The sequence below is a fragment of the Bufo bufo genome, chromosome 6, assembly GCF_905171765.1.
Source record: "Bufo bufo chromosome 6, aBufBuf1.1, whole genome shotgun sequence".
Taxonomy (NCBI): Eukaryota; Metazoa; Chordata; class Amphibia; order Anura; family Bufonidae; genus Bufo; species Bufo bufo.
Genome location: NC_053394.1, coordinates 165809618 through 165881706, shown reverse-complemented (window position 1 = coordinate 165881706; position 72089 = coordinate 165809618). Strand labels below are relative to the sequence as shown.

Sequence of the window (72089 nt, the reverse complement as noted above, 5' to 3'; positions counted from 1 at the left end):
AACCTTATCAATAATATAAAATATATAATGTAAACCAACTAAGTAGTTAATTGTTAACGTGACAAAAATATATTGTTAAGGTAACCGATTTCAAACATGTCACCAATATAAGTCAAATGAATAAAAGCTTCCTTCATTTCATGTTGAGGCACAGCGGTCCCTAGTTCTCCATCCGGAACCATCCTAAAAAAATAAATGAGTATAAAAACAACCATGTATCGTAATATACAGAGGCTATAAAAGGCAAAAGGACACTACGAAGGGACCCAGACATATAGCCAAGGTCTAAAATCCACATTAAGGCCATTTGGTTTTACCGTATTAAGTTTAAATATCCACTCTGCTTCACGTTTCTTTAATAATTTTATACGGTCGCCACCTATTCTGGGAAGAGGAACTTAATCTATTATCATAAATTTGAGATCACGTTCACTATGTTCTTTTTCGGCAAAATGTTTTGCTACCGGTAAATCCATACGTCGCTTTCTAATTGAATAGCGGTGTTGATTGAATCATGTTTTGAAATCACAGGTGGTTTCACCAACATATAGTAAAGAAAACTTAAGGAAAGTCACGGCCGTGACTTTCCTGAAGTTTTCTCTACGTTTGAGGCCGGGACCTGACGCCACGAGCACCGCCGCCATATCACGGACTATTTGTTCTAGTAAGTGGTGCTGTCCTATTCTATTTTTTATGACCAAACATATAGTAAGTCACAGGGACACCAAAGGACGTAAACTACATAAGAGGAATCACATGTCAGATAATGTCTTATGCTATATATAGTTTGTTTAAGGGGGTGTACAGTCGTGGCAAAAAGTTTTGAGAATTACATAAATATTGGAAAAGTTGCTGCTTAAGTTTTTATAATAGCAATTTGCATATACTCCAGAATGTTATGAAGAGTGATCAGATGAATTGCATAGTCCTTATTTGCCATGAAAATTAACTTAAAGAGGACCTTTCACCGATCCTGACATTGTGAACTAAGTATACAGACATGGAGAGCGGCGCCCGGGGATCTCACTGCTCTTACTATTATCCCTGGGCGCCGCTCCGTTCTCCCGCTATGCCCTCTGGTATCTTCGGTCACTAAGTTGTGGTAGGCGGAGATTTCGGTCACTAAGTTATGGTAGGCGGAGTCTGCCCTTGTTCTGCTCTAGCGCTGGCCAATCGCAGCGGAGAGCTCACAGCCTGGGAGAAAAGAACCTCCCAGGCTGGTAGACTCCGCCTACCATAACTTAGTGACCGAAATCTCTGCCTACCACAACTTAGTGACCGAAGATACCGGAGGGAATAGCGGGAGAACGGAGCGGCGCCCAGGGATAATAGTAAGTGCAGTGAGATCCCCGGGGCGCCGCTCTCCATGTCTGTATACTTAGTTCACAATGTCAGGATCGGTGAAAGGTCCTCTTTAATCCCCCAAAAAACTTTCAACTGCATTTCATTGCTGTCATTAAAGGACCTGCTGAGATCATTTCAGTAATCGTCTTGTTACCTCAGGTGAGAATGTTGATGAGCACAAGGCTGGAGATCATTATGTCAGGCTGATTGGGTTAAAATGGCAGACTTGACATGTTAAAAAGAGGGTGATGCTTGAAATCATTGTTCTTCCATTGTTAACCATGGTGACCTGCAAAGAAACGCGTGCAGCCATCATTGCGTTGCATAAAATGGCTTCACAGGCAAGGATATTGTGGCTATTAAGATTGCACCTCAATCAACAATTTATAGGATCATCGAACTTCAAGGAAAGAGGTTCAATTCTTGTGAGGAAGGCTTCAGGGCGTCCAAGAAAGTCCAGCAAGCGCCAGGATCGTCTCCTAAAGAGGATTCAGCTGCGGGATCGGAGTGCCACCAGTGCAGAGCTTGCTCAGGAATGGCAGAATGCAGGTGTGAGCGCATCTGCACGCACAGTGAGGCGAAGACTTTTGGAAGATGGCCTGGTGTCAAGAAGGGCAGCAAAGAAGCCACTTCTCTCCAAAAAAAACATCAGGGACAGATTGATCTTCTGCAGAAAGTTTGGTGAATGGACTGCTGAGGACTGGGGCAAAGTCATATTCTCCGATGAAGCCTCTTTCCGATTGTTTGGGGCATCTGGAAAAAGGCTTGTCCGGAGAAGAAAAGGTGAGCGCTACCATCAGTCCTGTGTCATGCCAACAGTAAAGCATCCTGAGACCATTCATGTGTGGGGTTGCTTCTCATCCAAGGGAGTGGGCTCACTCACAATTTTGCCCAAAAACACAGCTATGAATAAAGAATGGTACCAAAACACCCTCCAACAGCAACTTCTTCCAACAATCCAACAACAGTTTGGTGAAGAACAATGCATTTTCCAGCACGATGGAGCACCGTGCCATAAGGCAAAAGTGATAACTAAGTGGCTCGGGGACCAAAACGTTGACATTTGGGTCCATGGCCTGGAAACTCCCCAGATCTTAATCCCATTGAGAACTTGTGGTCAATCCTCAAGAGGCGGGTGGACAAACAAAAACCCACTAATTCTGACAAACTCCAAGAAGTGTTTATGAAAGAATGGGTTGCTATCAGTCAGGAATTGGCCCAGAAGTTGATTGAGAGCATGCCCAGTCGAATTGCAGAGGCCCTGAATAAGAAGGGCCAACACTGCAAATACTGACTCTTTGCATAAATGTCATGTAATTGTCGATAAAAGCCTTTGAAACGTATGAAGTGCGTGTAATTATATTCCACTACATCACAGAAACAACTGAAACAAAGATCTAAAAGCAGTTTAGCAGCAAACTTTGTGAAAACTAATATTTGTGTCATTCTCAAAACTTTTGGCCACGACTGTATAAATCGTGTACCCTTAACCATATATTTGCAATTGACGCAATGTAAACATGAAAAGCACACCTTTTTTTGTGGTCAAAAAAGGTTTCTTGATCTTCTATAGGACATTAAGGCTGGGTTCACACTTGAGCGCATTTTATATACGCGTTTAACGCGTGTTTTTGTCGTGCGTTTTTATGCACGTTTTTTGCAATAGTAAACGCGCGTTTGACGCGCGTTTGTGTGATTGACTGCAGTGTCCTATGGCCACAAACGCGCGTCAAAACGCCCCAAAGAAGCTCAAGAACTTGTTTGAGCGTAGGGCGTTTTTCAGCGCGTTCAAACGCTCAAGTGAGAACCAGGGCCATAGGGAAGCATCGGTTTTCATGTGTTGAGCGTTTTTCAGCGCGTTTGAACGCGCTGTAAAACGCTCAAGTGTGAACCCAGCCTTAGGGCCTTGATCTAAATTCTGTAATATCAGCATGTCCACTGGACAAAATGGGCCAGTGTCTGTTAATAATCTTGCTGATATTAGCACTCATGTCATTAGTAGATACAAAGGGTAGCCGCTTCTTATTATTCTCCCTAATAGTTTTTTGTAGAATTTCTGATCTATCCTTCACTTGGAGGCGTTTTCGTTGATCACTTAATACTTTTTGGGGATAACCCCTAGTTTTAAATGAATGTACCATGGTGTTTAAGGTTTTTTCCAATTCTGCATCCTCACTAATGATCCTCTTAGCCCTAGTAAATTGGCTAAAGGGCAAAGCCTGGATCATTTTCCGAAGATGTGCACTATCATACCTAAGGACCGTGTTTTTATCCGTCGGCTTTACGTATAGATTGGTACATATTGAATTGCCTTGAAGGTATACGTCCACATCCAGAAAGTGATTTTTTTCTCGTGAATACTCTAAAATGTATTGTATGTCAGGAAATAGGCTATTGAGGAAATGATTCTAATTCTGAGATGGTACCTGTCCATAGAACAAAAATATTGTCTATGTATCTCCACCACCTCAGCACATGGCCGAAGTGGTGGGACACATAGACGTATCGTTCTTCTACATGGGCGACGACCATGTTGGCGCCACATTCATCCCCATCCCCCTGATTTGCATATAGTAGTCATCGCCAAATAGAAAATAATTATTATTAAGTACCAGATGAAGTAAGGTTAAAATAAAATCTCGGCATTCAAGTGAATCCGACAAGTTAAGAGCCTCCCTTACTGCTGTCATACCCCAAAAATGTTGCTCTAGATGCGGTCCATGGACCGGAAGTGACGCGCATATGGGGCGTCTCGCCACCGGAAGTAACCCGCCTTGCCTACTCAGTCGGGAATGATGAACAGCCGGCGAGTAAGGTATATCTGGAGACAGGTGATAGGGTGAGTGTGTTCAGCAGGAGGAACAGGATGGCACCAGGACGCAACCCACATGTGAGTAAGGACTCCTTGGTCCTAACTGGCAGGTTATAAGTATGGCATTAGCTGAGCGCTTTATTTTATGTTTTACAGCTTTTTGAATAATATGCTGGGCTCTGACTGTGTGACTGTGCCCTCTAGCCACTTGACTGCCTAGGACAAGAAGTAAGTAATGACCCTCAAGGGGCAGAATGATACACTTCTGTATGAAGCTCCCACCTTGATATCCTCTTTCTATCTTCCATCCATAGGTGGGACATATCTAGTGGTTCCCCGGGTCCTAGACACGTTTTGGTTTGGTTTGCGTCTTCGGTCCTGTGTCCTCTACTGCACCATGAGTATCTTTATGTTATCTATGTTGTGATTATGACGGTTTACCCATGACTGTTAATACCCCCTGATGAACCTAGCGATAGGGGAAACGCGTAGGGGTCTTTATGAGAACCTACCTGGGAACGCACCGTTAATGATGCCCCTGTGTTTGGTTCCTTTCAAACTAAGGTTGTAGGTGTTACGTATCTTTGTACACATATGTATATATATATCTTCTTGTTTATCAAGTTTTGTGGGCTGCTGTCCGTGTGGGTATTTAGTTACCTGGGACACAGATAAATATCCGTCAGTTCATGGGAAGCCGTGGCATTGTCCTTTGATAGGAAGGTAAACGTAGGGCAGTCAGTCCAGGTACGAGGACAGGGGGTTTCCACCATCAGGAGACGTCCCTGGGCTGAGGAATAACTCACCTTACTACAGCCATGTACAATCAAATACCTTATTTCTTGCTGTAGTCTTCATTTTTTGTTTCATGGTTTCATTAGCGATAAAATCCACTTTTTCTGTTATGAAAATGAGTGTCCAAGGTGCCCCGAGTGGGGTGTTTTTATCCTTCTCTGGAGCCCAGTAACTCCCCCCTACAGTGCCCAGCCCGCCTTCCTTTAGAGCCCACACCCGAACTCTTTGCCGCCGCCCCCCTCCGTTACGTCATTATTTGGATGTACAGTCAGGTCCATAAATATTGGGACATCAACACAATTGTAACATTACTGGCTCTATACACCAACACAATGGATTTGAAATGAAATGAACACGATGTGCTTTAACTGCAGACTGTAAGCTTTAATTTGAGGGTATTTACATCCAAATCAGGTGAACAGTGTAGGAATTACTGGTAAGGGACTAAAAGTAATGGGGCAATTGCCTTCTCAGCTGTTCCATAGCTAGGTGTGTGTTATTGCCTCATTATCTCAATTACAATGAGCAGATAAAAGGTCCAGAGTTAATTTCAAGTGTGCTATTTGCATTTGGAATCTGTTGCTGTCAACTCTCAAGATGAGATCCAAAGAGCTGTCACTATCAGTGAAGCAAGCCATCATTAGGCTGAAAAAACAAAACAAACCCATCAGAGAGATAGCAAAAACATTAGGTGTGGCCAATGTGGTTTGGAACATTCTTAAAAAGAAGGAATGCATCGGTGAGCTCAGCAACACCAAAAGACCCGGAAGACCACGGAAAACAACTGGTGGATGACCGAAGAATTCTTTCCCTGGTGAAAAAAACACCCTTAACAACAGTTGGCCAGATCAAGAACACTCTCCAGGAGGTAGGTGTATGTGTGTCAAAGTAAACAATCAAGAGAAGATTTCACCAGAGTGAATACAGAAGGTTCACCACAAGATGTAAACCATTGGTGAGCCTCAAAAACAGGAAGGCCAGATTAGAGTTTGCCAAACGTCATCTAAAAAAGCCTTCACTAATGCAGTAGAATCCCCGGACTTCCTATCTTTTCTAGCGATATGAGATAGGCAGCCTTTTGTTTCAGGTTGTGTCGAAAACACCATACTGTGAATCTCCCTTGGTGATGGAGGTATATTGTTCCCTCACCCCCTCCCTTTACCTCCCTCCTCTCCCTCCACCTGTCTTTTCTGTTCTCCCCTACCTCTTTCTTGTCTTTCTTTCTATTCTGTTTTTAGTTTTTCCTTTCCCTTTTTTTATCTCTATTTTATTTTATTTACTTTATTTATTATTATTTTTGATCTTTACCAGTGTTCTGATGTCAAACTGATTATTAGTTTGTGACAGGATATAATAGTATTAGCATTGTCATGCACTTTATCGGTATATTTTATGTTAGACTGTCATGGATCAGAATTGTCATAATCTAATGCGATGCGCCTAATCAAAGGAGTTCCTTGGTTGTCTTGTATATTTTAATTTGATGAAACCATTAATAAAAATTGATTAAACATAAAAAAGCCTTCACAGTTCTGGAACAACATCCTATGGACAGATGAGACTAAGATCAACTTGTACCAGAGTGATGGGAAGAGAAGAGTATAGAGAAGGAAAGGAACTGCTCATGATCCTAAGCATTCCACCTCATCAGTGAAGCATGGTGGTGGTAGTGTCATGGCGTGGGCATGTATGGCTGCCAATGGAACTGGTTCTCTTGTATTTATTGATGATGTGACTGCTGACAAAAGCAGCAGGATGAATTCTGAAGTGTTTCGGGCAATATTATCTGCTCATATTCAGCCAAATGCTTCAGAACTCATTGGACGGCGCTTCACAGTGCAGATGGACAATGACCCAAAGCATACTGCAAAAGCAACCAAATAGTTTTTTAAGGGAAAGAAGTGGAATGTTATGCAATGGCCAAGTCAATCACCTGACCTAAATCCGATTGAGCATGCATTTCAATTGCTGAAGGCAAAACTGAAGGGAAAATGCCCCAAGAACAAGCAGGAACTGAAGACAGTTGCAGTAGAGGCCTGGCAGAGCATCACCAGGGATGAAACCCAGCGTCTGGTAATGTCTATGCATTCCAGACTTCAGGCTGTAATTGACTGCAAATGATTTGCAACCAAGTATTAAAAATTGAAAGTTTGATTTATGATTATTATTCTGTCCCATTACTTTTGGTTCCTTAACAAGTGGGAGGCACATATGCAAAATGTTGTAATTCCTACACCGTTCACCTGATTTGGATGTAAAAACCCAGATCGAAATATACCCAGATTATTCTAAAGATACCCAGACGAAAAGACGGGAATACCGCGATATTAAGAGACGTCTTTCACAGACTAATATTAAATACTCAATGATGTATCCCACTAGATTAAGGTCAATATATGAGGATACTGTCATATTCCTGCCGAACCCTGTGGAGGCAGTCTTGTGGCTGGACTCCAAGGGTCTATAATTGTATATACGCAATGTCTCCATAGTTGAAGGTTAAAATTGATTGGAGGTTTGGTGGGAGTAGTGGGGGGGGGGGGGGGAGGAAAGGGGTATAGGCTTTAGTGTAAGAGGATCAGGAGGCAGGTTAGCCTTTTGGACCAAGCTGGGAGGATGGGCAGGGAGTGGGGAGGGTTGGGTCACATCACTGCTGCTGGACCAAGGAATATGATGAGGATGGGGAAGGGTTGGGACTGCTTTACCCCACAGGAATAATGTCTCGGATTATGGCATGGAATGTCCGTGGTTTAGCGGACACAGTAAAGAGAAAAGTGGCATTCGATTTAATCTCTAGACATTTACCGGCTATTGTTAGTCTGTCTGAGACTCATTTTTCATTAGAAAAGAGCCAATACATGAGAAGAAGTTGGGTGCGATATGAATACCACTCTTATCTTTCGGCATATTCCCATGGGGTTAGCGTATATATCCACAGAAAGGTAGACTATGAACCATATAATCAATGGGTAGATAGAGAAGGTAGATTTGTGTTCCTGTTTGGTCGATGGGAGGGCCTGAAGTGTATAATGGCATTCGTATACATCCCACCACCCTTCTCTTCCGAAGTATTAAGAAAGCTTGCTAAATTTATGCGCAAAAGAGATAGGTGCCGCCCTACATTGGTTTTGGGAGATTAAAATTCTGTAATGGATAACGTAAAAGACAGAAGGTCATCCACTGTGGGGGCGGGGGGTCCTGTGACGGCCCTTAGTGGGATCTGTCAAGAGATGGCATTATTAGATGTTTGGCATTCATTAAATGGGGATAAGATTGCCTTCTCTTGTTATAGCAGGTCCTGCAGGGTGCTGTCCAGGATCGACCTCGCCGATGTTGAGTTCCTAGATAAGATTAAAAGGATGAGGTATGAACCACATGGGATCTCTGACCATTGCCCTGTACTTCTTAATGTGGAGCTTTCAAACAAACAGGCAATAAGGAAGGCCTTCAGAATTAACCCTTATTGGATCCAGATTGTTCAGGAACAGGATACTATCTGTGGAGAAATTTTAGATTTCTGGTCCCAAAATATAGGGTCTACTCATATTCATTTCGTTTGGGATGCCCTCAAGGCTATGCTGCAAGGCTCCTATTTAGTAAAGATAGCTAAAAAGCGAGCAAAATTTATAAGCACTGAAAGTATTTAACTGAAAAAGTTAGAAGACTGGAGGCGGACTTAGGAGGGAATAATGATTTGACCACTCTACAGGCATTGGAAAAGGCAAAGGGAGAACTTCAGGATTGGTTAGGTAAAAAAGCTCAACACCGGCTCCTCTTCGCTGGCCAGAAGGCGTTCTATGAGAAAGGGAAACCAGGCAGGATGCTGGCTTCTATAGTGGCCAATCAATAGATGCAAACAATAATAAGGTGCCTTAAGTTAGGTCCGAGGAACTCAAATTTGACTTACGATTTGGATACTATAAAAATGATTTTGCGTAAACATTTCGCTAAATTATATCAGATGGAACTTGGGGAGGATAAGGACATAGTTATGTCCTATCTGAAGAATATAGATCTCCCCCAGTTAACTGAACAGGATGTGTCTACTTTGAACGCCCCAATTACAGTAAAGGAGATCCAGGAAACATTAAGTATTAAGGGGAATTCCCCCCCTGGCAAAGACGGTTTCCCCTTTGAGATCTATAGACAACAGAGCGAAATATTAATACCTCTTTTATTGGAGGTATATAATCAGTCCTTCCAAGACGGTTCCCTTCCTCCCTCATTAATGGAGGCCTCCATTACTTTAGTACTTAAAAAGGGGAAAGATACTTCCGGTCCCGGCGCACGCATGTAAGGAGGCACAGCGACAGCGCTCTGTCCGCCCGATTACTTATAGCGGGGATTTTCCGAGACCCGGGGTGTTAATACCCCGACTTCTTACCTCCTGGAGTCGCCGAGAGGTTCATGGAACGATATCTGGTGCGCAGTGGCTCCCCACACACAGAATCTCCTCTTCAGCCGCGAGAGCCTGCAGCTCTGCAGAAGAGCAAGATGGCCGACACAACAATAGCCAATACGCTAAAACAGCTGCAAAGTGAGGTGGCTCAGAATTCAGCGCACATACAAGAATTGGAGCAGAGAGTGAGTGTTATTGAAGACGAGCTGGAAAAGGCACACACTCAGGTTAGGGAGGTGCTACGCTCTAATCAGGCTCTGAGGGACAAGGTGGAGGATTTGGAGAATCGCTCCCGCATGAGCAATCTGCGGATTATTGGCCTCCCCGAAAACATCCCGGTGCACCAGCTAGCACATGTCTGCTCAGTGGAGCTGCCACAAGCGTTGGGGATCCAAGACCCGGTGACGGTAGAGAGGGCCCACAGGATCGGTCCGGTGAGAGACGCAGATACAGACGACCCCAGATCAAGGCCTCGACCGACAATAGTTAAATTCCTTAACTACGCCGACAAGGAATCCCTCCTGCTCAAGTATCGACGACTTAATCAACCGCTCAAGGTGAGAGGTCACAGAGTCTTACTTTTTGGGGACTACTCCATAGAAGTGCCCAAGAAGAGGAAAGCATTTTCTAGTGTTTGCACGCAGTTGGTGCACAAAAAGATCAAGTTCGCCCTCATTTATCTGGCTATTCTGAGAGTCTTCAGGCGAGACGGCAGGGTGGATACTTACCTGTCACCCAGTGACGCTCATGCAGCATTGGATGAAGCAGATGTCTCGGGAAGTCCTTGCGGTAGAACGCCGCTACGAGATTGCCATTCTCCACGTGGAAGCCATCAGGGGGAGCGGTCCTATGCAAGTGCTGTGAGTGACTCTCCACGTCCATCAGGAAGAGACCGTCCGCCTGCTACAACCCCGGAGTGGGAGTGAACTTTGCTCCGCTGGCGGCTAGCTACCATAACCTTTCTCGTGGGGACTCTACCATTTGTTTGTGGAGGGAAGATCCTAAGGAGGGGGTGAGAAATGTTGTTTTCAGAGGGGGGAACGAGAATACTGATCGCTGATGTTAATGTGGAGTTGATGGTTTTTGGGGCCAAGGTGGGGAGGGGATTAAAGTAGCTATTTCATCTGTGGTGGACGGAACCTGTGCAGAGGGTGATTTATGATGTTAGATTCCGGTTTAGGAGATACCAGCTCTCCTGACCAGTTCGGTGTGAAAAAAGAGAAGTCCAGACAGACTTTTAGCTGGTGGTCACAATCCAAGGAGATGATGGTTTATGTTTCTGTTAATGTTTGTGGGTTTGGGAGGGCATTGTTAATTTGGTACCTTGTCGTGGTACTGGGAGGTAACCCTGGGAGGGGATACTGGATGCTAGAAGATGATCGGCCTCCTCCAGGTTGTAATTGCTGTTCAATTTATCTGCTACTAAAATTATGCTAGTCACATGGAACGTAAAGGGACTACGGTCCCCCCAGAAAAGGCTTATGATTCTTAAACATCTTAAAAGAATGAATGCAGACATAGCTCTGTTGCAGGAAACGCATCTGGAGGAGGCAGATTTCTGGCGTATGAAACGCCTCTGGGTGGGACGGGTATTGAGCTCTCCCTCTGAGGGTAGAAAGGCGGGAGTGCTTTTACTCATCCACAAAAGGTTACGCTGTGATGTCCTGTCTATTAATAGTGACGAAAAGGGGAGACCCTTGACGATAAAACTGGACACTGACGCGGGCCAGTTGACCATCCTAAATGTGTATGGTCCTAACTCGGGGCAGGGCTCATTTTTTCGGGACCTGGAGTTAGCGATCCTACAAGAGGGCAAGTCCCAGATTTTGGTAGCCGGAGATTTTAACGCAGTCCATGATATAGAGGAAGACAGTCGGCAAACTAGGCAGGCCACCAAGGATAAACGTGCTAGTGTGTCAGGGAGATATACACTCACCTAAAGAATTATTAGGAACACCTGTTCTATTTCTCATTAATGCAATTATCTAGTCAACCAATCACATGGCAGTTGCTTCAATGCATTTAGGGGTGTGGTCCTGGTCAAGACAATCTCCTGAACTCCAAACTGAATGTCAGAATTGGAAAGAAAGGTGATTTAAGCAAATTTGAGGGTGGCATGGTTGTTGGTGCCAGATGGGCCGGTCTGAGTATTTCACAATCTGCTCAGTTACTGGGATTTTCACGCACAACCATTTCTAGATTTTACAAAGAATGGTGTGAAAAGGGAAAAACATCCAGTATGCGGCAGTCCTGTGGGCAAAAATGCCTTGTGGATGCTAGAGGTCAGAGGAGAATGGGCCGACTGATTCAAGCTGATAGAAGAGCAACGTTGACTGAAATAACCACTCGTTACAACCGAGGTATGCAGCAAAGCATTTGTGAAGCCACAACACGCACAACCTTGAGGCGGATGGGCTACAACAGCAGAAGACCCCACCGGGTACCACTCATCTCCACTACAAATAGGAAAAAGAGGCTACAATTTGCACGAGCTCACCAAAATTGGACTGTTGAAGACTGGAAAATGTTGCCTGGTCTGATGAGTCTCAATTTATGTTGAGACATTCAAATGGTAGAGTCCGAATTTTGCGTAAACAGGATGAGAACATGTATCCATCCTCTGATGGCTACTTCCAGCAGGATAATGCACCATGTCACAAAGCTCGAATCATTTCAAATTGGTTTCTTGAACATGACAATGAGTTCACTGTACTAAAATGGCCCCCACAGTCACCAGATCTCAACCCAATAGAGCATCTTTGGGATGTGGTGGAACGGAAGCTTCGTGCCCTGGATGTGCATCCCTCAAATCTCCATCAACTGCAAGATGCTATCCTATATGAACTGGGCGAGGTTAAATCTTTGCCCTGTTTGGGAATAAGTTTAATGTACGCCATGTTCCCAGAAGGTAAAATGTCTCCGCCATTTAAACAGGAATTAAAGATGGCAACTAAGGTCGGGGTAATGTCCTTATGGAGAGCCTTAAAAAATTCTGCAGAGTACCCATTTGGACCGGGCGTCTTCCCCGTTTTGAGGGATTTGATGGTGAGTTGGACTTCCTCCTCCGTGATCCGTTTATTGAGATGCGCCAGCATTTCTTCCGTAAACCTCGGAAGAGTGACTTTAGAGAGAAGGTCCTCCGCCCTAGCAGAATCATATTGATCCTGCCTATACAGCTGAGTAAAAAATTTGGCGACTCCCCCACTATTTGATTGCCGATGAAGATTTTATTGATAAAGGCTAGTGGTGGGAGTTTTTAGATGACAACAAAGATCACAGGGACAATCATACGCTAATATGGGAAACAGCAAAAGAGGTCATTAGAGGGCGGATAATTTCTTACACTACGGCGAAAAAGAAAAAGACACAACTCCAGCTTCAAGAAGCGACGGAGGAGGTGCGTGGCGCTTATACATCCTTTCTGGCGAACCCTACAGATCTCAATAGGATACGGTGGGTAACGGCGCAACATAATTACTCTCACTATTTGGAGCAAAAAACTAAGTTGTCCCTAGATTACAAGTCAGCGAATCTTTTTAAATTTGGCAACAAGGCGGGAAAGATGCTAGCTAACCTTACGAAATCACATGACCAGGCCCAGGCTTCAAAAGTATTATAGATAATTCGGGGAAAAAACTTACGGACCCTAAAAGTATTACGGAATGTTTTGGTAAATTTTTTGCTCAGCTGTATAGGCAGGATCAATATGATTCTGCTAGGGCGGAGGACCTTCTCTCTAAAGTCACTCTCCTGAGGTTTACGGAAGAAATGCTGGCGCATCTCAATAAACGGATCACGGAGGAGGAAGTCCAACTCACCATCAAATCCCTCAAAACGGGGAAGACGCCCGGTCCAGATGGGTACTCTGCAGAATTTTTTAAGGCTCTTTATAAGGACATTACCCCGACCTTAGTTGCCATCTTTAATTCCTGTTTAAACGGCGGAGACATTTTACCTTCTGGGAACATGGCGTACATTAAACTTATTCCCAAACAGGGCAAAGATTTAACCTCGCCCAGTTCATATAGGCCAATTTCATTGATCAACCAAGATCTAAAAATACTGACCAAATTGATGATGAACCGTCTTGCGAACTATATGCCTGAGTTAATAGGTCCCCACCAAGTAGGGTTCACAAAGGGGCATGCCTCGGTGACAAATATCCGGACGGTGCTAGCAGTCCAGGACTATATTTTCCATAACATAGAAACATAGAATGTGTCGGCAGATAAGAACCATTTGGCCCATCTAGTCTGCCCAATATACTGAATACTATGGATAGCCCCCGGCCCTATCTTATATGAAGGATGGCCTTATGCCTATCCCATGCATGCTTAAACCCCTTCACTGTATTTGCAGCTACCACTTCTGCAGGAAGGCTATTCCATGCATCCACTACTCTCTCAGTAAAGTAATACTTCCTTATATTACTTTTAAACCTTTGCCCCTCTAATTTAAAACTGTGTCCTCTTGTGGTAGTTTTTCTTCTTTTAAATATGCTCTCTTCCTTTACCGAGTTGATTCCCTTTATGTATTTAAAAGTTTCTATCATATCCCCTCTGTCTCTTCTTTCTTCCAAGCTATACATATTAAGGTCCTTTAACCTTTCCTGGTAAGTTTTATCCTGCAATCCATGTACTAGTTTAGTAGCTCTTCTCTGAACTCTCTCTAGAGTATCTATATCCTTCTGGAGATATGGCCTCCAGTACTGCGCACAATACTCCAAGTGAGGTCTCACCAGTGTTCTGTAGAGCGGCATAAGCACTTCACTCTTTCTACTGCTTATACCTCTCCCTATACATCCAAGCATTCTGCTGGCATTTCGTGCTGCTCTATTACATTGTCTTCCCACCTTTAAGTCTTCTGAAATAATTACTCCTAAATCCCTTTCCTCAGATACTGAGGTCAGGACTGTGTCAAATATTCTATATTCTGCCCTTGGGTTTTTACGCCCCAGGTGCATTATCTTGCACTTATCCACATTAAATTTCAGTTGCCAGAGTTCTGACCATTCTTCTAGTTTTCCTAAATCCTTTTCCATTTGGCGTTTCCCTCCAGGAACATCAACCCTGTTACCTATCTTTGTGTCATCAGCAAAAAGACAAACCTTACCAGCGAGGCCTTTTGCAATATCACTTATGAAGATATTAAACAAAATCGGTCCCAGTACAGATCCCTGTGGAACCCCACTGGTAACATGACCTTGTTTTGAATGTTCTCCATTGACTACAACCCTCTGTTGTCTGTCACTCAGCCACTGCCTAATCCACTCAACAATATGGGAGTCCATGCTCAATGACTGCAGTTTATTGATAAGTCTTCTATGTGGGACAGTGTCAAAAGCCTTACTAAAATCTAGATATGCGATGTCTACTGCACCTCCACCGTCTATTATTTTATTCACCCAGTCAAAAAAATCTATAAGATTTGTTTGACATGATCTCCCTGAAGTAAACCCATGTTGTTTTTCATCTTGCAATCCATGGGATTTTAGATGTTCCACAATCCTATCCTTTAATAGGGTTTCCATTAATTTGCCTACTATTGATGTCAGACTCACAAACGATGTCAGACTCACAAACGAAGCTGCCCTGCCTTTTTGTCCGTCGATGCCGAGAAGGCATTCGATAATGTGAACTGGCGGTGGCTCCAGAGAGCCCTGGATGCCTTTGGTCTCACAGGAAAGATCCTTCTTACATAGTTTGTATAGATATCCCCAGGCGAGGGTGAGCACACCGGGTTTTTTGTCAGAGACCTTTGGGCTTGGTAAAGGCACGAGGCAGGGTTGCCCCTTGTCCCCCCTCCTCTTTAATTTGGCTTTGGAGCCACTTGTTCGCTTTTTGATTCAATCAGACACGTTTCAAGGGATAACAGTAGGGAAGAAGGAAATTAAGCTCATTTGCTTTGCAGATGACATTTTGATATTTATGGATTCCCCAGCTAGACATCTTCGAAAAGTCCTGGATACTATATCATACTATGGGGAGGCTATCGGGTAAATGAGAATATAAGCCAGCTTCTGTATTACCGATAGCGCCTGCGGATTCTAATAAAGTGGAAGTGATGTCCCACTATTTGACGTATATAGGGATTAAAATAGGACGACTACCATCTTCCTTATATAAGCTGAACTATATACCACTAATAAGGATAATAGAGGTAGAGACAGAAAGGTGGTCTAAATTGCCGCTCTCTCTGTTTGGTAGGGCCCATCTGATAAAGATGGTTAGTTTTGCCAGATTATTATATCCAATGCAGACCATCCCTTTATTAATAACGCATGTAGATGTAAATAGGGTTCAGAGGTCCTTCACTCGTTGTCTATGGCAAGGAAAGCGGCAGAGAATTGCCTATGATAAACTATGCTTGACGAAGTGGGAAGGTGGGCTACAAATGCCAAGTGTAAGGAGATATAATCTAGCCTCCATTTTTAGGCATGTGAGAGATTGGATCAAAGGAACATCACATTTTTCAAACACCCCATTAGAAAAGGAGCTTGTGGCTCCTTGGGACCTGGTGGCGATTATGCACACTAGACTGCGTGATGCCCCCCCCCCCCCCCCCCCCCCGACTACTAAGCATTATACCCTGATTAGAGATACTATGGCGACGTGGAGGGGAATACGGAAATTATACAAGTTACTGATGTATATTACGCCATATATGCCTTTATGATTATTACCCGCTTTTCCAGAGGGCAGACATTCCCAGATGTTTGCTCTGTGGAAGAATAAAGGGATCACCTTGATGAAACACCTACTATCGCCGATGGGGACTGAACTCCTGTCATGGCCTGACACCCAGGCCAAATATGGGTTACCCGGCTCTCATTTTCTCCCATACTGTCAAATAAAATCCTTCTGCTTGGCACAAGTCAAGTCACTAGGAGAATCGGAAAGATTATCCTGGTTTGATGCCTTGGTGGGATCTACACAGTCCTCCTTATCCGACTTATATAGGAGGATCCAAGATGTTCATTCGACCCCTTTGGCAGCATTTATGTTCAAATGGTGGGAAGTGGAACTAGGGGAGGATTCGGTGACAGCCAAATTAAGAGAGGGGATGGAGAGGGTGAGGCAAGCGATTAGTAGCGAGACGTGGAGAGAAATGCACTTCAGGATACTGCACAAGGCGACGTACGCTTTTGACCTGTCTTATAGAGATGCCCCTGCGCACTATCTTCGGAGTTGCCCGAAATGTAATCAGCACAAAGCTAACCTGCTACATGGTCTAAGGGACTGCTCCAACCTGAAGGCATTATGGAAGGGAACCATTGAATATGTAAAACAAATATGGGATGTTGCAATGCACTTAACACCGTTGCATTGCATATTTCACTGTATACCTTTTGACAAAAAAGGGGAGATTACGCAGTCTACATCGGTGAAAGGTATACATTTATTCTTATTAGCTGTGAAGAAAACTATACTCAGACATTGGATTTACCCCACCATTCCTACATTGCAGGAAGCTATAGGTACGATGAAGTACATCCTCTACATGGATAGATTAGACACAGAAAAAATAAGGAAAGGAATACTAAGGCTTTCTTTCATAAATCGAGACAGTTTATAGTTCATGGACCCCAGAGGAACGATCAGAATTGATTAAACCTTTTAGAGATACCAAATGGTACCTGGAGGAACAATTGAGGGGGGCTTTGGGGAATTTGGCGACGGAATAGGGAGGTTACCTTGGTTCCATACTGGAGAGCTCATTTTGGGATGACTTATATGAGAAAGTAGTTTTTGGGTTGCATTTCAGTGGCAATTGATATTGCTGGGGAATTACCAGTTGGCGAGTCAAGGTTCCAAGTGGTTATGGGGAGGGGATGTTGGGATAGAAAATAGATAATGGGAAGAAATAAGAATGTAAGCAGGTGAACTGGATAGACTATAATATATGGATGAGAAATGTATGTATTTTTGATACTGTCTTTATATGAACATCTAGTTTTGTCATGCTAATTTCACTGATGTCACTGTACATTTGATTATGTCCTTATTTTTCCCGAAATAAAAATCTGATACAAAAAAAAAAAAAGGGGAAAGATAAAACAGAAATCGGATCTTACCACCCAATTTCGTTGCTTAATACGGACTATAAGATCCTGGCTAAATTATTAGCCAATAGATTGAGGAAAGTAACCCATAAGCTGATACATCCGGACCAGACTGGATTTATACATAAACAGAATATACAAACTAATATACGTAGAGCTTTTTTAAACATTTATGTTGGTGGGGGAGAGGACCACTCCATCCTGTCGCTGGACGCTGAGAAGGCCTTCGACGGGGTGGAGTGGCCCTTCTTATGGACAGTTATGGAGAGAATGAATTTGGGATATAATTTCATCCGGTGGGTCCGCCTCTTATATCAGGGTCCGAGAGCAAGTATTAGAGTTAACGGTATAGATTCGGAGCAGTTCTCCCTTTACCAGGGAACTAGACAAGGCTGCCCCCTTTCCCCATTGTTGTTCGTTTTAGCATTGGAACCATTAGCATGTAATCTTAGACAGAATGACAATATTAAGGGTTTTGGAGGGAATGGATTGGGAGACAAAATTTGTTTATATGCTGACGATGTTCTTTTATTTTTGAGGGAGGGATGGAGAGCGCTCCCGTCAGTGATGAGCATCACAGAGACATATGGTTCGGCGTCAGGATATAAAGTGAATTGGTGTAAGTCAGAATTCTTACCTTTGGTCCGGCCGGCCCCCAGCGGCACCTTCAAAGTAAAAATCCTTACTTCTGATGACTCAATAAGGTATCTCGGAATTAAAATCAGTGCCGACCTAACACAATATAACGTCTTGAATACTATCCCGATGATTAACGGTATTAGAGAAAAAAATGCGTATCTGGCAGAAGTTGCCTATTTCACAAGTAGAAAGGATAGCGTTAGTGAAGATGGTGGTCCTCCCAATCGTTCTTTACACAATTGCAGCCTGTACGGTATGGATAGACGATTCTCTGTTCGACCTCCTGGAAAGAACTATAAATGATTTGATCTGGGGGAGGAAAAGGGTGAGAATCAAGCAAAAGTTTTTATGGCTACCGGAGAAGGATAGAGGTTTATCCCTCCCCTTCTTTCAGGGATATTACTTGGCATCACAGATACGTTGGTGTATGCACGATGGGAGTGACCACCATCTTTCGTTTATGGTGAGGGATTTCTCAGGACCATATAGGGATATTTTCACCATTTTGGATACAGGATTTTTATAGAATAGAGGGAAGCACTGCATTTTAAGTAACACCCTTCACAAGGTTTGGAATAAAATTAAAAGCATTTTGAAGATCACTTATTCCACTCAATATACGCCCTTGTGGCATAATATGAACTTAAAAGATTTTTTTATATTTTCTGATTATGAATATTGGGATCGAAGAGGGATTAATAGACTTTGTCACATCATAGCAGATAGGAAAATATTACCATTAGATAAATGAATACACGGCACCGAAGTATCTTTCATAAGTAAGTTTAGATATGTACAAATTTATCACACATTTATTCATACTCTAGATAAGAAAGTATTTGATATTAGGGAAAATATTTTTGTTGATTTTTGTTTTAAATCTTATGGGTCCAGGATTTCTCTTTCACAGAGAACTTAGTGCAAGCAATTCTGGCGGATTTCTCTACTACGGATCTACCTACTCAATCTAAAAAGATTTGTCTAAAGTATTTTTATGGCAGAAAAGGCACTCATAGCAAAATATTGGGGATCCGAAAAAACCACTACCTTCCTAGAATGGAAGTCCTTAATCAACATCTATGAGGACATAGCTAGTGAGCAGTGACATGAGGCGATTAGGTGATGGTCTCTTTGGAGTATAGCGTAGGCACCTATCAAGATCGGGTCCTCATGTGAGACTCATTAGTTGGAATGGTCTAGCAGCAGTGACGGGAGGGGGGGGGGAGGGAATTAGTCATCTGTTTAGCTTAGAATTTTTATTGATGTGATGTTCCCTCCCCCCCCAAAAAAAATGTGCTGGGTGGGAGTTCCGGGGTGCTGTGCTGCTGGTGGCGGGGGGGGGGGGGGGTCCTCGGCGCGCGTTTCGCGTTCCGGTCTTCATTTCGGGGCCTGGGCACGGGATGCGCACTGGGGATCCCCTGCTGCTGGCGCTGCAGCGCCATAGGGCGCTTACTTAGCACAATTTAGTAGCCCTTCTACCCTAGTCTTTTAGTTATAGAAATTAGCTATACCATTATGGGTTGTCAGGCACTGCCATTGAATGTTTTGTTTTTTTGCCACATCTTTGAAATACAGCTCAGAAATGCATCGCTGTTAATTTACCTAGGCATTCTTTTCGCACAATAGACATTATAGGGGTATTTATTGCAATGTATTGATACATCATTGTCTAATATTGTGCATATAATTATGTAGCTCGGCCTGGCGGCATGAGTTTGTTGTATTCCTTATTATTGAATAATTATTGGTATGTTTTAATCATGGAACATTAATTAAAAAAACAAAACAAGTGGCGGGCACATATGCAAACTGTTGTAATTCCTACACCGGTTACCTGATTTGGATGTAAATACCCTCAAATTAAAGCTGACGGTCTGCAGTTAAAGCACATCTTGTTCGTTTCATTTAAAATCTATTGTGGTGGTGTATAGGGCCAAAAATGTTAGAATTGTGCCTATGTCCCAATATTTATGGACCTGACTGTAACTACGCCCACAGATTCATTGCGTCCGCTCCACTCAGTGAAATCTCACGCAGGTGCAGTACCGTGGACTGCCTGCGCGATGTAGAAGCTCCTGAGGGCAATAACTTTGAATTTGTCACTTGGCTCGGCGCATGCCAAGTCACAGATTTGAAGCTGTTGCCCTCAGGAGCTTCTACATCGCGCAGGCAGTCCACGATACTGCACCTGCGTGAGATTTCACCGAGCGGACTTAAGGAATCTGTGGGCGTAGTTACATCCAAATAATGACATAGCGGAAGGGGGTGGCGGCAAAGAGTTCGGGTGTGGGCATTTACTTATGCTGGAAGAGGCGTGTTTGGGCTCTAAAGGAAGGCGGGCTGGGCACTGTAGGGGGGAGTTACTGGGCTCCAGAGAAGGATAATAATGCCCCTCTGGGCACCTTGGTCACTCATTTGCATAACGGAAAAGTGGATTTTATCGCTAATGAAACAAAAAATGAAGACTACAGCAAAAAAAAAAGGTATTTTATTGTACATGGCAGTAGTAACACTTTAATATGCTCAAACCAGGTGACAGATTCCCTTTAAGCAGGTCCTTACAGAGTATGGAGTTTAGACAATTCACTGTGAATCAGCTAAATCCCATCATAGTTCCGGACCTGACCACCAGGGGGCTGAGAGATCCGTACCAGGCATGGGAAATAGACAGCTGCGGTAGAGTCGGCTATTCCCCATATTTGGTAAGGACCAGGTCCGTATCGTACATGGAGTTTAGCCAAATCAGTGTGAGCTGGCTAAACACTAGCTCTGTTCCGGACCTGTCCACTAGGGGGCCAAGAAGACCGTACCATGCATGGAGTTTAGACAGCTCATGTAGAGTCGGCTATTTCCCATGCATTGTAAGGACCAGGTCTGTACCGTGTATGAGGTTTAGACATAACCGTTCCACGTGCCCTCTCTATCAAACAGGGCGGGTCCTGTAGCGCTGGCTACATGATGATGGCTTGGATGGGTGGGAGAAGAGCGCCTCATTTGGTCAGCACCCAGCATTAAATTTACATGTGGTAGTAACACCTGGATGTGACCCCTGCAGCTCTGATTTACAACTCTCCTTCTTTATGAGCTATAGAGCCTCTCCTTGTATTACATGTAAGATGTAGTTACTACACCGCATAATCCAGCTCATTTGGCTGATACCAAAAATGATCATCAAGGTCAGACTGGGAACTTAGACGGCATCTGTCAGCAGATTTGTATCTATGAAACTGGATGACCTGTTACATGTGCACTTGGCAGCTGAAGGCATCTATGTTGGTCCCATGTTCATATGTGCCCACATTGCTGAGAAAAATAATGTTATAATACATGCAAATGAGCCTCTAGGAGTAATGAGGGCGTTGCCTTTACACCTAGAGGCTCTTCTCTCTCTGCAGCTGCTGCATTCTCTGCACATTGACAGGGTCAGGCAATGTAAATTTGATTATGCCTGGCTCCTAAAGTCAATGAAAGCATATAGGGCACTTCAGTTGCAGAGAGAGCTGAGCCTCTAGGTGTAACGGCAACGCCCCTGTTGTTTCTAGAGCAGCGGTGTCAAACTCATTTTTGCCGAGGGCCACATCAGCATTAGAATTGTCTGGAAAGGGCCATTAGTAATTCTGCATAAATGTAACTATGACAGTTAGGTGTAGTTACATTTATAGCCCATTGAAGGCAATCAAACAGCTGATATTAACACAAAGATCCTGCTGCCATATTGCCCCCAGTGTGCCTGTTGCCATATTGCCATCAGAGAGCCTACTGCCATATCGCCCCCAGAGAGCCTGCTGCCATATTGCTCCCAGAGTGCCTGCTGCCATTTTGCCCCCAGAGTGCCTGCTGCCATATTGCTCCCAGAGTGCCTGCTGCCATATTGCTCCCAGAGTGCCTGCTGCCATATTGCTCCCAGAGTGCCTGCTGCCATATTGCTCCCAGAGTGCCTGCTGCCATATTGCTCCCAGAGTGCCTGCTGCCATATTGCTCCCAGAGTGCCTGCAGCCATTTTTCCCCCAGAGTGCTTGCTGCCATTTCCCCCCCAGAGTGCCTGCTGCCATTTTGCCCCAGAGTGCATGCTGCCATTTTGCCCCCAGTGTGCCTGCTGCCATATTTCCCCCAGAGTGCCTGCTGCCATATTTCCCCCAAAGTGCCTGCTGCCATATTTCCCCCAGAGTGCCTGCTGCCATATTTCCCCTAGTATGCCTGCTTCAATATTGCTCCCAGAGTGCCTGTTGCCATATTGCCCACAGTGTGCCTGCTTCTATTTTGCCCCCTGAGGGCCTGCTACCATATTGCCCCCAGAGTGTGCAGTATCCCACTATGTACTATATGTGGGCACTTTAAACGTTTGCTGCTGTCAAATTTAATGTATTTAATGTATTGTATTTCCTAATATCAGGCTGGCATTGTCATTACATCTAGTCGCCCCTAGGTGGTGCTGGCGCCACATAGTATATATAGCCAGGGGTTTGCTAATAAAGTTAGTTGAAGTTGAAGTTGTGGTAGTGAGAAAGAAGTGTATGGAGGAGGAGAGCAGGCTCAGTCCAAAATGTAGCTGCCTTTCTTTCCTCTGGGCCCTGATCAAACCTGGAGAAGACCGACCAAGTAGTCACAGCAGCCCAGCACAGACATGTGAGTCTACGTCTGAATATAAAGCAAGTCTAGTGAAGATTAGAGCTGAGTCTAACCACGGGACTTCACGAACACCAGTGACCAGGAGGAACTTAAAGGTACCTGAACACAACTGGATGATTAGTGCGCAGAATTATCCTTTTCCAATAAATGCCTTCTGGGACAAAGTGGACCTGAATATTTTAGGAGAGTATCCTGCATAAAATAATGTAGCAGAGAGTTTGCCTGCCACGAGGGAGAACACCCTTATTGGATTGCTCAAAATAAGTAGGAAACCAGAATCAATTCCACATATATAATTGATAGCCATTTCTATCCAAACCTATCTATATCATATAAAACTATGTTTTACCCCTTCTGATTCTAAAAACACTCTATATTGTTGTTCATTTATCTTGTTAAAAAATAGTGGCATACACAGTACAGTATAGCAAATTGCTGTGAACTAAAACAGCCTCACGCATTACAATTATAACCATGATACTGCAAGTATATTGCAAATAGGATATGGAGTGATGAGGATTAAGATTGATGTTTATTTTAAAGCACTGTAATTTTATGTTTATATTTATTCTTATTTTTATTTATTTATTGCAATCATATTTTTTTTACATATGTAATTCGGAAAAAAATAGTGTTCATTTTATATATATGATTTGATTCCATGAAACAACTAGATAAGTGAGTGAACTCCAACTTTTACAATTCTTTTTCCAATACTGCAAATTGGCAGGGGTGTTGCCAAGGGAGAGTGCACCCGTTCTGTGGATACGTATTGGTTGATCCACTTTACTATATTCATTACCTGAGTGCTAGAGATTGGACTTAGTGCAAAACTATTTAGGCAAGAATTGTCATTCTGCCTGTCAAAGCTGAAGTCTTGGGAGAACTCCTTAACTGACAATTGCCAGGCCTGTTATAGGAATTCCAGTTAAACCAACATCTGGATTATTGCTTTTGCTATATAAATGAACTGTAAAAACTGCCCTGAGACGATTGATTCAGTAAATGTTCAACTGTTTTCTACTACAACTGACTCCTCATTTTTTCTACAACTCTCAACATTTGCACCTTACGGTGCTGGCATCACGAACACAGGGGCCCAGCCACAAAAGCACCCTAACATCTATACCATCAAGGGCACCTCAACTTCCATCTGGCTGGTGTTCCCTGCAATAGAAAGTGCCCCGGAGGATTTAGTGCTGTCTTCCCTCCACTGCACTGCCGGCCCAGGGAGGCTCTGCTAACCGTGAGTAAATGAACTACAACCCCCATCGGCCCACCGTAACTCATATGTTGCCCCTGCGGCTTGGTACACTGCAAATGCATGCTGCCACCAGTTGTATTTACCTTCCTCCACACTCCTGCTCCACGTGAGCACAAAAAGAAAATGGCGCCAGCAATGATTTGTGCTCACCAATCCTGTCCCAGCCACTTAGCAATCACATGACACATTGCACCAAGGCACATTGCATTGTGGCCGGGATGGGATTGGTAGATGTGTATAAATGGGGGAAGTGACTACATTGCCACAGCACACTGTTCATAGGAGTCATGCTGCTGCGGCACTACTCACACTTATTTATCATCAGCCGCCAATAACACCTGTAGGCCATAAAAAACAAGGCCTTGTGTTTGACACATGTCCTTAGAGCAGTGTTGGCGAACCTATGGCACGGGTGCCAGAGGCGGCACTCGGAGCCCTCTCTGTGGGCACCCGCACCCTTGAAAAAGTCTTTGGTGTACTAATATGCCTTTGATTTTTTCTGTCCTTCATCAGCGCAGTGCGTACTATGAATGGCACAGACAGTGCATTGAATGTAGGCAGGCTATTATAGCTAAATGATACATGGAAAATATACAGGGAGTGCAGAATTATTAGGCAAGTTGTATTTTTGAGGATTAATTTTATTATTGAACAACAACCATGTTCTCAATGAACCCAAAAAACTCATTAATATCAAAGCTGAATATTTTTGGAAGTAGTTTTTAGTTTGTTTTTAGTTTTAGCTATTTTAGGGGGATATCTGTGTGTGCAGGTGACTATTACTGTGCATAATTATTAGGCAACTTAACAAAAAACAAATATATACCCATTTCAATTATTTATTTTTACCAGTGAAACCAATATAACATCTCAACATTCACAAATATACATTTCTGACATTCAAAAACAAAACAAAAACAAATCAGTGACCAATATAGCCACCTTTCTTTGCAAGGACACTCAAAAGCCTGCCATCCATGGATTCTGTCAGTGTTTTGATCTGTTCACCATCAACATTGCGTGCAGCAGCAACCACAGCCTCCCAGACACTGTTCAGAGAGGTGTACTGTTTTCCCTCCTTGTAAATCTCACATTTGATGATGGACCACAGGTTCTCAATGGGGTTCAGATCAGGTGAACAAGGAGGCCATGTCATTAGATTTTCTTCTTTTATACCCTTTCTTGCCAGCCACGCTGTGGAGTACTTGGACGCGTGTGATGAGCATTGTCCTGCATGAAAATCATGTTTTTCTTGAAGGATGCAGACTTCTTCCTGTACCACTGCTTGAAGAAGGTGTCTTCCAGAAACTGGCAGTAGGACTGGGAGTTGAGCTTGACTCCATCCTCAACCCGAAAAGGCCCCACAAGCTCATCTTTGATGATACCAGCCCAAACCAGTACTCCACCTCCACCTTGCTGGCGTCTGAGTCGGACTGGAGCTCTCTGCCCTTTACCAATCCAGCCACGGGCCCATCCATCTGGCCCATCAAGACTCACTCTCATTTCATCAGTCCATAAAACCTTAGAAAAATCAGTCTTGAGATATTTCTTGGCCCAGTCTTGACGTTTCAGCTTGTGTGTCTTGTTCAGTGGTGGTTGTCTTTCAGCCTTTCTTACCTTGGCCATGTCTCTGAGTATTGCACACCTTGTGCTTTTGGGCACTCCAGTGATGTTGCAGCTCTGAAATATGGCCAAACTGGTGGCAAGTGGCATCTTGGCAGCTGCACGCTTGACTTTTCTCAGTTCATGGGCAGTTATTTTGCGCCTTGGTTTTTCCACACACTTCTTGCGACCCTGTTGACTATTTTGAATGAAACGCTTGATTATTCGATGATCACGCTTCAGAAGCTTTGCAATTTTAAGAGTGCTGCATCCCTCTGCAAGATATCTCACTATTTTTGACTTTTCTGAGCCTGTCAAGTCCTTCTTTTGACCCATTTTGCCAAAGGAAAGGAAGTTGCCTAATAATTATGCACACCTGATATAGGGTGTTGATGTCATTAGACCACACCCCTTATCATTACAGAGATGCACATCACCTAATATGCTTAATTGGTAGTAGGCTTTCGAGCCTATACAGCTTGGAGTAAGACAACATGCATAAAGAGGATGATGTGGTCAAAATACTCATTTGCCTAATAATTCTGCACGCAGTGTACTGGCACAATATGGGGGGGGGGGGGTGGCACTATGGAGAAGAGGGGAAGCACTATGGGGCCATATATACTGGCACAATATGGGGGGGCCTATATACTGGCACAATACGGGGGCACTATGGAGAAGAGGGGAAGCACTATGGGGGCCCTATATACTGGCACATTATGGGAGGGCACTATGGAGAAGAGGGGAAGGAGCACTATGGGGGCATCTACTGGGGGCCCTATATACTGGCACGCCATATATACTGGCACAATATGGGGGGGCCTATATACTGGCACAATACGGGGGCACTATGGAGAAGAGGGGAAGCACTATGGGGGCCCTATATACTGGCACATTATGGGGGGGGGGCACTATCGAGAAGAAAGGAAGGAGCACTATGGGGGCATCTACTGGGGGCCCTATATACTGGCACGCATTATAGGTGGGCACTATGGGGAAGTGGGGGACAAGAGCACTATGAGGGCATTATATAGGGGCATTTAATACTGGCACCCATTTTGATGCCACTATGGAGAAGGGAGGAAAGGAGCATTATGGGAGTATCTATGTGGGGCAGTCTATAGGGGCATTTTATAGTGCCACATTATGGAGGGCACTATGGAGACGGGGAAGGAGCACTATGGCGGCATCTTCTGGGGGGACTATATAGGAGTATTTTATATTGGCACAAATTATAAGGTCACTATGGGCACCTAAGCTCAACTGGTGGCACTAAGTGTTTTTTGTAGTGGCACACAGTACGGGTCATTGGAACACATGAGGGCACTCTGGAGACATTGGCTCTACTGGGGGCACTAAGAGGAGGTATTTCTTTTTTTACTGCCACACAACGGGGCATTTTTTGTACTGGTGAACATTATAGGGGGGGGGGGGGGGGTTCTACTGTCACACATTATAAAGAGTATTATTACTATCGGGGCATTATGGTGGGCTTTATTACAACTGGGGGACTATGGGAGCATTATTACTTGTGGGACACAATTACTGTTGGGGGCACTGTAGGAGCACTATTACTACTAAATGCACTCTGGTAAAGAAATAATTACTATTGTTGGGACTTTGGGAGCACCATTACTGTGGGGGAACCCTGGCACAGCATCAGCTTAGCACAGTTCTTTTTGCAGTATAGTTTTGGGGAGCACAGCTTCTCAGTATTGGGGGTGCATGATGGGATGTTAATTGGAGGATGATGGAAAAGTAGGAAACTAAGATGTCTGTCAAACTCTGCAGAGACGTGAGATGGCTGAAAGAAATTATCATGGTGGTCTGGTCTGAATGGAGAAGATGAAGAAAGAGAACATCTACATCAGAGGAGACGTCACTGGATATAAGAGGTATGGTGCGCTGTATTAGGCTACTTTCACATCTGCGTTAGTGATCCTAGCAGGCTGTTCCAGCTGAGAATTCACTGGATCCGGCACTGCTGAATGCAGACAGAATGCCCGCCAGCCCCATTAACTATAATGGGGTACGGCAGAGATCCGGCCACAATCTGGGAAAAATGCAGAGAATCAGCGGGACATAAACCGCTGCATGCTGTGCTTTGTGTCCAGTCGATTCCTTGCATTTTCTGCCAGATTAGGTGGCCGGATCGTACTAAGACCCCTAATGTCACCTGGGGACCCCCAAAGAAGCTTGTGTGTTGGCTGAAGCCTTCCTATCTTACTGGTGGCTGGCCCTGCCTCTCAATTGTGCTTCTGGTTTTGGCTCCGCCCCTAGACTGCAAGGGGGTGGGGCCTGTTGGGGGTCATGTGATTGGGCTGCTCAGTCAAAAATGCCCGGGCATATTTTTTGTCCCAGTCCGGCCCTGGCTGTAGTGTTGAACTATTGTGTGCCTCTGTCACCAGCACCATGTCCTCCCTTTTGAGGTGTGATGTCCTCCTTTTTGGGGTTGTCCAAGAGGCCACCCTAGTTGCTATCCGGCCGGTAACTCACCAGCCAAGCCGGTAATTTAATGCCCGCTCACTAGTACAGCCTTTAATTCCCGCCCCTCCCCCACTTGTGTTAAGAAAAAAAAAACTCATGGTGAACACTCGCTGCTCACTGGAAGTTCACGGCAGGACCTGCGAAACATCATCACGCAGGAGCACAGGTCCTGTCCTGAAGTTCCAGTGAGCAGAATGGATGCAGTGAGTCTTTTTTTTGCTCAAGCGAAGAAGCATTATTAAGTTTGGGCATTACTATTACTGGGAGACACTAATGGGGGCATTACTATTATTGGGGGCACTAATGGGGGCATTAGTATTACTAGGGGGCACTAATGGGGTAATTAGTATTACTGAGGGGCACTAATGGGGGAACTATTAATTCTGGGGGGAGCTAATGTGGGCATTTTAATTCTAAGGGGGCACTAATTGGGGCATTAATATTATTGGGGGGCATTATTAATACTGGGACCCACATAGCGACGTAACACCCCTTGTTAAGCCACCCCCCCACAACCACATCCCCTTTGGGGTGTGGATTAACTTGGCCGGTATTTTTGGTTGGGAAAGGTGGCAACCCTAATCGGCAAGGGTCCCAAGTGTTGGACCCCCACCGGTCAGATATTGAGGACCTATCCTGAGGATAGGACATCAATATTAAAATTTAAAGAAAACTTTTCAACTTCCAGACGTGGTTATGTGTACCTCTGTGGCCAGTGGTTGGCAGCATGTCACTGCTGGGTCATGTGCTACATGGAGAGACATCATCACTGAGGCCATCCAGGGGAGTACAGGCCGGAGAGCGGAAGGAGCAGCCTGACCATCGGCACCGATTACAGGTGGGTGCGTCAGTAGGGAGTAATAGAGTTCCTGCCCCGCCATTTTATAGGCTGCAGGTCACATTAGCCTGCGACCGAGAAGACTGCAGAATTGTGAGCAGGACCTTTAGCATCCTAGAGAATACGTCACAATTACGTAACTGCATTGCGTTATCTGTGCCAGACCTGACATAGGGAGCAAGAGACTGCAGCCACTCCACTCATCTAGGGATCGGGGTATGTGGGTATGATAGTTATTGTTTGTGAGTAGGCACTAAAACTATGGTGGGCACTAAATCTATAAATGAGAATAGACATTAAAACTGCCTATGGGGGTTATAAAACTGTCTCTAGGGGCAAACTAAAACTCTATGAAGGGACTCTATAATCTATGATGGGGACATGTTTATTGTGGGTGCACCTAAAAGGGTTAGTATTTCTGTTTTGCGTCAGAAAAGGGTTATTATTAGTAACCACCGTACTGCTTTTACAGTGGTATTGTCTCATTCACACTTGCCCTGCTCTACGATTCTCATTTACATTACATCCATTTCTTCCGCTGGACTTTTTCCCAACTTGGGCTATGAGGAAGACCCTGACAGTAGACTTTAGATCGTGCGAAGCACCCTGTTGCTAGAATTAGGACCAAGTGCAGATCCTCGCCGCTGGATTTTTACCATGTGGAGGACTCCGCCGCTGGATTTTAAACCACGTGGAAAAGTCAGTCATTGGATTTTGCACCACATAGAGCTCACCGCCTCTGGATTTTTGGCCAACTGGAGGATCCCACTGCTGGATTTTTCACTAAGTGGAGGACCCACTTTGAATCTGCATTGCATCCAAATTCTTGCTTGCAATGTGGGCAAGGGTAGGTTGTTTCTTGTAGATAGAAGAGGATTTCAATACTTGTAAAGACAGTATGAGTGAGACTGCAATGCACGAAGAGAACCTAGACCCATCTACACACCCATTGGACCTTGGAATGATATACTAAGGTAACTTCAGACACCTAGTCCATGCCGGACAGTCGTAATTTCCGGACCCTCAGGCTGATTGCTATCTATCAGTTAGGTGAAAGTAGATGGTGTGAAAAAGGCACCAATACCAAAGATGGTAAAGCTAAATCTAGGGGGTTAAAGCTTTTTTAAAACCATGTGTGCATGCTTTAAAGACATAGACACAGGTTGCTAAATTGTTTGTACTCATCCTGATGGTCCAGAATATGTTTGCTTTGTGTAGTAGAGCCAAATGTCTTGCATATTTAATTGGTTTAGCTCCTCAAAATTCTTCCTTGCACTATGAGCAAGAATAGGTTGTTTCTTGGAGGAAGAATAGGATTGGTGCACTTACGATATACTGGAAGAGTGCAACTGCACTGGATGACGAGAACTGCATTGCGAACATACTCCTTTTGGACATTGGAGGAACAAATCAAGGTAAAATTACATTTTCAAATCATTTTCATGCCGGAAAGTTGGAATTTCTGGACTATCAGGTGGTTTGGTATTTTTCACTGAGGTGAAAGTAATTGGTGTAAAAAATGCAGCAATTCTGGAGATGGATAGCTGGCTGTACTCCATTGAAGAGGGACATTTTGTTTAACATCATGTGTGCAAGTTTGAAGGCCCACATAAATGTTAAAATCATTTTCCTCACCCTGATGGTCCAGAATTTTTTTGTTATGTGTAGCGGATGCGAATGTCTTCTACTTTAAATCGGTGTTGCGCCCTAAATTCTTGCTTCCACTGAGCAAGAATTAGTTGTTTCTTGTAGGAAGAATAGGATGGTGTGCCTACGACGTACTGGAAGAGTGTAACTGCACTGGATAACGAGGACCGCGTTGCGAACATACTCCTTTTGGACCTTGGTGGAACACATTAAGGTAAAAGTTAATTTTCAAAGCATTTTCATGCCGAACAGTTAGAGTTTCTGGACCATCAGGTGGTTTGATATATTTCACTGAGGTGAAAGTAATTGGTGTAAAAAATGCAACAATTCTGGAGATGGATAGCTGGCTGTACTGCATTGAAGAGGGACTTTTTTTAACATCATGTGCGCAAGTTTTGAAGGCCCACATAAATGTTATAATCATTTTCCTCACCCTGATGGTCCAGAATTTTTTTGTTTTGTGTAGCGGTGGCGAATGTCTTCTCCTTTGATTCGGTGTTGCGCCCAAAATTCTTGCTTGAACGGTGAGCAAGAATAGGTTGTTTCTTGTAGGAGTAATAGGACCCTGCCATTTGACTTTGCACGAACTGGATAACCCAACTTGGGCTATGTGGAAGACCCTGACAGTGGACTTTAGATCGTGCAAAGGACCCCGTTGCTAGAATTAGGACCAAGTGCAGATCCTCGCCGCTGGATTTTTAACCATCTGAAGGACCCCGTCGCTGGATTTTAAACCACGTGGAAAAGTCAGTCGCTAAATTTTGAACCGCATGGAGCTCCCCGCCTCTGGATTTTTGGCCAACTGGAGGACCCCACCGCTGGATTTTTCACTAAGTGGAGGACCCACTTTTTTAAATCTGCATTGCATCCAAATTCTTGCTTGCAATGTGAGCAAGGGTAGGTTGTTTCTTGTAGATAGAAGAGGATTTCAATACTTGTAAAGACAGTATGAGTGGGACTGCAATGCACGAAGAGAACCTAGACCCATCTACACACCCATTGGACCTTGGAATGATATACTAAGGTAACTTTAGACACCTAGTCCATGCCGGACAGTCGTAATTTCCGGACCCTCAGGCTGATTGCTATCTATCAGTTAGGTGAAAGTAATTGGTGTGAAAAAGGCACCAATACCAAAGATGGTAAAGCTAAATCTAGGGGGTTAAAGATTTTTTAACCCCTTAGTGACCAAGCCTGTTTGGGCCTTAATGACCAAGCCAAATTTTGGAAATCTGACATGTGTCATTTTAGCTTAGAATAACTTTGTAACGGTTTTGCACATCAAAGTAATTCTGACATTGTTTTCTCGTCACATATTGTACTTTACTTAAGTGGTAAAATTATACCGATAAAATATGCGTATCTTCATTAAAAAAGTGAAAATTTATGAAAATTTGTAAAAATTGGCACATTTTCCTATTTTCAACTGCAATATTTCATATACATAAATAAATACTATTCAATATTTTTTTATCAGAAATATATTTCCACATCTTTACTTTATTTTGGCTGCACTCACAATTTTTTTTTACTTTTTATTTTTTTATTTAGGAGACTTTACATTTTAACATAAATTTTAACATTTTTGAAGTACATATTTTTTCCTGCAACAAGCCAAGTTTGCAGAGGCTTATAAGTGTCAGAATAATAGAATGCCACCAAAAGTGAACCCATTTTAAAAACTAGGCCCCTTAACGTATTTATCTATGGGTGTAATGAGTTTTTTGACCCACTAGTTTTTTAAAGAAATTAATGCTAAGAAGGTGAAAATAAATGTAATTTTCATTTTTTACACAAAAGTGTCAATTGAAAGACAGATTTTTTTTCTACAGAGCACATGAAAATGAAGATGTACACTCCAAAATGTATCACCCCGTTTCTCCTGTCTTCAGAAATACCCCCATTGTGGCCCTAATCTTATGTCTTGACAAACGGCAGGGCCCAAACATAAAGGAACACCCAGTTGTTTTCAGAACTCAAAATTTGCTTGAAAATGGTTCAGGCCCCATTGCACACTTGTAATGGCGTTGAGCTGTCAAAACAATAGAAAACCCCCATAATGGACCCCATTTTGAAAACTAGACCCCCTAAGGTATTCATCTAGGGGTGTAGTGAGCATTTAGACCCCCTAGTTTTTTGTAGAAATTAATACAAAGCAGGCGGAAAAAATGTAATTTTCCTTTTTTACACAAAAGTGTCAATTGAAAGACAGATTTTTTTCTACAGAGCACATGAAAATGAAGATGTACACTCCAAAATGTATCACCCCGTTTCTCCTGTCTTCAGAAATACCCCCATTGTGGCCCTAATTTTATGTCTTGACAAACGGCAGGGCCCAAACATAAAGGAACACCCAGTTGTTTTCAGAACACAAAATTTGCTTGAAAATGGTTCAGGCCCCATTGCATACTTGTAATGGTGTTGAGCTGCCAAAACAATAGAAAACCCCCATAATGGACCCCATTTTGAAAACTAGACCCCCTAAGGTATTCATCTAGGGGAGTAGTGAGCATTTAGACCCCCTAGTTTTTTGTAGAAATTAATGCAAAGCAAATCAGAAAAGGTAAAATTAATTCCAATGTCTCTACGACCCATCCCAAAGGGATCCCTCCCTCCCTGGAAAGCCCACAAACTAAACAGAAAATGAGAATAAATTGAATTCCTGAACCCCCCCCCCGTTCTTTTTGGTATTAATTAAATAAAATTCGCAACCGTATGGTACGTTTCAAAGCAGGGGTAATTACAGAGGCCTGGTTGTGATGGGCAACTGGAGCAGTAAATCCGGGTGTCCCTCCTCCTTCCATGTTTGCTACACACCCGGCATCTTTTCTGGGGATACGTTTTGCTGGTAGTGGCAGGGACGGGGTGAGGGAAATGGCGTTCTGAAAGCCTTCGAACGTCCTCCGATTCGAAGGTTTGCCTAGGGGCGGGGGACTCAAACAGGAGACTCTCAATCACCTTCTCCTGGTACTCGAGGAAGTTGAGGTTTCCCTGGGACTTTTTAAATAAAATAAAACTATTGTAGGTAGCAATCTGGATGAGGTAGACTGCTACCTTTTTATACCAGGCCCTGTTTTTTCGCTTCACCAGGTAGGGGTGAAGCGCCTGGTCCGAGAGGTCTACACCTCCCATAAATTTATTATAGTCTGTCACACAGACTGGTTTGTGCTTGTCCGCCGTAGCCCCCCTCTCCCTAACTGCCACTGTGGTGTCTGCATGCAAGGTGGTCAGCATGTAGACATCCCTCCTGTCCTTCCACTTCACAGCAAGCAGCTGGTCACTTGCGAGGGCGAAGGATGTTCCTTTCTCCAAACGTTTGGAGACCAGCGGTTGTGGGTATCCCACTCTATTTTTGCGGACTGTCCCACAAGCCCCTGTGTTTGCAGCATGGAGGGATTTATAAAGGGGTATACTAGTGTAAAAATTATCGGTGTACACGTGGTACCCTTTTGTGCAGGAATGGCGCCAATAAATCCCACACAATTTTTCCTGATGTCCTAATATTTTCAGGGCAGCCTGGGGGGTTAAGTTGGGAGTCTCTGCCCTCATAAATAGACAAACCACAGGTGTAGCCGGTTGTGCTCTCGCACACCTTATATAATTTTATCCCATATCTGGCACGCTTGGAGGGAATATATTGACGGAAGGAAAGGCGGCCTTTAAAACTAAAAAGGGACTCATCAACGGATAAATTTTTCTCAGGGGTATATAATTTCAAGAATAAATCTGTAAGGAGGGAAATAAGGGGTCTCAATTTATTTAGGCGGTCGAAGGCTGGGTCAGTTCTGGGGGGGACTTGGGAATTGTCTGAAAAATGCATGAACCGCATTAGGACTTCATAGTGGTTACGGGACATAACTGCTGCAAACACAGGGGTTGAGTGGACAGTACTCGCAGCCCAATAGGATCGGACAGAGGTTTTTTTTACAATGCCCATGTCCAGGGTAAGCCCCAAATTTTTTTTTATTTCAGGGACACTTGTGGGGGTCCACCGTCTTACATAAATAGACGTGGGCTTTTGTACAGCAAACTGTGTGGCATACAAATTAGTTTGCTGCACAATTAACTCAAGGACGTTATCATCCAAAAATAAATGAAAAAAATCATAAGGGGTAAAATTGCCGACATCCACATTAATTTGGGGAGTGGATAAAAATTGGGGTACTTGGGGGGAAAATGAAGTGGCAGGAACCCACGTAGCAGAAGGGACGGGACCGCTGGGTGGAGAATGAGAGGAGGTGGTGACTTCTACCACCATAGGGCTATGGGGTCTGGGGATGGAATCGGAGTCCCCGCTATCTGAAAATATTTCCGCCTCTGAAGCGGTGCCAGATTCAGAGTGGTCAGAGCAGAGAAATTCGTAGGCCTGCTCCGCACTTAACAATCTCTGAGCCATTTTTTTTTTTCTGTACAGCTCAGAAATAACTGACCGTCCCTAAAACTGACTGACACCCACCGACTGACTGACACCCACTGACAGAGTGACACCCACTGACTGACGGAGTGACACCCAACAACTCACTGACACCCACCGACTGACTGACACTGACTGACCGCCAGTAACAGACGGACACAGGGTCCCTAATAAAAATAATTGACCGTAACTAATAGACGTCTAATGACGAACGCCTAATCACGGACACCCACTGACCGCCAGTTACTGACGGACAGTTTATAATTTGATTTTTTTTCTTTTTCTTTTCACAGTAAGTATTCACAGAGCCAGGACAGAAGTCTGATCTCTCTCTCCTCACAGAACAACTGCGCTGAGGGGAGAGAGAAGCACAGCCCCTGTCCTGGCCATGTTTTGTAAATATAATGGATCTGATCTCCATGATAGGTTTATCATGGAGACCACATGATCAGGGACCATTATTATTGGTCCCTGATGGTTACTGTGATGAAGGCAGATCTTCAGCACAGTAACCAGTGCGCATGTCTGTGGCATTTTTTTTTTTTATTAGATGGAGGGGGGCGCCCTAATAACTTTATTATTACATATCTGGGGGCCATATTGCCGGGGGACCCGATCGGGGCATAATTCAAACTTCTCCTGAGGAGAGAGACCTTACAGAGAGCGGCGGCGGCCGGCTTTAAGTCTGCGCATGCGTCGGGCCGCCGCTGCCATCTTCCTTGAGGGTAAGGGGGGGTGGGGTGGGGGTGAGGATCGGGACCCAGCTTAGGACCTGCAGCGCTGGGGGACCCGATCCTAGCACCGGAGACTTTCTCCCTCCTCTCTTACATGAGAGGAGGAAGAAAGTTTAGTGCGGGCAGCTCCGCTGCCGGCATTTTCGGTGATCGCCGTGATAAAGTGTATCACGGCGATCACGTGATCAGAGACCGCTTGTCACGGTCTCTGATCACTGCCCCGAGCCCTCATCTACCTCCGGTAGCTGCGGGAACGGAGCTACAGAGATTGATTTTTGCGCTAACTTGGGCTAAAGTGCCGCCGTAGAAAGGCGGCGCTCCAGCCCAAGGCCCCTTAGTGACCGCCGTAAAAACACGTATGGGTGGTCACTAAGGGGTTAAAACCATGTGTGCATGCTTAAAAGACATAGACACAGGTTGCTAAATTGTTTGTACTCATCCTGATGGTCCAGGATATGTTTGCTTTGTGTAGCAGAGGCAAATGTCTTGCATATTGAATTGGCTGTAGCTCCTCAAAATTCTTGCTTGCACTATGAGCAAGAATAGGTTGTTTCTTGTACGAAGAATAGGATTGGTGCACTTACGACATACTGGAAGAGTGCAACTGCACTGGATGACGAGAACCGCGTTGTGAACATACTCCTTTTGGACGTTGGAGGAACAAATCAAGGTAAAAGTACATTTTCAAATCATTTTCATGCCGGAAAGGTGAAAGTAATTGGTGTCAAAAATGCAGCAATTCTGGAGATGGATAGCTGGCTGTACTCCATTGAAGAGGGACATTTTGTTTAACATCATGTGTGCAAGTTTGAAGGCCCGTATAAATGTTAAAATCATTTTCCTCACCCTGATGGTCCAGAATTTTTTTGTTATGTGTAGCGGATGCGAATGTCTTCTACTTTAAATCGGTGTTGCGCCCTAAATTCTTGCTTCCACTGAGCAAGAATAGGTTGTTTCTTGTAGGAAGAATAAGGTTGGTGTGCCTACAACGTACTGGAAGAGTGTAACTGCACTGGATGACGAGGACCGCGTTGCGAACATACTCCTTTTGGACCTTGGTGGAACACATTAAGGTAAAAGTTAATTTTCAAAGCATTTTCATGCCGAACAGTTGGAGTTTCTGGACCATCAGGTGGTTTGATATCTTTCACTGAGGTGAAAGTAATTGGTGTAAAAAATGCAACAATTCTGGAGATGGATAGCTAGCTGTACTGCAATGAAGAGGGACTTTTTTTTAACATCATGTGCGCAAGTTTTGAAGGCCCACATAAATGTTAAAATCATTTTCCTCACCCTGATGGTCCAGAATTTTTTTGTTTTGTGTAGCGGTGGCGAATGTCTTCTCCTTTGATTCGGTGTTGCGCCCCAAATTCTTGCTTGCACGGTGAGCAAGAATAGGTTGTTTCTTGTAGGAGTAATAGGACCCTGCCATTTGACTTTGCACGAACTCTATAACCCAACTTGGGGTATGTGGAAGACCCTGACAGTGTACCTTATATCGTGCAAAGGACCCCGTTACTAGAATTAGGACCAAGTGCAGATCCTCGCCGCTGGATTTTTAACCATGTGAAGGACCCCGCCGCTGGATTTTTAACCATGTGGAAAAGTCAGTCGCTAGATTTTGAACCGCATGGAGCTCCTTGCCTCTGGATTTATGACCAATTGGAGGATCCCACCGCTGGATTTTTCACTAAGTGGAGGACCCACTTTTTTAAATCTGCATTGCATCCAAATTCTTGCTTGCAATGTGGGCAAGGGTAGGTTGTTTTTTGTAGATAGAAGAGGATTTCAATACTTGTAAAGACAGTATGAGTGGGACTGCAATGCACGAAGAGAACCTAGACCCATCTACACACCCATTGGACCTTGGAATGATATACTAAGGTAACTTCAGACATCTAGTCCATGCCGGACAGTCGTAATTTCCGGACCCTCAGGCTGATTGCTATCTATCAGTTAGGTGAAAGTAGATGGTGTGAAAAAGGCACCAATACCAAAGATGGTAAAGCTAAATCTAGGAGGTTAAAGATTTTTTAAAACCATGTGTGCATGCTTAAAAGACATAGACACAGGTTGCTAAATTGTTTGTACTCATCCTGATGGTCCAGGATATGTTTGCTTTGTGTAGCAGAGGCAAATGTCTTGCATATTGAAATGGCTGTAGCTCCTCAAAATTCTTGCTTGCACTATGAGCAAGAATAGGTTGTTTCTTGTACGAAGAATAGGATTGGTGCACTCACGACATACTGGAAGAGTGCAACTGCACTGGATGACGAGAACCGCGTTGTGAACATGCTCCTTTTGGACATTGGAGGACCAAATCAAGGTAAAAGTACATTTTCAAATCATTTTCATGCCGGAAAGTTGGAATTTCTGGACTATCAGGTGGTTTGGTATTTTTCACTGAGGTGAAAGTAATTGGTGTCAAAAATGCAGCAATTCTGGAGATGGATAGCTGGCTGTACTCCATTGAAGAGGGACATTTTGTTTAACATCATGTTTGCAAGTTTGAAGGCCCGTATAAATGTTAAAATCATTTTCCTCACCCTGATGGTCCAGAATTTTTTTGTTATGTGTAGCGGATGCGAATGTCTTCTACTTTAAATCGGTGTTGCGCCCTAAATTCTTGCTTCCACTGAGCAAGAATAGGTTGTTTCTTGTAGGAAGAATAGGGTTGGTGTGCCTACAACGTACTGGAAGATTGTAACTGCACTGGATGACGAGGACCGCGTTGCGAACATACTCCTTTTGGACCTTGGTGGAACACATTAAGGTAAAAGTTAATTTTCAAAGCATTTTCATGCCGAACAGTTGGAGTTTCTGGACCATCAGGTGGTTTGATATCTTTCACTGAGGTGAAAGTAATTGGTGTAAAAAATGCAACAATTCTGGAGATGGATAGCTGGCTGTACTGCATTGAAGAGGGACTTTTTTTAACATCATGTGTGCAAGTTTTGAAGGCCCACATAAATGTTAAAAACATTTTCCTCACCCTGATGGTCCAGAATTTTTTTGTTTTGTGTAGCGGTGGCGAATGTCTTCTCCTTTGATTCGATGTTGCGCCCCAAATTCTTGCTTGCACGGTGAGCAAGAATAGGTTGTTTCTTGTAGGAGTAATAGGACCCTGCCATTTGACTTTGCACGAACTGGATAATCCAACTTGGGCTATGTGGAAGACCCTGACAGTGGACTTTAGATCGTGCAAAGGACCCCGTTGCTAGAATTAGGACCAAGTGCAGATCCTCGCCGCTGGATTTTTAATCATGTGAAGGACCCCGCCGCTGGATTTTTACCATGTGGAAAAGTCAATCGCTAGATTTTGAACCGCATGGAGCTCCCCGCCTCTAGATTTATGGCCAACTGAAGGATCCCACCGCTGGATTTTTCACTAAGTGGAGGAACCTTTTTTTTAAAATCTGCATTGCATCCAAATTCTTGCTTGCAATGTGGGCAAGGGTAGGTTGTTTTTTGAAGATAGAAGAGGATTTCAATACTTGTAAAGACAGTATGAGTGGGACTGCAATGCACGAAGAGAACCTAGACCCATCTACACACCCATTGGACCTTGGAATGATATACTAAGGTAACTTCAGACACCTAGTCCATGCCGGACAGTCGTAATTTCCGGACCCTCAGGCTGATTGCTATCTATCAGTTCGGTAAAAGTAGATAGTGTAAAAAGGCACCAATACCAAAGATGGTAAAGCTAAATCTAGGGGGTTAAAGATTTTTTAAAACTATGTGTGCATGCTTAAAAGACATAGACACAGGTTGCTAAATTGTTTGTACTCATCCTGATGGTCCAGGATATGTTTGCTTTGTGTAGCAGAGGCAAATGTCTTGCATATTGAATTGGCTGTAGCTCCTCAAAATTCTTGCTTGCACTATGAGCAAGAATAGGTTGTTTCTTGTACGAAGAATAGGATTGGTGCACTTACGACATACTGGAAGAGTGCAACTGCACTGGATGACGAGAACCGCGTTGTAAACATACTCCTTTTGGACATTGGAGGAACAAATCAAGGTAAAAGTACATTTTCAAATCATTTTCATGCCGGAAAGTTGGAATTTCTGGACTATCAGGTGGTTTGGTATTTTTCACTGAGGTGAAAGTAATTGGTGTCAAAAATGCAGCAATTCTGGAGATGGATAGCTGGCTGTACTTTATTGAAGAGGGACATTTTGTTTAACATCATGTGTGCAAGTTTGAAGGCCCGTATAAATGTTAAAATCATTTTCCTCACTCTGATGGTCCAGAATTTTTTTGTTATGTGTAGCGGATGCGAATGTCTTCTACTTTAAATCGGTGTTGCGCCCTAAATTCTTGCTTCCACTGAGCAAGAATAGGTTGTTTCTTGTAGGAAGAATAGGGTTGGTGTGCCTACGACGTACTGGAAGAGTGTAACTGCACTGGAAGACGAGGACCGCGTTGCGAACATACTCCTTTTGGACCTTGGTGGAACACATTAAGGTAAAAGTTAATTTTCAAAGCATTTTCATGCCGAACAGTTGGAGTTTCTGGACCATCAGGTGGTTTGATATCTTTCACTGAGGTGAAAGTAATTGGTGTAAAAAATGCAACAATTCTGGAGATGGATAGCTAGCTGTACTGCAATGAAGAGGGACTTTTTTTTAACATCATGTGCGCAAGTTTTGAAGGCCCACATAAATGTTAAAATCATTTTCCTAACCCTGATGGTCCAGAATTTTTTTGTTTTGTGTAGCGGTGGCGAATGTCTTCTCCTTTGATTCGGTGTTGCGCCCCAAATTCTTGCTTGCACGGTGAGCAAGAATAGGTTGTTTCTTGTAGGAGTAATAGGACCCTGCCATTTGACTTTGCACGAACTGGATAACCCAACTTGGGCTATGTGGAAGACCCTGACAGTGGACTTTACATCGTGCAAAGGACCCTGTTGATAGAATTAGGACCAAGTGCAGATCCTCACCACTGGATTTTTAACCATGTGAAGGACGCCGCCGCTGGATTTTTACCATGTGGAAAAGTCAGTCGCTAGATTTTGAACCGCATGGAGCTCCCCGCCTCTGGATTTATGGCCAACTGGAGGATCCCACCGCTGGATTTTTCACTAAGTGGAGGAACCTCTTTTTTAAATCTGCATTGCATCCAAATTCTTGCTTGCAATGTGGGCAAGGGTAGGTTGTTTTTTGTAGATAGAAGAGGATTTCAATACTTGTAAAGACAGTATGAGTGGGACTGCAATGCACGAAGAGAACCTAGACCCATCTACACACCCATTGGACCTTGGAATGATATACTAAGGTAACTTCAGACACCTAGTCCATGCCGGACAGTGGTAATTTCCGGACCCTCAGGCTGATTGCTATCTATCAGTTAGGTGAAAGTAGATGGTGTGAAAAAGGCACCAATACCAAAGATGGTAAAGCTAAATCTAGGGGGTTAAAGATTTTTTAAAACCATGTGTGCATGCTTAAAAGACATAGACACAGGTTGCTAAATTGTTTGTACTCATCCTGATGGTCCAGGATATGTTTGCTTTGTGTAGCAGAGGCAAATGTCTTGCATATTGAATTGGCTGTAGCTCCTCAAATTTCTTGCTTGCACTATGAGCAAGAATAGGTTGTTTCTTGTACGAAGAATAGGATTGGTGCACTTACGACATACTGGAAGAGTGCAACTGCACTGGATGACGAGAACCGCATTGTGAACATACTCCTTTTGGACCTTGGAGGAAAAAATCAAGGTAAAAGTACATTTTCAAATCATTTTCCTGCCGGAAAGTTGGAATTTCTGGACTATCAGGTGGTTTGGTATTTTTCACTGAGGTGAAAGTAATTGGTGTCAAAAATGCAGCAATTCTGGAGATGGATAGCTGGCTGTACTCCATTGAAGAGGGACATTTTGTTTAACATCATGTGTGCAAGTTTGAAGGCCCGTATAAATGTTAAAATCATTTTCCTCACCCTGATGGTCCAGAATTTTTTTGTTATGTGTAGCGGATGCGAATGTCTTCTACTTTAAATCGGTGTTGCGCCCTAAATTCTTGCTTCCACTGAGCAAGAATAGGTTGTTTCTTGTAGGAAGAATAGGGTTGGTGTGCCTACGACGTACTGGAAGAGTGTAACTGCACTGGATGACGAGGACCGCGTTGCGAAACTACTCCTTTTGGACCTTGGTGGAACACATTAAGGTAAAAGTTAATTTTCTGTAAGATCCTCACCTGCTTTGCACTCCAGGGGAACCAAGAGGGGTCCTCGTGGAGTTGCGGGACAGGTTATGCGTGTCTCTGATGCACCAGCGCTGACCCCTTTGCGAACCAGTGCGGGGATGCGTTCGCGTGGACATCGGAGGGGAGGACCGTCGGAGTCCCGGGGACAGAGTGGCCAGGCGAGTGACAAGACGCCGCGGCCAGGGTTGTCTCCGGTGTCTCCTGCGACTTCCGTTTCCGCATCTGGGTCCACGCGCTCGCATACTCGCGCTGAGTCAATCATGCGTCCGTGCGTACGCACGAGGGCAGGTTCGCAAAGGGATACACGGTCGCGAGTACGCGCTTCTTATGCGCTTCGTCGACCAGTGGCGCATAATATACTGACTCACAAGAGCAAAGTGGATTAGGGAGCCAGCCATGGGTTAATCAACTTGTGATTGCCTTAGGCCATGTACTCAGGTGCAGGGCAATTTGTTCACCTATGGTAGTGGACACTTGGCACCCTGGGATTGGTCAGCAGGCATTTAAAAGGAGGTCTATCAGGGTGATCAGTGCCCACTGTTATTTTCCCTCAACCAGGTGTAGGTCACAACTGCTAGTGACTGAAGACTGCCAGGAACTTTGTCCTTTGCAACGGACCCAAGATCTGGAGTGACTCGACTGCCAAGTGCACAGCATCATTCAGCACAGGTTGGGACTATTCCTGGAATCTCCTTGCCTGGTTTTTGTTATTATTCCTTGTTACCAGCAAGTGTCCTGGACGTTTATGTTTCTGGTGAATAAACACCTTTTTGCTTTCATCACTGGTCTGTTTGTTGGTGCCTTGCATTACAGAACAGTGGGCCCAACTAACAGTTGCCATGGACAATATCCAGCAGCAGCTGAGTGAATTAACGGGAGCCGTTAACCTGCTGTTCCAACGACGCCCAAATATACCAGCAGCCGCTGCAGCGCAAATCCGAGAGCAACTGACAACTGTGATGGAGGAGGTTCAGCAGCTTATCCAGGGAGCCTCAGCACTACCCATCACTATCGCAAGGCATCAAACAGAACCTAAGATCCCTCTGCCTTACCCCTTCACAGGAGAGCGACAGGAGTTCTTAAACTTCAGGGACTCCTGTCTCCTTTATTTCCAGTTGCGTCCGATGGCTTCTGGCACTCTCAGGCAGAGAATTGGGATTGTAATGTCACTGCTACGTGGAGACCCCCAACGTTGGGCATTTAATTTGCCTCAAGACCATACAGCTTTTTCGTCAGTGGACGCCTTCTTCGAGGCTATGGCTGTGATTTACGATGACCCGGATCGTACTCGCACCGCAGAGACCAATCTTGAGCATATTCAACAAGGCCGCCGCCCAGCTGAAGAATACGCTGCAGAATTCAGGCGATGGGCAGCTTTCACCACCTGGGGCGACGCAGCCCTACGCCATCGCTTCCGTTTGGGACTTTCGGATGCGGTCCGGGATCTTCTTTTGGCCTTGCCTACCCCCTTCTCGTTGGAAATGGCTATCTCTCAGGCAATCGATGCCGACAGGCGAATCCGTGAGAGGCGAGTGGAACGGTCGTCTCGGTTTTCATCCTCTCGACCACATCCAGGGCCTCTTAAATCGGCCGAAGAGCCAATGGAGGTTGGATCCTCCCATCTCACACAGGCAGAACGAGCTCGTCGCCAACAGAAAGGCCTGTGCCTATTTTGCGGAAAGTCTGGACACCTCGTTAAAACCTGTCCCCTCCTGCCGGCGGGAAACGAATGAACCTAGAGGGCATAGAGGAGAACCCCCTAGGTGCTATTATCCCTCCTCCAAGCCGGGTGATGGTATCCATATCCTTACGGTGGCAAGACAAGGTCCATGAGTTTTCAGCACTAATCGATTCTGGGGCCGCTGGGAATTTTGTGGACTCAACCTTGGTTCGTCGACTTGGCATCCCGTTGATCCAGCCAAAAACCACCATGTCAGTGACCGCGATTGATGGTTCCCCTCTTCAAGATGGTCGTGCAGTGTGGATGACTCAGGGAATACAGGTAACGGTGGGGGCTGATCATCGGGAGACCTTAAGCCTTTTTGTCCTTGACATGCCATCCACTCCCGTGATTTTGGGTCTCCCTTGGTTAAGGCTCCATAATCCAGTAGTGGACTGGCGCTCGGGTCTTATTTGTCAGTGGAGTACGGAATGCCTTACTAAGTGCATTCGTCCCGACCTGTCACTAGCCTCCATGGAAGTATTAAGTACTTTACCACAGCAGTATCATAATTTCCGAGATGTGTTCAGTCCTCAGGGGGCTGATGTGTTACCTCCCCACAGGTCATATGATTGTCCTATAGACCTGTTGCCAGGTACCATGCCACCACGAGGGCATCTTTATAATCTCACTGGGCCTGAGGTTCAGGCTCAGCGGGAGTATATTAAAGAGAACCTTGAGAAGAATTTCATTCGTCCATCCACTTCCCCTGCTGGAGCTGGATTCTTCTTTGTGGAGAAGAAGGATGGAGGCTTGAGACCTTGCATCGATTATCGTGCCCTTAATCGGATTACGGTGAAGAATCGGTATCCACTGCCTCTGATTGATGATCTGTTTTCTCAGGTGGCAGGGGCCCGAGTCTTCACCAAACTTGATTTAAGGGGTGCTTATAATTTAGTTCGCATTAGAGAGGGTGACGAATGGAAGACCGCATTTAATACCAGAGACGGGCATTACGAGTATCTCGTGATGCCTTTCGGTCTCTGTAATGCTCCCGCGGTCTTCCAGGAGTTCATCAACGATGTTCTCAGAGATTTCTTGGATAGATGTGTTGTTGTCTATCTAGATGACATACTAATCTACTCTTCGGATCTGGTCTCTCATCGGAGACACGTGTGTCAGGTTTTCCAGAAGCTGAGGGAGAACCGCCTCTATGCCAAACTTGAGAAGTGTCTGTTTGAGGTGAAGGAATTGCCTTTCCTGGGGTACATTATCTCAGAAAAGGGATTGGCTATGGACCCATCCAAACTTTCTGCTGTCTTGGATTGGCCTCAGCCTAAGGATCTTAAGGGGTTGCAGCGTTTCTTAGGCTTTGCCAACTTCTACCGCAAGTTTATTAAGAATTTTTCTGCGATAGTAGTACCTCTCACCAACCTCATTAAGAAGGGAGCTAATCCTTCTAAGTGGACGAGAGAGGCAGTCAGAGCCTTTGAGACGCTGAAACAGGCCTTTTGCACGGCACCAATTCTTACTCATCCAGACACCTCCAGACCTTTTGTTCTCGAGGTCGATGCCTCAGAGGTCGGTGTAGGGGCAGTTCTCTCACAGTTTTCTGGGGACCCTGAGAGGTTACATCCCTGTGCCTTCTTCTCTCGGAAGCTCTCTCCAGCCGAGTGTAATTATGATATCGGCAATAGAGAGCTTCTGGGAGTAAAATTGGCTTTTCAAGAGTGGAGACATTGGCTAGAGGGTGCAGAACATCCCATCACGGTTTACACTGACCACAAAAATTTGGAGTACCTAGAGAGTGCCAAAAGACTCAACTCCCGACAAGCCCGGTGGGCATTGTTTTTCACCCGCTTCAATTTCCGCCTCACTTATAAGCCAGGTTCCAAAAACGTGAAGGCAGATGCCCTGTCCCGCTGCTTCCCTGAGGTTGCTTCCGTCCTGGACTCTGAGCCAGAAACCATTCTCCCAACTAAATGTTTTCTTGCTGCCCTGGGGGCCGCAGAAGTAATGGAGGACTTGTCCTCTCTTCTTGAGCCTTCACAGGCAGAGAGTCCACCTGACAAACCCGAGGGTCGATGGTTTGTACCCATTAACCTTCGATTGAAGGTCATCCAACAGCTTCATGACTCAAAGTCTGCCGGGCATTTGGGTGTTAAGAAAACACTTGCCCTTGTTAAACGTCACGTGTGGTGGCCCAACATGTCCGTGGATGTTAAGGCCTATATCCAGGCATGTACTGTTTGTGCCAGATGTAAACCGTCCCGGTCTGCCCCTTCTGGGACTTTACTCCCACTGCCAATTCCCCAGGCTCCATGGACTCACATTTCCATGGATTTCATCACAGATTTGCCAAGGTCCTCTGGAAGTACGGTAATCTGGGTAGTGGTGGACCGTTTTAGTAAAATGGCCCATTTTATCCCACTCCCTGGATTGCCCTCGGCCAGAGAATTGGCAGATCTGTTCTTGAATCATGTCTTTCGATTACACGGAGCGCCAGATGACATTGTTTCAGACAGAGGAGTGCAATTCATCTCTCGCTTCTGGCGTTCTTTCTGCTCCCGATTGGGTATTAATTTGTCTTTTTCTTCTGGTTTTCACCCAGAGACCAACGGTCAGACGGAAAGGACTAACCAGACCCTGGAGCAATATCTCCGGTGCTTCGTGTCAGACTGCCAGGAGGAATGGGCAGCGTATCTACCCTTTGCGGAGGTGGCTTATAACAACTCTGAGCATGCTTCCACTAAGATGTCTCCGTTCAGGTGCGTGGGGGGCAGGGATCCAAGACTCTCTTCTTTGGCCGGACCCTCCACTGACTCACCGGTGGTGGATCAATGGTTCGAGGATAGACGTCCCATTTGGTCGTCGGCCCAGCGGAATCTCCGCAGTGCGGTGGTGCAACAGAAGAAATTTGCTGATTGTCATCGCACCGTAGAGCAAAAGTTTAAGGTGGGAGATCAGGTGTGGGTCTCCACCCGGAACATTCCGCTGCGTCAGCCATCTTCCAAGTTGGGTCCTCGATTCATTGGCCCATACCCAGTGACACAAAAGATCAACTGATTTACGTACAAGGTTGCTCTTCCACCGTCGATCCGAGGAGTGAACACCTTTCATGTTTCACTTCTCAAATCGGCAGCCGACTCCGCTCCCTTCATTCAGACCCCATCCCCGCTGGAGGTCCAAGGGGTACCGGAGTTCGAGGTGAACAGAATTTTGGACTCTCGTTTTGTCCAAAGGTCTCTTCAATACTTGGTGGACTGGAAGGGTTTTGGTCCAGAGGAGAGATGTTGGATACCTGCTCGCCAGGTGCATGCGGATGAGTTGGTGGCAGCCTTTCACCGGGATAATCCGGGGAAAGCTTGCTTGGAGTCTTCAGAGCCGCCTCCTCGAGGGGGGGGGTAATGTAAGATCCTCACCTGCTTTGCACTCCAGGGGAACCAAGAGGGGTCCTCGTGGAGTTGCGGGACAGGTTATGCATGTCTCTGATGCACCAGCGCTGACCCCTTTGCGAACCAGTGCGGGGATGCGTTCGCATGGACATCGGAGGGGAGGACCGTCGGAGTCCCGGGGACAGAGTGGCCAGGCGAGTGACAAGACGCCGCGGCCAGGGTTGTCTCCGGTGTCTCCTGCGACTTCCGTTTCCGCATCTGGGTCCACGCGCTCGCATACTCGCGCTGAGTCAATCATGCGTCCGTGCGTACGCACGAGGGCAGGTTCGCAAAGGGATACACGGTCGCGAGTACGCGCTTCTTATGCGCTTCGTCGACCAGTGGCGCATAATATACTGACTCACAAGAGCAAAGTGGATTAGGGAGCCAGCCATGGGTTAATCAACTTGTGATTGCCTTAGGCCATGTACTCAGGTGCAGGGCAATTTGTTCACCTATGGTAGTGGACACTTGGCACCCTGGGATTGGTCAGCAGGCATTTAAAAGGAGGTCTCTCAGGGTGATCAGTGCCCACTGTTATTTTCCCTCAACCAGGTGTAGGTCACAACTGCTAGTGACTGAAGACTGCCAGGAACTTTGTCCTTTGCAACGGACCCAAGATCTGGAGTGACTCGACTGCCAAGTGCACAGCATCATTCAGCACAGGTTGGGACTATTCCTGGAATCTCCTTGCCTGGTTTTTGTTATTATTCCTTGTTACCAGCAAGTGTCCTGGACGTTTATGTTTCTGGTGAATAAACACCTTTTTGCTTTCATCACTGGTCTGTTTGTTGGTGCCTTGCATTACATTTTCAAAGCATTTTCATGCCGAACAGTTGGAGTTTCTGGACCATCAGGTGGTTTGATATCTTTCACTGAGGTGAAAGTAATTGGTGTAAAAAATGCAACAATTCTGGAGATGGATAGCTGGCTATACTGCAATGAAGAGGGACTTTTTTTTTAACATCATGTGCGCAAGTTTTGAAGGCCCACATAAATGTTTAAATCATTTTCCTCACCCTGATGGTCCAGAATTTTTTTGTTTTGTGTAGAGGTGGCGAATGTCTTCTCCTTTGATTCGGTGTTGCGCCCCAAATTCTTGCTTGCACGGTGAGCAAGTATAGGTTGTTTCTTGTAGGAGTAATAGGACCCTGCATTTGACTTTGCACGAACTGGATAACCCAACTTGGGCTATGTGGAAGACCCTGACAGTGGACTTTAGATCGTGCAAAGGACCCCGTTGCTAGAATTAGGACCAAGTTCAGATCCTCGCCGCTGGATTTTTAACCATGTGAAGGACCCCGCCGCTGGATTTTTAACCATGTAAAAAAGTCAGTCGCTAGATTTTGAACCGCATGGAGCTCCCCGCCTCTGGATTTATGCTCAACTGGAGGATCCCACCGCTAGATTTTTCACTAAGTGGAGGAACCTCTTTTTTAAATCTGCATTGCATCCAAATTCTTGCTTGCAATGTGGGCAAGGGTAGGTTGTTTTTTGTAGATAGAAGAGGATTTCAATACTTGTAAAGACAGTATGAGTGGGACTGCAATGCACGAAGAGAACCTAGACCCATCTACACACCCATTGGACCTTGGAATGATATACTAAGGTAACTTCAGACACCTAGTCCATGCCGGACAGTCGTAATTTCCGGACCCTCAGGCTGATTGCTATCTATCAGTTAGGTGAAAGTAGATGGTGTGAAAAAGGCACCAATACCAAAGATGGTAAAGCTAAATCTAGAGGGTTAAAGATTTTTTAAAACCATGTGTGCATGCTTAAAAGACATAGACACAGGTTGCTAAATTGTTTGTACTCATCCTGATGGTCCAGGATATGTTTGCTTTGTGTAGCAGAGGCAAATGTCTTGCATATTGAATTGGCTGTAGCTCCTCAAAATTCTTGCTTGCACTATGAGCAAGAATAGGTTGTTTCTTGTAGGAAGAATAGGATTGGTGCACTTACGACATACTGGAAGAGTGCAACTGCACTGGATGACGAGAACTTTTTCCTATTTATTTAATTTTTACACAATAATAGCATTTCTGAAACCCAAAAAAGTATGTTTTAGTGTCTCTATAGTCTTAGAGTCATATCTTTTTTATTTTTTGGGCGATTGTCTTAAATAGGGTATCATTTTTTGCGGGACGAGGTGACGGTTTGATTGGTACTATTTTGGGGGTCATAAGCCTTTTTGATCGCTTGCTGTTGCACTTTTTGTGATGTAAGGTGACAAAAATAGCTTTTTTGGCACTGTTTTTTTTATTTTATTTTTTTTTATTTTATTTTTATGGTGTTTATCGGACGGGGTCTATCATGTGATAGATTTATAGAGACGGTTGTTACGGACGCGATGACACCTATTATGTGTATTTTATTAAATTTTTTCATTTTTTTTTTTATAGGAAAAGGCAATTTCTTTTTTTAATTTACATTTTTTTTTTTTTTTTTCATTTTTATTATTTTACTTTTTTATTTTATTAAGTCCCTATTGGATCATGAAGATCCAGTGGGGCTGATGGTTGTACTATACTTTGCAATGCTCTTGCATTGCAAAGTATAATACTATTAGATGCCCTGTAATGCCCTGTAGGTGGCAACAGCGGACGCTTTGCCATGGCAACCATCGGGTGCTGCAATCACAGCGCTGCAGCCCTGATGGTTGAGAGAGGGAGCTCCCTCCCTCTATTAACCCCATGGATGCCGCAACTGCGGCATCTATGGGATTACAGGAGAGTGTCAGCATAGAGCTGACACTCTCTGCTGATGGCGGCGGCTCAGTAATGGAGCCGCCGCCATCACACACAGCAGGGGGATCGGGGAAAGCGCTGGAAAGGGGGGGGATCAGGGGGGTTCTGGGGAGGTGCTGGAAAGGGGGGGGGACGGGGGGGTATGGCCGCCAATATTGAGGGAGGCTGGGGCAAGAGGGGCGGGTGCTAATGAATGCATGGGGCGGGGAGGGGGCGGACCGCATCAGGGCAGCTGCCTCTAGGAGATGAGCTGCAGGCGGACACAAGAGGGGGCTTTGAGGGGCACAGATGGGGTGCACAGCCACAGATCGATCGGGGGCACAGATGGGGGGGGGGTGTATTATGAGGACCCTACCTGATTCCATGCTCTGATCTGCAGAGCGCAGATCAGAGCATGAAATCGGCATTTTTTTCACTGCCGCGATCAGATTGGTTAGTCTGCACAGACTAACCAATCTGATCGATTGTCGGCAAGGGGCCACTCTGATTGGTCCCTTGCCGGCATTAATAGACTGTATGCTGTCCGTGACAGCAGCAGGGCTCGGGCAGAAGCTTTAATCCAAGCGCTGCTTAAAGAGCTGGTTTGACGTTTATATACGTAGTAGCTGCACGGGGTATGTGCAGCTATCACGTATATATACAGATTGCGGTTGGGAAGGGGTTAAACTTGAATTTAACACTTGCAGATCTGGAAAATACTGTTTTTTTTTTAAAAAATGTGTGTTTTTCAAAGCCCAGAAAATGATGGGTGTATTTCTAGCTTAAATTGCACACTAATACAGATGTTGTAGATTGCCAAAAAAGTGTTTTTTTGGTAACAGAATATGAAAGCTGTATATATTAAACTTGAATTTAACACTTGCAGATCAGGAAAATACAGTTTTTTGGCAAAAAAGTGTGTTTTTTAAAACCCCAGAAAATGATGGGTGTATTTCTACCTTAAATTGCACACTGACTAATCCAGATGTTGTAGATTGCCCAAAAAAATTGTGATTTGCAATATCGCAAAAGCTCAGATGCAGTGCTGGTGCACTGAGCTTGCATAAAATGGCCGTCGCCACTACCCACCTAACTAACAGAATTATAAAAGTTTTTTTGTTTTTGGTCAATGGCCTCAGGGCAGGGTAAAACGATTGTGCCCTGCACCCACACAACTATTTCTCTGTAGATCGCTGAGTTAGATTCTCTCCTATTCTCTCCCTGAAATCACAAGTCCAGCAGCATCGTCTCCCTACACTTGTAACAGCAGAGTGACGTGCAGCGCTACGTGACTCAAGCTTATATAGAGCCTGGGTCACATGCAGTCTTTCAAAAAGCGCCAAGAAAGCACCGAACACCGAACCCGAACTTTTACGTAAATGTTCGGGGCCGGGGTCCCAAAATCCTAAAGTTCGGTACGAACCCGAACTTTACAGTTCGGGTTCGCTCAACCCTAGCTCTGAGTATTATAATATGCATTCTGTGTATATACTATGGATTCTAAGTATTATAATATGCATTCTGTGTATATACTATGGACTCTGTATTATAATATGCATTCTGTGTATATACTATGGGCTCTGTGTATTATAATATGCATTCTGTGTATATACTATGGATTCTAAGTATTATAATATGCATTCTGTGTATATACTATGGACTCTGTATTATAATATGCATTCTGTGTATATACTATGGGCTCTGTGTATTATAATATGCATTCTGTGTATATACTATGGACTCTGAGTATTATAATATGCAGTGTGTATATACTATGGATTCTAAGTATTATAATATGCATTCTGTGTATATACTATGGACTCTGTATTATAATATACATTCTGTGTATATACTATGGATTCAGTGTATTATAATATACATTCTGTGTATATACTATGGACTCTGTGTATTATAATATGCATTCTGTGTATATACTATGGATTCTGTATTATAATATACATTCTGTGTATATACTATGGACTATGTGTATTATAATATACATTCTGTGTATATACTATGGACTCTGTATTATAATATGCATTCTGTGTATATACTATGGACTCTGTATTATGGTATGCATTCTGTGTATATACTATGGATTCTGTATTATAATTTACATTCTGTGTATATACTATGGACTCTGTATTATAATATGCATTCTGTGTACTATACTATGGACTCTGTATTATAATATACATTCTGTGTATATACTATGGACTCTGTGTATTATAATATGCATTCTGTGTACTATACTATAGACTCTGAGTATTATAATATACATTCTGTGTATATACTATGGACTCTGTATTATAATATGCATTCTGTGTATATACTATGGACTCTGTATTATAATATACATTCTGTGTATATACTATGGACTCTGTATTATAATATGCATTCTGTGTATATACTATGGACTCTGTATTATAATATGCATTCTGTGTATATACTATGGACTCTGTATTATAATATACATTCTGTGTATATACTATGGACTCTGAGTATTATAATATGCATTCTGTGTATATACTATGGACTCTGTATTATAATATGCATTCTGTGTATATACTATGGACTCTGTATTATAATATGCATTCTGTGTATATACTATGGACTCTGTATTATAATATGCATTCTGTGTATATACTATGGACTCTGTATTATAATATACATTCTGTGTATATACTATGGACTCTGAGTATTATAATATGCATTCTGTGTATATACTATGGACTCTTTGTATTATAATGTGCGTTCTGTGTAAATACTAAGGACTCTGTGTATTATAATATGCATTCTGTGTATATACTATGGACTCTGAGTATTATAATATGCATTCTGTGTATATACTATGGACTCTGTATTATAATATACATTCTGTGTATATACTATGGACTCTGTGTATTATAATATGCATTCTGTGTACTATACTATAGACTCTGAGTATTATAATATACATTCTGTGTATATACTATGGACTCTGTATTATAATATGCATTCTGTGTATATACTATGGACTCTGTATTATAATATACATTCTGTGTATATACTATGGACTCTGAGTATTATAATATGCATTCTGTGTATATACTATGGACTCTGTATTATAATATGCATTCTGTGTATATACTATGGACTCTGTATTATAATATGCATTCTGTGTATATACTATGGACTCTGTATTATAATATGCATTCTGTGTATATACTATGGACTCTGTATTATAATATACATTCTGTGTATATACTATGGACTCTGAGTATTATAATATGCATTCTGTGTATATACTATGGACTCTTTGTATTATAATGTGCGTTCTGTGTAAATACTAAGGACTCTGTGTATTATAATATGCATTCTGTGTATATACTATGGACTCTGAGTATTATAATATGCATTCTGTGTATATACTATGGACTCTATGTATTATAAAGTGCATTCTGTGTATATACTATGGACTCTGTGTATTATAATGTGCATTCTGTGTATTATAATATGCATTCTGCGTATATACTATGGACTCTGGGTATTATAATATGCATTCTGTGTATATACTATGGACTCTGAGTATTATAATATAGATTCTGTGTATATACTATGGACTCTGTGTATTATAATGTGCATTCTGTGTATCTACTATGGACTCTATGTATTATAATGTGCATTCTTTGTATATACTATGGACTCTGAGTATTATAATATACACTGCTCAAAAAAATAAAGGGAACACAAAAATAACACATCCTAGATCTGAATTAATTAAATATTCTTCAGAAATACTTTGTTCTTTACATAGTTGAATGTGCTGACAACAAAATCACACAAAAATAAAAAAATGGAAATCAAATTTTTCAACCCATGGAGGTCTGGATTTGGAGTCAGACTCTAAATTAAAGTGGAAAAACACACTACAGGCTGATCCAACTTTGATGTAATGTCCTTAAAACAAGTCAAAATGAGGCTCAGTAGTGTGTGTGGCCTCCACGTGCCTGTATGACCTCCCTACAACGCCTGTGCAGGCTCCTGATGAGGTGGCGGACGGTCTCCTGAGGGATCTCCTCCCAGACCTGGACTAAAGCATCTGCCAACTCCTGGACAGTCTGTGGTGCAACGTGACGTTGGTGGATAGAGCGAGACATGATGTCCCAGATGTGCTCAATTGGATTCAGGTCTGGGGAACGGGCGGGCCAGTCCATAGCATTAATGCCTTCATCTTGCAGGAACTGCTGACACACTCCAGCCACATGAGGTCTAGCATTGTCTTGCATTAGGAGGAACCCAGGGCCAACCGCACCAGCATATGGTCTCACAAGGGGTCTGAGGATCTCATCTCGGTACCTAATGGCAGTCAGGCTACCTCTGGCGAGCACATGGAGGGCTGTGCGGCCCTCCAAAGAAATGCCACCCCACACCATTACTGACCCAATGCCAATCCGGTCATGCTGGAGGATGTTGCAGGCAGCAGAACGTTCTCCACGGCGTCTCAAGACTCTGTCACGTCTGTCACATGTGCTCAGTGTGAACCTGCTTTCATCTGTGAAGAGCACAGGGCGCCAGTGGCGAATTTGCCAATCTTGGTGTTCTCTGGCAAATGCCAAACTGTCATGGTCTTACCTTCTTGCTGTTCTCCTTCGTTTGACATGTGCTGGCGGCCATCTTGGTTTCTGGGTTTCTTGTAGCCTTCCACCCTGCGGCTCCTCCTTCCCACTGGGAGGAGCTGGATGCCTAGCTCATATATATAGGAGGTCTGTGGCTTCAGTTCCTTGCTTGGTCCTCCTGTGTTCACATGCTTCTAAGACTGCTGCTGCTTCTGGTTCCTGATCCTGGTTTCGTCTGACTACCCTGCTGGTTCCTGATCCTGGCTTCGTCTGACTACCCTGCTGGTTCCTGATCCTGGTTTCGTCTGACTACCCTGCTGGTTCCTGATCCTGGCTTCGTCTGACTACCCTGCTGGTTCCTGATCCTGGCTTCGTCTGACTACCCTTCTGGTTCCTGATCTCTGGCCTCTCAAAGACTCTGCTTCGGTTTCACCATTCGTTTGGACTTTTGCTTTACAGCTTTATTTTCAATAAAGCCTTCTTATTTTCACTTATCTCTTGTTGTACGTCTGGTTCATGGTTCCGTGACATTAGGACCAAGCCATGAGTTCTGACGGTACAGGGCCATCCTCGCTACCCATGCTGGTTGCCAGACTTGATCAGCAGGATCACCTGTTGGGTCGGTTCGCTGTGGCGTTGCAAACCCTGCTTGAACGCACGGCTCATTTCGCTCCCGTTGCCGATGGGTCGGTTGTCGCTCCTACTGCCGCTCCGGTTGTTGCGCCAGAGTCTACCCCGACACCTGTTGTTGCGCCTGCGGTGTTTCGGGGTATGACCGGTTCTGCCCCTCTTCCACAGCGCTTTGGGGGAGAGCCAACTCAGTGCCGAGGTTTCCTTAACCAGGTGGGCATTTATTTCGAGTTGCTGCCACATGCCTTTCCTACTGAGAGATCAAAGGTGGGCTTCTTGATCTCGCTGCTCTCGGACAAGGCCTTGGCCTGGGCCAGCCCTTTATGGGAGAACAACAATCCGGTGGTTGCCGAGTTTTCCGGTTTTGTTGCTTCTCTTCGGAAGGTATTCGATGTGCCGGCTCGTGCTGCCTCTGCTGCGAAGCTCCTTATGTCCATCAGACAGGGTTCACGATCCGTAGCTGAATACGCCATTGAGTTTCGTACCCTGGCAGCAGAGGTGGGCTGGAATAATGAGGCTCTGGTCGCTGCTTTCTCTCATGGTCTCTCGGATGCCTTGAAGGATGAGGTTGCAGCTAAGGACCTACCAGTGGAGCTCGAGTCTCTTATTTCTTTCCTGATTTTGATTGACACCAGACTCAGGGAGAGACCTTCCTTTAAGGAGAGCCTGCGGAGGTCTTCTAACAGATTGGCGCCTACGTTTGCTGTCCCACCCGTGCCTCCCTCTCCTCCCACGCCTCCTGGGGATGACTTGTCTGGGGGTGAACCCATGCAGCTGGGGTTTGCTCGCCTGTCCGAGGGGGAGAGGGTACTCCGGAGACGCGAGGGTCGATGCATGTACTGTGGTCTCGGTGGGCATTTTCGGTTGACATGTCCGAACCGTCCGGGAAACGCTCGTACCTGAGATCCTGTCGGGGGCAGATCTTGGGTGGAGTCTCCTCGTCCCCGGTTTCCCGTGTTGACAAACCACTGATCACTGTTGTCCTCTCCTGGGTCGGGGGCTCGGTGACGACCCAGGCGTTGGTGGACTCTGGTGCTGGTGGTTTGTTCATTGATAGTGTGTTCGCTGCCGCCAATTCCATTCCTCTGCAGGCTCGAGGTTCCCCACTGGCTCTTGAGGCGATAGACGGCAGACCCCTTCTGTCGTCACACGTGACTCATGAGACCCTTCCAGTGGGGATAGCCATTGGTGCCGTTCACAGAGAGTCGGTCTGTCTCCAGGTTATTTTGTCTCCACACTACTCGGTGGTCTTGGGGTACCCCTGGCTCCAGAAGCATAATCCGACTTTCGATTGGAGATCGGCCGAGATCCTCTCGTGGTCACCGCAGTGTGGGGCTAGTTGCATCCATGGGTCTGTCAAGTTGCTGTGTACTTCCTCGGACTCTCTGTTGCCTCCTGAATACGAGGAGTACCGGGATGTATTCGATAAGGTGCGCGCGGTTGCCCTACCTCCGCACCGCCCATACGATTGTGCCATAGAGTTACAACCTGGTGCCGTTCCTCCTCGTGGCAAAGTCTATCCACTGTCGGTAGCGGAGAATGAGGCCATGGAGGAGTACGTGAGGGAGGCGCTTTCACGCGGACACATTCGCAAATCCTCGTCCCCGGCAGGGGCTGGATTTTTCTTTGTGAAAAAGAAGGGCGGTGAGTTTACAGCCTTGCATCGATTACAGGGGTCTCAATCGCATCACGATCAAGAACGCTTACCCGATACCCTTGATTTCCGAGCTGTTCGATCGCCTTAAAGGGGCCACGGTCTTTACCAAACTCGACCTGAGGGCGGCATATAACCTGGTAAGGATCAAGGCGGGCGATGAGTGGAAGACCGCGTTTAACACCAGGACCGGTCATTATGAATCCTTGGTTATGCCCTTTGGTTGTGCAATGCGCCCGCAGTCTTTCAGGAATTCATCAACGATGTCTTCCGTGACCTGTTGCAGCAGTGTGTGGTGGTCTATTTGGATGACATCTTGGTATATTCTGAATCCATGGAGGCCCACATTCTGGATGTCAGACGAGTGTTGCAACGGTTACGAGAGAACAAGCTGTTCGGTAAGCTTGAGAAATGCGAATTTCACCGATCCCAGGTAACCTTCTTAGGTTACATCATTTCCGCTGAGGGGTTCTCCATGGATCCTGAGAAGGTTTCGGCTGTCTTACAGTGGCCCCAGCCCAGTGGTCTTCGTTCCCTGCAGCGCTTTTTGGGCTTCGCCAATTATTATCGGAAGTTCATCAGGGACTTTTCCATGCTGGCCAAGCCTCTCACGGATCTGACCAGGAAGGGCAGTAATTCCCAGGTCTGGCCGCTCGAGGCCATACGAGCTTTTGAGGCCCTAAAGTCCACTTTTGTGTCGGCTCCGATTCTGTCGCATCCCAACCCTGGGTTGCCCTTTGTCCTCGAGGTGGACGCGTCTGAGACGGGAGTAGGCGCCCTTCTGTCTCAGCGTAGAACACCAGAGGGTCCTCTGCTTCCTTGTGGGTTTTACTCCCGGAAACTGTCTTCCGCGGAGTGCAACTATCAGATTGGTGACAGGGAGTTATTGGCCATCGTGCAGGCCCTTAAAGAATGGAGGCACTTGCTCGAGGGTTCGGTGGTTCCGGTTCTCATCCTGACGGACCATAAGAATCTGACCTACCTTTCTGAGGCCAAGAGATTGACACCACGTCAGGCCAGATGGGCTCTGTTCTTGTCACGTTTTAATTACGTGGTCTCCTACCTACCCGGTTCCAAGAACATCAGGGCGGATGCCCTATCACGGCAGTACTCCGAGCTGTCCAGGGAGGAGTCGATTCCGACTTCGGTCATACCTCCGAATCAGATCCTGGCCGCCATTCGCACCAGCCTGACCTCTCCCCTGGGTGAGCAGATTTTGGCGGCTCAATCTGGTGCTCCCTCTGGGAGACCCAACGGCAGATGTTTTGTGCCTGAGGAGTTGCGCACTCGGTTGTTGCGAACCTACCATAACTCCAAGACCGCGGGGCATCCTGGAAAGAATCAGCTGTCCTGGGCTGTTTCACGTCTGTTCTGGTGGCCTTCCCTACGTTCCGACATCGCCGCATATGTAGCGGCATGCTCTGTTTGTGCCCAGAGTAAGTCCCCTCGGCACCTTCCGTTGGGCCTTCTGCAACCCATAGCCACCGGGGAGCGCCCATGGTCACACCTGGGGATGGATTTCATTGTGGACCTCCCTGCATCCCGAGGCCATACGGTCATTCTCATGATTGTGGATCGGTTTTCCAAGATGTGCCACTGTGTTCCTCTCAAGAAGTTACCCTCTGCACAAGAGTTAGCCACGATTTTTGCCAGGGAGGTCTTCCGGTTGCACGGTTTGCCCAAGGAGATTGTGTCGGATCGGGGGAGTCAGTTTGTGTCCAGGTTCTGGCGCGCCTTTTGCTCCCAGTTGGGGATTCATCTCTCCTTCTCCTCGGCCTACCACCCTCAGTCCAATGGGGCCGCAGAACGATCCAATCAGGCCTTGGAGCAATTCCTTCGTTGCTATGTCTCCGATCACCAAGACAATTGGGTTGACCTTCTGCCTTGGGCTGAGTTTGCCAGGAACACGGCGGTGAACTCTTCCTCTGGGACGTCTCCCTTCATGGCCAATTATGGGTTCCAACCTGCCGTGTTACCGGAGGTATTCTCTCCCCAGGATATTCCGGCGGTGGAGGATCACCTTTCCGTCCTACGTGCTTCTTGGGTACAGATCCAGAAGTCCCTTGAGGCCTCTGCGCAGCGCCAGAGACTCCAGGCTGATCGCAGACGAGCGCCTGCTCCTTCCTACCAGGTCGGAGACCGTGTATGGTTGTCCACCCGCAACCTCAACCTTCGAGTGCCCACTCCCAAGCTGGCGCCTCGCTTTGTTGGTCCCTTCCGAGTGCTTCGCAGGGTAAACCCGGTAGCCTATGCCCTTGCGCTTCCTCCTGGCATGCGGATCTCTAACGTGTTTCATGTCTCCCTGTTGAAGCCACTGGTGTGTAATCGTTTCACTTCCTCGGTTCCTCGGCCTCGTCCGGTCCGAGTGGGCAATTATGAGGAGTATGAGGTGAGCAATATCCTGGACTCACGCCTGGTCCGCGGTCGGGTGCAGTTTTTGGTCCATTGGCGTGGTTATGGTCCAGAGGAGCGTTCCTGGGTTCCCTCCGCAGATGTCCATGCTCCTGCCTTGCTCCGAGCCTTCCACGCACGCTTCCCTCAGAAACCGTTTTTTGCTCCGCGGAGGAGGGGCCCTTGAGGGGGAGGTACTGTCATGGTCTTACCTTCTTGCTGTTCTCCTTCGTTTGACATGTGCTGGTGGCCATCTTGGTTTCTGGGTTTCTTGTAGCCTTCCACCCTGCGGCTCCTCCTTCCCACTGGGAGGAGCTGGATGCCTAGCTCATATATATAGGAGGTCTGTGGCTTCAGTTCCTTGCTTGGTCCTCCTGTGTTCACATGCTTCTAAGACTGCTGCTGCTTCTGGTTCCTGATCCTGGTTTCGTCTGACTACCCTGCTGGTTCCTGATCCTGGCTTCGTCTGACTACCCTGCTGGTTCCTGATCCTGGCTTCGTCTGACTACCCTGCTGGTTCCTGATCCTGGCTTCGTCTGACTACCCTTCTGGTTCCTGATCTCTGGCCTCTCAAAGACTCTGCTTCGGTTTCACCATTCGTTTGGACTTTTGCTTTACAGCTTTATTTTCAATAAAGCCTTCTTATTTTCACTTATCTCTTGTTGTACGTCTGGTTCATGGTTCCGTGACACAAACGTCCTGCACGGTGTTGGGCTGTAAGCACAACCCCCACCTGTGGACATCGGGCCCTCATATCACCCTCATGGAGTCTGTTTCTGACCGTTTGAGCAGACACATGCACATTTGTGGCCTGCTGGAGGTCATTTTGCAGGGCTCTGGCAGTGCTCCTCCTGTTCCTCCTTGCACAAAGGCAGAGGTAGCGGTCCTGCTGCTGGGTTGTTGCCCTCCTACGGCCTCCTCCACGTCTCCTGATGTACTGGCCTGTCTCCTGGTAGCGCCTCCATGCTCTGGACACTACGCTGACAGACACAACAAACCTTCTTGCCACAGCTCGCATTGATGCGCCATCCTGGATAAGCTGCACTACCTGAGCCACTTGTGTGGGTTGTAGACTCCGTCTCATGCTACCACTAGAGTAAAAGCACCGCTAGCATTCAAAAGTGACCAAAACATCAGCCAGGAAGCATAGGAACTGAGAAGTGGTCTGTGTTCACCACCCGCAGAACCACTCCTTTATTGGGGGTGTCTTGCTAATTGCCTATAATTTCCACCTGTTGTCTATCCCATTTGCACAACAGCATGTGAAATTGATTGTCACTCAGTGTTGCTTCCTAATTGGACAGTTTGATTTCACAGAAGTGTGATTGACTTGGAGTTACATTGTGTTGTTTAAGTGTTCCCTTAATTTTTTTGAGCAGTGTACATTCTGTGTATATACTATTGATGCTGTGTATTATAATATACATTCTGTGTATATACTATGGACTCTGTGTATTATAATATACATTCTGTTTAAATACTATGGACGCTGTGTATTATATTATACACTCACCTAAAGAATTATTAGGAACACCTGTTCTATTTCTCATTAATGCAATTATCTAGTCAACCAATCACATGGCAGTTGCTTCAATGCATTTAGGGGGGTGGTCCTGGTCAAGACAATCTCCTGAACTCTAAACTGAATGTCAGAATGGGAAAGAAAGGTGATTTAAGCAATTTTGAGCGTGGCATGGTTGTTGGTGCCAGACGGGCCGGTCTGAGTATTTCACAATCTGCTCAGTTACTGGGATTTTCACACACAACCATTTCTAGGGTTTACAAAGAATGGTGTGAAAAGGGAAAAACATCCAGTATGCGGCAGTCCTGTGGGCGAAAATGCCTTGTGGATGCTAGTGGTCAGAGGAGAATGGGCCGACTGATTCAAGCTGATAGAAGAGCAACGTTGACTGAAATAACCACTCGTTACAACCGAGGTATGCAGCAAAGCATTTGTGAAGCCACAACACGCACAACCTTGAGGCGGATGGGCTACAACAGCAGAAGACCCCACTGGGTACCACTCATCTCCACTACAAATAAGAAAAAGAGGCTACAATTTGCTCGAGCTCACCAAAATTGGACTGTTGAAGACTGGAAAAATGTTGCCTGGTCTGATGAGTCTCGATTTCTGTTGAGACATTCAAATGGTAGAGTCCGAATTTGGCGTAAACAGAATAAGAACATGTATCCATCCTCTGATTGCTACTTCCAGCAGGATAATGCACCATGTCACAAAGCTTGAATCATTTCAAATTGGTTTCTTGAACATGACAATGAGTTCACTGTACTAAAATGGCCCCCACAGTCACCAGATCTCAACCCAATAGAGCATCTTTGGGATGTGGTGGAACGGGAGCTTCGTGCCCTGGATGTGCATCCCTCAAATCTCCATCAACTGCAAGATGCTATCCTATCCATATGGGCCAACATTTCTAAAGAATGCTATCAGCACCTTGTTGAATCAATGCCACGTAGAATAAAGGCAGTTCTGAAGGCAAAAGGGGGTCCAACACCGTATTAGTATGGTGTTCCTAATAATTCTTTAGGTGAGTGTACATTCTGTGTATATACTATGGACTCTGAGTATTATAATATGCATTCTGTGTATATACTATGGACTCTGTGTATTATAATATGCATTCTGTGTATATACTATGGACTCTGTGTATTATAATATGCATTCTGTGTATATACTATGGACTCTGAGTATTATAATATACATTCTGTGTATATACTATGGACTCTGTGTAATATAATATGCATTCTGTTTATATACTATGGACTCTGAGTATTATAATATGCATTCTGTGTATATACTATGGACTCTGAGTATTATAATATACATTATGTGTGTATACTATGGACTATGTATTATAATATACATTCTGTGTATATACTATGGATTCAGGGTATTATAATATACATTCTGTGTATATACTATAGACTCTGGTTATTATAATATGCGACGTGTGGTTGATTAAGTGTGGTTGCGTAAGTGTATGACTTAAGATTAAGTGAAGGAGTATCTGAGAGCTAAATTATTTGTGGACATTGATGAGTGGCTGTGCTTGACTGTATTGTGTGCTGTGATAACACTTTTTTTTTCCTTCTCCAGGGGTTGCACAGGTGAGCAATTAGGGTGTGGCTGTCTAATTAGGGTGTGGCTGTCTAATTAGGAGACTATAAAAACTCAGCAGTGAGAGCAGCACAGCCTTTTTGAATCCAGAGGGGAAACAAACCAGGCTGGTGTAGTGAGCTGCATTTATATTTATAGAAGGATAAAAAAGGAAATGTGGGCGGCACCACTGTCTGTGTAGTACAGTCGGAGTGCCAGCGGCTGAGTAGGCGATCCACCTCCAAAAATGTAGAGTAAAAGAATTCCGCAGCACATCCACGTAGTAAAGAAGTAAAAGAAGCTTTATTCACCAAGCATGCGACGTTTCAATCCTCTCAATGGGATTTTTCTCAAGCAGTGACATAGTGGGCAGTGCAGTGTACATATTTAAACACCTTCACATGATTAAACAATCAATGGATAAATTACATTCATTAAAAATAATACATTTAAAAATCGTAATACAAACAGTGCTATCAATATGTTGATACAATCACCTCCTGTCTCAGATCTACGTGCAGTTATTTGTAAGACTGACACCTGAATTGATTATGATTGCCATTAAAGTATTTTTCTTTTTATATTGTATGTCGGATCGGTTAGGGGTATTATTTAGCACTGTTTGTATTACGATTTTTAAATGTATTATTTTTAATGAATGTAATTTATCCATTGATTGTTTAATAATATGAAGGTGTTTAAATATGTACACTGCACTGCCCACTATGTCACTGCTTGAGAAAAATCTCATTGAGAGGATTGAAACGTTGCATGTTTGGTGAATAAAGCTTCTTTTACTTCTTTACTACGTGGATGTGCTGCGGAATTCTTTTACTCTACATTTTTGGAGGTGGATCGCCTACTCAGCCGCTGGCACTCCGACTGTACTACACAGACAGTGGTGCTGCCCACATTCCCTTTTTTATTGAGATTGCATCCAGTGGAGCTGAGCACACCGTGATATACCAGATGACTTCGGATACCAATCTTCCCACTGAGGACCTGTCTACACCAGACGTTTTTTCTTACTCCCAGGAGCAGGCGAGCAGAATCCTTGGCGCACACAAAGGAGATGCAGAGTTTTTGTCCATTCCCAATATTGCAGATACTAAACGGGACTTTGAACGCATTACCAAAAAATTGGTGAGTCTTGATTTGCACCTTACTACATTGGGCGAATACTTTAAAACCAGCAGGGTACCCCGTGGATTAAGGACACACTCACAACCAACTATGTACATGCATGAAAATGAATTTCGCTTGAAGTATGAATCCATTGCAAACAAATTTGCACTGGATCTCATATTATTAAACATGGAATTTTTGCAAAAGGATTTGGCTGACACTACAGAAAAACATGAATCTTTACAAGTCACACTGAGTTCCCTATTGTCTACAGATGAATACCAGGATTATTTGTCCAGGTTACAGCCGCACCTGGACAAATTAAGAGCTGAAATTCAGGACACTAAACGTAGCAAATGGCAGCTACAACACAGGGAATGTGTATAACTAGACAATCAACCACCAGTCACAACAACGTACTCAAAAAACTGGAAAGAAAAATCCTACCAGGGACTTGACTTAAACTCAACAAAACAACATTACTACGGAGCCTTTTTTAGAGTATACAACGAACTCAACAGGAAGAAGCGAACACGGCGTGGAGGATGCAAACGCCACCGCTTCTGACACAAAAACAAGGAGCAAAAGGCCATTGGCCAAAAAACGCAATTAAATGATGCCAACATTGTGGTAAATATCTCCTCCCATGTTTTATCAGATGTACAGTTGGATGTCTTGGCCAAGGGACTAAGCTTCTGTCCTAACAGTAATACGGATTGGCTACAACTCGAAGCTGATTTACATCAGTTTTTCCGTAGACTGAAGCTTAGAACCTGGTTTTCAACACATCCATCTACGGGAAATATGTGTACCAATACTGAATTGAAACTGAGTGACTATAAATTGTTTAACAAAAGCGATTTCATTCCACCTGTGTCATCCCCTGCCATCGATTTATTTGTTGATGCGGTAATGAAAGATGTGAATATGTTGAAATTGAATGAAAATAAAAGGTTTTTACACCCAAATATTACACAAACTGAGTGGCATGCTGTTGATGAGTTGGTCCATGACCACAGTCTCACCATCAAGGCTGCCGACAAGGGCGGTGCGATTGTGGTCATGGACACTCATCAATACATTGCAGAGGCCACTAGACAGTTGGAGGACTGTGAGGTGTACGAGAAACTACATACAGACCCCAAATGGGACATTGAACGGAAGATTCAGAGTTTGCTACAGGAAGCCAGCACTGCTGGCATCATTGATGACAAGCTCAGAACCTTCCTTTCGATTTCACATCCTATTACACCCCTTTTGTATCTATTGCCCAAGATCCATAAATGTCTCAAAAATCCCCCTGGTAGACCAATCTTGTCTGGCCGTGGATCCCTTTTGTCTAATATCTCTATCTTTCTGGATAGAGTATTAAGACAATATGCATTGTCAGCCCAGTCGTATATTCAAGACACTTCAGATATTTTAAACAAATTGGCAGAGATTGGCATCGCTAGATATTACTAGTCTATACACTTCAATCAGACACGAATTTGGGATTGAGGTGGTAACAAGGGCTTTGTCTCAGTCCACCTTCTCAGCTGAATGTCAGGACTTTCTCTTACAACTTCTACATTTGGTACTGACATGCAACTATTTTTTGTTCGGGGACCATTTTTACCTCCAGAGGAAGGGGACCGCCATGGGGTCCAATGTGGCCCCGTCTTATGCAAACATGGCGGTCACCTTCCTCGAGGAGATGTACATCTATGTATCGCCCCACTTCCGACACGATCTGAAGTGGTGGCGATACATAGATGAAATTTTTTTGATTTGGACAGGGTCAGAGGATGCACTCATGGAGTTCTTCCAATTCCTGAACACCATTGATTCTGACATTAAATTTACGTTGGAACACTCGTGTGAACAAATACACTTTTTGGACACTGTTGTGACCTTACATAATCATGTGCTATCGACGGGCTTGTATTCTAAGCCCACCGATCGTAACACACTATTGAGGTACAACAGTGCACACCCTAGGGCCATGGTTAAATCCCTTCCTTTGAGTCAATTTTACCGCGCAAAGCGCATAGTAAGTAATAATGATGAATTATCAGGGACTCTAAGATGCATGACACAGTCCTTTATAGATAGAGATTATCCTGTAACTTTATTGAAACAACATCTCACTTCTATACAGGATAAATCACGCATTGACCTTCTTACCAAGAGAGACAAAAATATTAACAAACAAAATAAGAGAATTCCTCTAGTGACTGTGTACACAGAAGATAGTACACATATTCGGCAAATTATCTTGAAACACTAGCCGGTCTTGAAAAGCGGACATGGGGGGATTGAAGAGTTTCATCTTCCTCCCCTCATGTCATACAAAAGAGCTAAGAACCTCAAAGACAGATTAATTCACACTGACATAGGTACACAAAGAGTCGGGCCAAATCTTCTTACGCAGTCCCAAATTGGGAAGTTTTCCATGTTTAAATTGCATTAACTGTCGATATATGCAAAAAGGTAGTTTTTTTCTGCATCCACAGACACAGAAAAAATACTACATAAAGCACTTTCTGACATGTGAATCCTCATTTGTTATATATATCCTTTGGTGCCCATGCCAGTTATTATATATTGGTGAGACCTCATTGGATTTTAAAAGTAGAATTAACCAGCACCGATATACTATCCTTAAAAAACGGATGGAACTTCCAGTCCCAAAACATTTTACTGACATGGGCCACAAGGAGAGGGACCTTAAATGCATGCTGGTTGACCATATTCCCACTCCGCGGAGGGGTGGTAACAGACACGCCCTTCTTAAAAAATGTGAGATGCGATGGATTGCTAAACTCAATACATTAAGACCACAGGGACTAAATGTGGACTATAGGTCCTGGTTATTGTCCTAAGTGATTGCGCCTACGATTCTGCTCGTCTGTTCTTATATGGAGTTATATGTGGTTGTGCCCCTTGTTTATATAACAGGGTGATCTTATATCTTATATATTGTTTTTATTACCCTCAGGATTATGGTGAACATTGTGCGTACTCACAGTAGGGGTGAGCGATGGAAGGTCTATTCACTGGATTACCATGGGACTTATATACATATATTTTTTCTATTCCTTTTTCAAGACTAATTTTTCCTTACGAGTGTTGATATGATCATGTTTTGTGCATAGCAAGACATATGATCATGTTCTGTGCATAGCAAGATATATGATTAGGTTTTGTGCATAGCAAGATCTTCTTACAGATACACAAATAATTGGATTGATTGATACTTCTCTGTGTTTTTTGATCTTTATGCATGCATATGACTACACATGATGAAGCTATGGGACACTAGGGGTGTCTGGTTGCTATACCCACGTGTTCAGATTCACATATGGATAGGCCTTTTGAGCCATTGATCTCGGGGAGAGAGGTGACATTCTTTATGGATACATACAGGGGTGCCCCCGTAATCTAGAGGATGATCCCGGGTCTGCCATGTTGGTGTCACGACTGTGACTGATCCAGACAGGTCTGGGAGGAGAAGGTCGCAGCGACTTGCTACTCGTGATAGCTTGTGAGTTTGCTCCATGGTTCAGGGTATGTCATCCGGGTTTTGCCTTGTGAACCTTTTTGTCCTGACTGGGAGTTTGTAGGCATCCTTCTCAGGTGAGTCCTGTCTGCCACTCCCAGCTACTATATTAGTTTCAGTTTCACTTGCAGTCATTGCCAGATATAGTCCTTACTTCCAGTTGTATTCTGACCTTTGAAGGAGATCGTTTGATGGTGTTGCTGTGGAGCTCTTGTCGTGATTGGGATCGCCTTCTCTGCTCGTGACTGGATAAGTCTTTCTCTGCTATAGTTTGTTTGTTGCTGTCTTCCCCTGCTGTTCTCCTAGACATGAGTGATGGTGACTAGTGCTCCCATCGGCCTTTCCCCACTCTAGGCTTGTTAGGGGGACTGAGGGTTTAGGCATCCTGCTCGCCGCACGGGTTCACACCCCGTCTAGGGTATCAGGGCAGACAGGTGCCAGCTTAGGGTTAGTCAGGGGTGGCCATACTATTCCCATCCGTAGATAAGGGTCCCCCTTCCCCTCCCTTCCCCTCCGTCTGGTGCGACACGACTGCTGCTGGGATAGCGGTCGTGACAGTATATCTGGCCTTTTAAAAAAACAAAAAAAAGTGACATTTCTTTTTTTTTCTTTTTTTTTGCTTGCTGTTTTGCTTTGTATTTTTCTGTTCCACTATGGATCCGGTTACGGTTTTGGCAAAACAATTACAGGGATTATCCCTTGAAGTGGCAGGATTAAAAGCAACAGTGCTGCAGCAGCAGCAGCAATCCTTGGGTTCCACCGTTGCTACGGGAAACCAAGGTACTCCTGAGCCAAAAGTGGCTTTACCTGATAGGTTCTCAGGAGGGAGAGACCAATTTGTAACCTTCAGAGAAGCTTGCAAATTGTTCTTCAGGTTACGCCCTAGATCCTCCGGCGGTGAGGAACAACGGGTGGGCATTGTAATTTCTCTCCTGCAAGGAGATCCGCAGGCTTGGGCTTTCTCCCTACCATCAGACTCTCTGGCCTTACGATCAGTGGAGGAGTTTTTTGAAGCCCTGGGTCTCGTATATGATGACCCGGACAGGGTCTCACTGGCTGAGTCTAAGCTACGTAGACTTCGGCAAGAGAACCGGTCTGCTGAACTATATTGTTCCGAATTCCGTAGGTGGGCTACTGATACGTTATGGAACGACTCGGCCCTTAGGAGTCAGTTCTGCCAGGGGTTGTCTGAAAAATTAAAAGAAGCGCTGGCGGTATACGAGGTCCCTGGGTCTCTGGAGGCTGCTATGTCTCTGTCCATAAGAATCGACAGACGACTCAGGGAGAGACTATTAAATTTTACGGAGGCCTCTATAGGGCAGGGATCGGTTTGTTATGATCCAGTCGAACCAATGCAAATAGGGGGCGCCACTAGACGGGTGAATCCTCCTAAGTTCCGCCGTAGGTCAGAGGTTTGTTTTTGTTGTGGGGGGAGGGGTCATTTTGTAAAGGTTTGTCCCTCAGAACCCAAGAGACCACAAACAAAGGAGCCGCCGGAAAACTAGAGTCCCCAGATTGTGCGGAGGATAACAGTCTGGGCGTATTCGTTTCCTCCATACGCATGTCTCAGTTTTTGTTGTCCGCTACCGTTGAGGCGGGCAATAAGACTGAGATCTGTTCCGTCTTTTTGGACAGTGGGGCGGGGGTTAACTTGGTGGATTCACGGTTTGCTCAGGCTCTGGGTTTTACTCCGGAACCGATACGCAGAACTATTCCTGTTTTTGCCATCGACTCCTCCCCTCTTACTCAGAAAGAGTTAACTCAGATCATCCATAATATCCATCTGCAGGTAGGGGACCTCCATAAAGAGCATATCTCTTGTTATGTCCTGGACGGTCTTCCGGCTCCTATGGTATTGGGGCTTCCCTGGCTGGTGACTCACAATTCAGTAGTGGATTGGCAGGCCGGGGAGATTGTGGAGTGGAGTGAGCATTGTAAGGACAACTGCTTGAGTAGTAGGTGCTCTACACTCTCTGTAACATCTTTACCTACCTTTCTGTCAGATTTTATGGATGTGTTCTCTGAGAAGGGTTGTCAGGGGTTGCCACCTCATCGTCCATATGATTGCCCGATTAATCTATTACCTGGGGCAAAACTACCTAAAACCCGGTTATACAATCTTTCCAGCCCGGAGAGGAAGGCTATGAAAGATTATATTTCGGAGAGTTTGGCTAAGGGACACATCAGACCCTCTTCTTCACCTGTGGCTGCAGGGTTCTTTTTCGTTAAAAAGAAAGATGGGGGCCTACGTCCTTGCCTGGATTTCCGGGAATTAAACCGGATAACTATCCGAGATCCCTATCCTCTTCCTCTCATTCCCGACCTCTTTAATCAGGTTGCTGGTGCTAAATGGTTCTCCAAAATGGATCTCAGAGGAGCCTATAACCTGGTTCGCATCAAAGAGGGGGATGAGTGGAAGACGGCTTTTAATACTCCAGAAGGGCATTATGAAAATCTGGTCATGCCTTTTGGTCTTACTAATGCGCCTGCGGTATTCCAACATTTTGTCAACGATATTTTTAGTCACCTTATCGGGAGATTTGTTGTGATATATCTTGATGACATCCTGGTCTATTCCCCGGATCTGGATACACATAAGATCCATGTGAGACAAGTGCTGCAGATATTAAGGGCCAACAAATTGTTTGCTAAGTTAGAAAAATGTGTGTTCGCCGTAAAAGAACTGCCATTTCTGGGGTATGTGTTGTCAGATTCAGGTTTCCGCATGGATCCAGAGAAAGTCCGGGCGATTATAGACTGGGATCTGCCTGAGAACCTGAAGGCATTGCAACGCTTCCTGGGGTTTGCCAATTTTTATAGAAAATTTATAAAGAACTATTCCACTGACGGACATGACCCGAAAGGGATCCGATTTTTCCAAATGGTCACATGCAGCCAAAACTGCCTTTGCATCTCTGAAGGAGAGATTCACCTCGGCCCCTATTCTCGTACAGCCAGATGTCTCGCTTCCTTTTATTGTAGAGGTTGACGCATCAGAGGTGGGGGTGGGAGCGGTACTATCTCAGGGCCCGTCCCCTGGTGAATGGCGTCCGTGTGCTTTCTTTTCGAAGAAATTGTCTACTGCAGAAAGGAACTATGATATTGGCAACAGGACTGCTGCTGGGATAGCGGTCGTGACAGTTGGATTTCCAGGAATGGTACCCAACGGACAGGGGGGACAATTCAGTTTGTGACTTTATGTTGACAACATAAGTCACATGCACTGAACTCCTCGTTTAGACTAGGGGGCCACTAAATAATCATTATACTGAGTCTAATATTGAATTAGAGAAGCGGCGGCACTTACGCTTATCACATATTGCTTCTCTCTATATAATAATGGTACTTCCAGTTATATATAGTCACTCTCATCTCCCTGATCGATCATTGACCCATTAATGTTGCCTTCCGTGTGGTTCGGCGCATTGTGGAGTGCGATTAGTCTCTGCCAAGTGCCACTGCTAACATGCATATTCTGTCATTCTCATGCTTGCATCCATGATCTTTATTTTTTGAAGATTTTATATTTTTGATACATGTAACGTACCCTAGGAATGAAATACATGTCCCATACCAATATCCATATATTTGGAATCGAAACTAAACATACAATTATGTTCTTTCATGTGTTCGTAACATTACTGAGCACTTGGATCTTCAGATTGTTCATTCCGATCATGTGATATACTTAAGCACATGACCGGAGGAGTGATCACATGCTGTGATCACATGCTTGAAGGTCCTTGGACATGCGCATCTCAATGAACGGCCGAAATGGGTGATCATGTGATCGGAAACCCCAGGAACAGGGCCGGTACAAGGCAGGGGCCGAAGGAGCGGGTGCCCTGGGCGCTACCATTTGCGGACAGGAGGGGGGCGCAGGTGAAGTGCCAGCACGCAGTGGCGTCGCCAGGGGGGGGCCAGAGGGGGCCACGGCCCCCCCTACATCATGCTGTGCCCCCCCATGTGCCCCCCCAACTAAAATGACCCCCCCCCACAAGTGAGCAGCCGCCGCCGGGCACAGGGAGATGAGCGCTTCCATTGCGCTCATCTCCATTGTAAACTGTCTGTGCCAGCGGAGGTGCAGGGGAGGGAGAGGCGTGTCCCTTCCCTTTCCTCTGATAGGCTGCAGGCAGGCACCGAAGTGGAGGAGAGGCCCCGCCCCCTAATTACTCCTGTTTACCTTTCTAAAGCTAAAGGACCTTTGATGATGTCATCACAGGTCCTGTAAGAGAACTGCACAGTGTAAAGTGTAGTTCCCAGGTTAGAACAGTGCATCTGCCAGGACCTGTGATGACATCATCTTCAACATCACAGGTCCTGCAGAATCTAGCAAAGGAACTGCACCAAAAATGGTGTAGTTCCTAGGTTTCAAAGGTACATCTGCCAGGACCTGTGATGACATCATCACAGGTCCTTCAACCCCTAACAGCAAGTATTAAAAGTTCACAAGCAGCTCTGTATTGATCCATACAGACTGGAATGGAGAGGTAAGAGGAGGTCCTCCACTTTTCATCATTTACCCCCCCCCCCCTCCATGCCCTGTTTTTACTCATTGCTCACTCATGTATACTACTTCAGACAGTTACCACTACCTCATGTACCTCACAGTGACTATAATGCATAACTGACCACATATTTCTATAAACACTGCATCTACAGTATTATACCTTCTATGTGTCACATCAATACACTGCTCTGTATATATATATATATATATATATATATATACACACACATACATGCACACACACTGCATATATTACACAGTATTATACATGCAATATGTACAGATATATAGTATATACCGCAGTGCACTGATATGTGAGGTATGAGGTATAATAGATGCTGTGTGTACAGATATCAGTACACTTCTGTATATACTATATATGTGAGGTACGAGGTATAATAGATGCAGTGTGTACAGATATATAGTATATACAGCAGTGTACTGATATGTGAGGTACGAGGTGTCAATACACTGCTGTATTTACTATATACCTGTACACACTGCATCTATTATACCTCGTACCTCACATATTACACTACTGTATATACTGTATACACTGCATATATTATACCCCGTACCTCACATATCAGTACACTGCTGTATATACTATATACCTGTACACACTGCATCTATTATACCCTGTACCTCACATATCAGAACACTAGGGAATATACTATATACCTGTACACACTGCATCTATTATACCGCGTACCTCACATAACTGTACACTGCTGTATATAATATACATCTGCATCTATTATACCTCTTTTGTGTGCCAGGGCTGTTTTGTAATCCCATTCCGGCCCTGATGGCATAAATTATAA

The 72089-nt window shown here is 44.8% G+C and overlaps 1 non-coding gene across 1 annotated transcript; it reads right to left on the bottom strand.

Annotated features, from left to right (window-relative positions):
* Positions 1 to 49688: 49688 nt before the first annotated feature.
* On the bottom strand, positions 49689 to 49774 carry LOC121006171. The gene has a single exon (XR_005780038.1). It is a non-coding gene; the product is annotated as a small nucleolar RNA SNORD71 (small nucleolar RNA).
* Between the last annotated feature and the right edge of the window lie 22315 nt (positions 49775 to 72089).